At 36.1% G+C, this 72,089-nt stretch overlaps 1 protein-coding gene and 2 pseudogenes across 2 annotated transcripts; all 3 read left to right on the forward strand.

The window, feature by feature from the left end:
• The first annotated feature begins 5,498 nt into the window (after positions 1-5,498).
• Positions 5,499-6,264, forward strand: LOC143614689 (SKP1-like protein 1; annotated as a pseudogene). The gene is made up of 2 exons (XR_013150333.1): positions 5,499-5,690; positions 5,918-6,264. The product of XR_013150333.1 is annotated as an SKP1-like protein 1 (transcript).
• A 1,600-nt stretch (positions 6,265-7,864) lies between these two features.
• On the forward strand, positions 7,865-8,771 carry LOC143614686 (SKP1-like protein 20 pseudogene; annotated as a pseudogene).
• Positions 8,772-24,073: 15,302 nt separating this feature from the next.
• LOC143614691 (aquaporin PIP2-7-like) lies at positions 24,074-27,479 on the forward strand. The gene is made up of 4 exons (XM_077088050.1): positions 24,074-24,624; positions 25,386-25,669; positions 25,741-25,880; positions 27,011-27,479. Exons 1-4 carry the CDS (start codon positions 24,420-24,422, stop codon positions 27,075-27,077), a joined length of 696 nt encoding a protein of 231 aa, XP_076944165.1. The 5' UTR covers positions 24,074-24,419; the 3' UTR covers positions 27,078-27,479.
• Positions 27,480-72,089: the final 44,610 nt, after the last annotated feature.

Below are 72,089 nucleotides of genomic sequence, written 5' to 3' on the forward strand. Positions count from 1 at the left end.
TGATTAGAATAAATGCTTTTATCTAACTATCTTCTATAATCTATTCATTTGAAGCCTAATTTTGATTAATTTAAGATTGAGACACCTTAATATTGTCCAAATAGGAGGTGCCACGACCGCTGTTTGTCTTGGTTACGTGAAGGGCAATGTGCTGCTAAACAAATCCCAGGTTCATGTGTCACACAATCCAATTGAATTTTTTGCTAGACTTCATATGCGTAAATGTATACGTCTATCATGCATAGGATTATATGAAACTGATCTGCTAAATTATATGAACATTGAATTCAATATGCTAATCAACTTTTTTAATATTTTCTAAGTAATTAAGTGCTAAACAATTTTGTTACGGAAAAAAAAATCAGTATTGTCAACTTTAAATAAAATTGTATGATACATAAAAGTCAAACAAGCTTTATTTGAGGCTCAAGCTTGGCTCGGGCTTCATATGGCTCGGCTCGTTTCGAGCTTCTTACCGGTCCCATCTTGTTCTTCCGTGTGGTAGTTGCTCCTTTTGGGCTCAATCTGAATCCAAAATTTTTTGCCAGCATAATGATAGCCGATCGGTGATGGTTAATCAGTTTTACATGTTGATGTGGTTCGGTTATAGGTCGGTTAACCGTGAAATAGAATTGGCTGTGAAATGTCTGGGCTGCGGACATAGCCCAAAACAAAGTAATCGAGCCTGAAGTTTTCTGTTTAAAATTTTTCAACCACTTAATAAGTTGTTATTAAACATTTGGGATTGAATAATTCAAGTAACCATTTGAAAGTTGTTTATATTACATATTTGTTGCATATTTTTTTTTATAATAATAATAATAATAGTGATAGTGATGGTGATGGTGATAGTGATAGTAATATTTTGTACAGAAATGTGTTCTGCATTTACTGTTTCTCAACTACCTGAAGCTATGCAAGCACTTAAAGAAACGGGTTTCCGGGTATATGTAAATTAAGTTCCTCTTATTACTTAATTGCATAATTTTATACTGTAGTATAAATAAGCTAAATTACCATGTTGCAGGTGTGCCTTCAAGTTGCGAAGCCAGTTAGATGGTAATTTGTTAAACGAATTACATCTTGAGCTTGCAGGGGATCATACATATGTTAATGCAGGGCTTGCTGTCATGATAAGCTATATGTGGCTTCAGAGGACCGGTCAACTTGAAGCGATACCCGTAGAGATGACTGTAAGCACCGCAAAAACAGGAACGGGTCAAACATAAACTTTTTGACCCAAACCGACCCGTTTACAAACTTTCTCGAGTTGCCACCTTTAATATTTAGGCTTGTAAAACGAACCGAGTGAACACGAATGGAGCATATTCGTGTTCATTCATTAAACTTTAACCAAAAAAACAATCGAATGAGGATTTCTTGTCCATGTTCGTTCGTTAATAAAATAAAAGTGTTCGTGTTACTTTGTGTTCTTTTGTTAACAATATAAAAGAACGAACATAACTGATATAAAACCATTTAAAAAGTAAATGTGAACAACAATGTGTTGGTCCTAAAAACTTATTCAAACTAGACTAAATTGTAATGAACCTAAAACTTAAATGACTATAGTAACAAACGTATATATACGAACTTAAACAAGCATAAAGTAATGAACACAAATGAATGCAAACAAATTTAAATGAAAGAACGTTCACGACATAAATGAATGTACGAGACATGTGCTCAAGTTCATTGGTCAAACTGAATAAACAAATTCTGTTCATGTTTGTTCGTTTTTTAAAGAAACAAACATACACGAGCTTCCCACCTGTCGATATTTAATTCATTTTGAGAATTTCCACTGTTTATGGTTGGATACATAGTTGTTTGCCTGAGCCGTTTATTAAAGGGCTAACAACCGTAAGTTTACAAGGACGGGCCCAGATTATTGTTGATCGGGCTTGTGAAAGTCAAAGTCGTGTTTCATTTGGATGGAGCACATAGTCCTGAAAGTATGGAAGCTTGTGCAAATTGTTTTTCTTATGCAATTAAAGATCACAGGCTAGAAAGATGCTCCAAAAAGGAATCCACGCAGGTTAGAACATGTTGTTGTCTCTTTCTTAAAAAGAAAATGGTTCATTCTTTTATACTATTAACTTGACTGAAAATGCAGATATTATTGTTCAATTGTATGTCAGTTAGGGACCACAATTGTTGTTTCCGCAACTATTGGACACATGCGCCTGTCAAGGTATCTCAGTTACATACCATGTTTGTATATTCTTTTTGTTTGTTTTCTAAGACGTAAAGTAGTTAATGCTTGCTTTATATGACCCGTGTGTGATAACATAGCCTGAATTGATCCCTTAATATTTAAGGTTTACAATGATATTCATTTTTCACTTTTTTAGGTGTAAGATTCGAAAAGGCATTGTTTGTTCCAAACATGTCACTATGTCCACTTCAATTTTCTTCTCTATTATCGTCTGAGGTAACAATTGCTTGTTTTGTTCTTCCCCAGAGTTGTTTATTGTTATTATCCTTAACTGGTACGTATATGTATTTTATGTTTGTTTTCTTTTTGTTTCTTTGCAGATTGGTATTAGCGAGATCTGGTGCATTGTGTCATGTTCATTAAATTGGTGGACCGGGTTCATAAAATATTTCCAGAAACAAGCTGCAAAGCCTCGATGCTCATCTAGGATCGAATCGCTTTGCTTATCAATTAGTGGCATGGATAAAGCCAAGTTATTGATTCATGACTGTTGTGAGTCAAATTCGTCACATGGTAATGAATCACTAACTGAGGCCGGGAGAAATAGGCTAGTGCAGGTTAAGAGACACTTGTATCCCTGGTGAGTTGTTTTAAAAATATTATCTTTACATGTATGCAATGAGGAATATGAATTTTATGACCATATCGTATCTTACAGGTTAGTTGCAGAGTTCAGTATCCTCGATTCCTTGGGATTACTCATAACTTTAAAAAAGAGGACCGGAAGGATTTCAAATAGATAAGATATGGTACCCATTTTTGGATTAGCATTCTTAAAAGTATTTTAACTGTATTTACTAGCACAGTATAGTATATATTTTAATTTTTCATTCACTGGCATAGTATATATAGTATACATTTAGGTGATTTTTTTTTTTTGAATCTGTTGAATCATATGAAATGAGTTTTCATTTGATATCATTATATTTAAGCATAAAAACGAACCGAAAGAACACAAATGAGATCGGTCATCAGGTCATGCTTGTTCGTTTAAGTTGACAAAAAAACAGGCAGGAACAATTAGACGAACGTGCTTTTCTTGCTCGTGTTTGTTCGCTAATAAAATGAGTGTGTTCATGTTTGATTATGATCGTTTGTTAGCAATATAAACGAACGATTCATGAACGTAGATGAACATTTTTGAATATAGAGTAATGAACGTAACTGAACGAACACCGAATAAAGTAACTGTGAACATAACTGCACAACTTAGCTGAAACTTCATTTTGAGAGACCCGAAAATGCCCTTTCGATCTGTAAGCAAAATCTTTAACATAGTCAATGAGCCAGCTAACAAGCGAGCCACAATCCTAGTTGATCTTGGCTCGGTTTATTTACAAACGAGTTGTTTGAGCGAGTCGCCAACGTTTTGAATAGCCATATTTCATATTCTTAGTATTTCTTAGAAACATATCATCTTGTAAGTCAAAATATATTCATTCTTTTGTTACTCTAAAATAGTTTTTTGTCCGGTTGATCTTAACTTATTGTAGGTGGAAAATGAGTACGGATTCTATGAAAAAGATAAAGGTTGATTTGGCCAAACTGTGTCAAATCTGAATTTTTTTTGCCGCTTTGACTTTAGTAAGATGGTTGACTTTTTAGTCACAATTGACCAACCAAATTTGAATTAGGTGCAATTTCATGGCATTTCAAAAACAAATGAATGCAACACGTAGCTGTATTCATGGGTTATTTTGTTTCTATTGTGGCAATGACAACTGATATTAGAAAACTGACGATTTTAGAAGATTTACAAGACCATATATGGGTTTCAAAGAGCCGCAAGTTTAATGTGTTTGTACTACATAAAAGTAACTGCTTGTTTTTGATTGCTTGAAGGCCATAATTAGGTTGTTAATGGCAGCTTAACCAAACTGTTCGTGTTTTGGTGTAGTAAATATATGCTTTTAAGCATTAGGTGGTATAAAATATGTATATGTTGTTTTCATCTGCTTAAAGTATGTTTTAGTAACTTATATTTATTTACTTTTAAGTTGATTACATGGATGGTTTATAAAGACTCTTAAGTTTGTTTTAGCTTTATTTCTAAACAATGTGCTACAAAAAGACTTAAGAATTCAAAATACTTTCAAAATTGTAAAATGATACAAGGTGGCTAACAAAAATTTACGAGATCAACATTTACAACTAATTTGAAATGGTCGCTGAACATCGTTAAATAATATGTATACTAAGTTGAGAATATGATTTATAAAATATTACCACACAAAAAAATATTTTTTTGTGTTTTTTTTATTACCTTGGATTCAAAATATGAATCATGTAAATAACAAATAATACATATTTTGACCAAACACAACTTACAAGTGAATCACTTCAAGTTAAGTTATTAAAATACTTGAAACGATATTAAGTTATATAACATTGATAATTGCCTTTAAACTTCTACACTCATTTAAATTAATTATTTGTTATTTCTAAAATAAGATATAAATGTAAATAATACCTAAAAATATATACTTATTTTAGCGTATAGAGAGGTGCCCACACAATTCATCGGGAACACTATAATTAAAGGTTATCATTGAATTGAGTTAAGTCAAGCCAAAGTTAGATTGAGATTGACTAGAACTATCAAATTTATCACGAAAGGATTGACAAACTAACGGAAACCAAATACATCATAGTATATTGCCACAAACCGAGCTCATGAACACATCCCCATTGCATCTCCGCCGCAACGCGCGGGCACACCTACTAGTATTATATTACATTTGTAAGGATGAGTATCACTAAAGAACTGTAAAATTATTTAAGAACTTGAAGGAACCCTTAAAAACTAATGTTTTATATAATTTTTTTTGTATATTAATGTTATTTTAAGTGTAGCGTTATCATTTTTTTATATCTATATTTACGATTACAATTTTGAAAAATAGTTTTTATACAAATCTATGTTTTGTTTTACACCTATGTAAATTTGTTAGTACATAAATTTTACACATATGTAAACATGTGATTAATATATGCAATAAAATTTTTTTATATAAAAAATGATAAAACTACTCTTAAATAATGTTGATATGTAAAATTAAAAAATAATTGATTGTTTAGAATTCCTAAGAGTTCTTAATTTTTGTAGAGTTCTTAAATGATATTAACCCAGATTTGCAAAAAGTCAAGGCACGTAGATGCATCACCTCTTGTAAGCACCACCGTATGTATAAATAAATCACCTCTCTACCGCATTATTATTATTATTATCCCAATCCACACATTCTTATTCTTGTTATTCAGTAGGGTTTGTTTGATCAATATGTCATCTTCGCAAAAGACGATCGTATTGAGGAGCTCAGACGTTCGAGGTGGAAGAGGCGGAGGCGGTGGCGGTGGAGTCCCAGACCATCAAGCACATGATCGAGGACGACTGTGCTGACACCACCATCCCAAGGCCTTTGATGCAGACTTCGTCAAGGTCGACCAGGCCACTCTCTTTGATCTCATCCTGGTTAGTCGATTGTCTGTGTTTGCTTTAGGGGTTTTCTCATTATTGATCAATTGTCAATTTGGCGAAAGTAAATTAGGGTTTGATTAGGAACACATTTGAAGATTGCTTAGGGTTGTAAGATTGGGGATGGCTAAAGTTATTATAAATATTATACAGTCACTTTCCAAACACATATCCAAACATTGCTTTGATGATTATGTACTTGAATTTATTATTGTGTTTTGCAGGCTGCTAACTACCTCAATATCAAAAGCTTACTTGACTTGACTTGCCAAACTGTGGCTGACATGATCAAGGGCAAGACACCAGAAGAGATTAGGAAGACATTCAACATCAAGAATGACTTCACCCCTGAGGAAGAAGAGGAGTTCGCCGTGAGAATGCCTGGGCATTTGAGTAAAGATTCCTCACCTGAAACTTGTCAATACTTTTAAGCATCAAGTTATATTATGGTAGGGTGTTTTCTTCTTTCTTTTAGATAATCGAACCTTGAACATTGTGTTTCGTTTAACACGTGTCGAATCTGGTTCTCATCTTGTTTGGTGGTTAAATCTTTGTTTTGGTTTTTTAAATAGCTGTGTTTTTATGTTTGTTTTGATGCGGTGATTGCATAGGATTTAAGACCTTATCTTAAAACAAATTTATAATTTGGTTTAACTATGTTTGTAGCCTGATTATAACTTAGGTACAGTCTGTATTCTGTCAGCATGTTCACTATCTGTTCATAACTTTGTAGCTTGTTTTGATAAATGAGTTTTACAAGTTACCTGATTATAACTTAGGTACGGTCTGTATTCTGTTAGCGTGTTCACAATCCATTCATTACTTGGTAAGTCCTTTGACTCGTTTTGATAAATGAGTTTTACGAACAAGGTTTTACATGATTAGTGTCTTTGATGTCAGTATATATATTGGTCTGGTTTGAACACATCACTCCAGTTAATCTTCTTATAGCTAGCTATCACTCGTTGCTTTACTTCTTGCAATTTTCACTATCGAAGTCGAAGAGATTTTATGGTACCGAGTTTTGAGTTAACATCACCACTATATGCCATCTCAAAGTTCAACCTCCTGCATACATTCGTTGTAGACCTTGATGTAGATGATTTTCCGTTTCAAACCTCCCCACTTGGAGTTAAAACTTATTGCGGTGTGAGAACAAATTGCACGGCAGCTCAGCTTATCTGCACCCAAGCATTGGGCAATGTTTCATTCTAGTTTTGAGATATATATTTGATGATTTTGTGTACATTGTATGCTATTTGGTATAAATTCACCTTTTGTGATTTAAATTATCGGTAGATTTATATATTTTATATATTTCAAGTATTTGATGGTGATGATGATATTTGATTTTCTTGTAGTTGTTAAAAACGTAAAAGAAATGTAATTAGAAATCTTAACATATATATTTTTTGGCAAACTAATAGAGATTGATTACCAACGGAGCAATAGTTTTACAATCATCTGACTAAAACTACCAATACCCATTCCACCGGTTTTAATGAAAATTTTGAAAGGAATCACAAACTATGGTTAAAATAAAGACAAATCAAATTGACATGGTTTATTCGTGAGTTCGTTAACTGTTCGCTTTTGACGTCATGAAAAATGATTTTTTTTTTCTTTCAAAATCATCAGTTCGTAATAAATAATTCTTGATTAATAAAGATGGTTCATGTTATAAAACATATACATATCTGCATATTTCAGAAGTATGTGAATAATAAAATTCTAAATGTCCTCCAAAGCTCGATTCTAAATTTTAAACCGGATTAAACCGTTTGATAATGAAAATCGAATTCTTTAAACGACCAAAGATGATGGATGAAATGTGAATGTTCTAAGTAATATTATTCAGAAGCCAATCATGCATCTATTGCTTAAACAATTAATCACTTTCTTTGACTTTGAACAGTTCCATTAGTCCACAGGTCAAAGTTTCGATTTACAAAAGTCAACAACAGTAAGCTAATAATTGTACACCCTCATTCATCCATTTCATCTTCACATTCCTCATCTTTTTCCAACTCAAATATGCCTCTTAATTCCATTCATATTCATTCTCATCTCACGATTTCAATCTCAGTTTTAGTTTTGATACTAACCGTTTCTTCCTGCCCTATCACCACCAATACCGTAATATTAACGACAGAAGTTCGAGGTGCGGTCACATGCATGTAGCGCTGCAATCGGAGACGATCAAGCAAATGATTGTAGACGGAGATGAGACCATACTCTCGTTTCCTAATATAACCGGTGAAACCATGGCCAAGGTGTTGGAGTATTGTAACAAACACGTGTGTGACCACAATGCGGGAAGTAACATCACCGCTGTCGATGAGATGAGTACGTTTGATGCGCAGTCCCTTGATGTCCATTACGAGACGCTCTTCGATCTTTTTCGGGTTCGTGTTAACATATATACTGTTTTTATTTTCCCCTAATTCACTCTAAACTTACAAAATTGCATATTTCACGACAATACAAGTTTATACTTTTTAATGTATGTTGTAAAATGCTAGATTTTGTAAGTTAGAGAAGTTGGATATACAAGTACCTCGTGTATTTCTTTAATATTTTTAATCATGAGATTTTAAAATAAACTTACATGGTTCAATCTTTTTTAGTTTATGGTTAATGAAATGCGTATATTCAAATATGATTTCTAGTTAATACTGATTAATATTTAATTGTGTGTTACTTGAGATTTTTTTAAATGAGATTCATAAATGTTACATAAAGTAAGGTATTTATATACCTATGAGTCAAATCAAGTCTGCGGGCCGGTTCAACCGCCTTTACATCTAGTTTTGACGCCTTAATGGTTCAATCAAGGGTTTGAAGCATGGAATCAGTCGTGTAAATTAAACCGACCATTTAACTATATATATCTTGTGTATGTTACAGGCTGCAAATGAATTAAAGATAAAGAAGCTATCGGATGTTGTAGGCAGAAGAATAGGCTACATGATGTTAGGGAAGAGCGTTGAAGAGATACGTATTATGTTCAACATCAATGATTCTTGTGTTGATCATCATCCTCCACAAGAAGAGTTGAATGCTTGGGCATTTTACTAGACTTGAAATGTTGTATCTTTCAACTCTTATATATGGTGCTTGCTATATTCAATTCTCAAAACATATATTTTTAATGTTGTTTTATACATAATATATATAATGATAAACATACCTTTAATGCACTGTTATAACAGATATTGACGCCGTGTTTGTAACAATGTGACGTACTAATTAAACGTCGTATTAAGTTTTGAAACGAACAAGGTGGAGACGTTCGGTATGACTGTCATCGAGTAGCGGCTTCCGGAGGTGGGTTACTTACCAAAGATTGGGAAAGAAACCGGTTTTAAACCCAAACCTAACCAGTTTGGTCAACGGCTAGTCAAAACCGGTTTGACTCAAACCGGTTCGGTTTATAAACCGGTTTAGAAGCAAGATAGGCCGGCTTGGTCACGTCGGTTTGGTTTATAAACCGGTTTTCCTCAAACCGGTTTGGTATATCTTAATGGGACCGGTCCGGAAACTGACGGTTTGGGTGAAACCGATTTTTTTACACCTCTAGGCTGGAGTGGAGAGGGGCAGTCGATTTGATTTCTAAATGTTTCCAAATGCAATACAGAGTTCGGTGTAGAGTCACAAACTCTATTACAAAATATTAAGGTTTCTACATATATGTAGGTTGTCTAAGAACATATCTTGAATTATACCATTGCTAAAAAGCTTAGGTTTGTACATATATGATTACAAAACTTGGGAGGATTGTATATTAGCTAAATAAAAACATAAAGAGAGTACAACTATAACTCCACAAAATACAAAACCACAATGCTAAGTTTAGTTGAAATTGTATATATATAAATGGGGCAATTTCATATATGCCCGTATAACATACCCTTATAACTGTTAAAAATATCATATATACCAACGCAAAACTAAAAATATCATATATGCCCTTACAAAGTTATTAATATATCATATATACCCAATTCATTAATTTTTTTTCAAAAATGACCATATTACCTTGGTTCGATTAGATGCGATAGAAAGTTTACAATATAGACCATTCAACGTGATAAACCTTCGAAGGGTTTGCAATTTTGAATAAGTGTCGAGAGACGGGTTGATTGTCGTCAAAGATGAGAAACATCAATCCAAATTATAATAATAACATAGGGTATAAACACATTATGAAATGGAAAGGGTAGAATGGTCTAATCGTCAAAAAGTGGGCATATACGAAAGTTTTTTTTTTCTTTTGAAAAATAACGGCAAAATGATCATTTATTAAATTGTTATTAATGAATGGGGGTATATATGATACTTTAATTGTTTTGTAAGGGCATATATGATATTATAATTATTTTGTAATGACATATATGATATTTTAAATTTTGTTTGGTTATATATGATATTTATAATGTTTGTAAGGGTATATATGAAATTAATCATATATAAATTGATATCCAAAAAATATATAAATATTCTAAACGAATATTATAAACAACCTCGTAATACGGGGGGATAAAAACTATTATATATATATTTAAAACAATAATCTTTAAATAATTATCAGTTAAGCGGACTATTCTTTTTAAAACCCAACAAATATATAGCCTCCTAGCAAGTTGTTTAATTTGAAACCAAAAACATATAAAGCCCGATACACATTTAGCCATTACACAAAAAATATAGTAAACATAAACAAACATAGTCCATTAGTATTTACTCCTCACTTTCTTATTGCATCAACCAAAGTTCAATAATTTTGTTTTGTTTATTTAATCATAGTTATCGTTAACCTAATTGTTTTTGTGAGTGACTCTTCGGTACCAACAAAGCCATGAGAATTTATAAAATAGCTCCATTCCTGATAAAAATATGTTGTTAAGCTAATTGATTATATTTTCAGTGTTAACCTAACTGATTTTGTTTCTTTCCCCTTTGTGTAATCTTGAATCATGCTATAAACATTTTGTTATATTTTTTTAAACATTCTCTAATTTTGATTCTCGAATTTTTATGTATACATTGTGTTTTTAGACAATCTGTTAATCGAAACAGTGTAAATGTCATACAAGAGGTCCATATTGCACATTTATATTACAAGTGTTCTATTGTTTTAGCTGTATAACAAATTTCTTACTATTTAACCCGTCATTTATGACGACATATGTACATATTTTACATCTGAGGTAAAAATTAGTCCTTGGTTGAAAATGGAAACAAGTTTTTACCATCTAGTTTTAAGAATGGGCTGTTTCAATTAAAATAAAGGAGCTTAAAGTTTAGATAATTGAATGCTTTGCCATTTGAAAGTTTTTTAGGTGTTCTCACTGTTTAAGAGGCATGAGTGGTACCTTTGAAGTTTTTACATATTGTAGTGAATGGAGTATGATATCGGCTAATTGATGATCAAGTTGCCGTTTAAAAAAAATGATGATCAAGTTATACAATATGTTGCTTGATTCAATTAAATTTCAAACACCTTTATTTGATATTTTTAATCTAGTTTTCATTTCACCCGTTTGATATGTGTAGTACAAATAATCAAAGTTGATACATCCATAAATGTATGGGTCAAAACTGACATCTGATATAGTTGTAGCAATTCACATAACCTAGAATATTTTTTTATTGTTGAAAACCACCTTCTCTAGCTAAAACACACATAAACTTCTCATGTGTAGATATCATCATATTTCGGCATGTTTGAATTTAAGGGGAAATTAGTAACATTATTTTCTTTTTTGACGATAAAGGCTCAAAGTTAGAACTTCATCTTAAACCTATAAAAAAGAAAGAATCGCCCATTACTATAAAGTGTCGGAATGAATTGATACCGAATGACAAAATGAACAAGCATAAAATAACAAAGATGTTCAATATCGTAACAAAGAAACCTTCTTTTATTTCTTATTACATTTTAACATAAGATGCATGGAAAATGTAATACTCAAAGAATAAAGAAAGGAAAGACATAAAGGAGCGTTTGCGTGATTAGAAACTGACAAAAGATGTGCAAATATTCTTATCAGATAAACATTTGTTAAGTGTCAACATAATCGCCTTTGTGTGTAGTTTCGGTTCTTGATAGTTGATACACGTATTTTGTTAATCGAGTTGATTTTATTTTCAGTGTCAACCAAATCAAATTATGTGTTAACCTAACCGATTTTGATTGTTTCTCTTTTGTGTAATCCCTAATATTGATACAAACATTTTGTTAAGAGCTTCCATTGTATTCTTTTCAACGTTTTGTAATCTTGATTCTCGACTTTGTGATCTACCATTGTGTTCTTTAAACATTTTTTAAAATGAATGAATGCATAAACAATCAATATATAGGTGTTCTTATAACACTCAAGTTACAAATATTCTATCGTTTTAGCTTAATAACAATTTTGTAATCAATATTTTAGCATGTCATTCATGACGGTATATGGACATATTTTACATCGGTTGTAGAATTAGTTTATGATTGAAAATGAAGACCCGTTTTTACCGTCACATCGGACACATTCATAACCGTATAGATCGAAATTGTCATATTTTTATTTTAGCATTATTACGCGACATACAATACAACCACCTTAACGAACATATAATTCTCATGAGTAAAGTTCATCATATTTTGGCGTGTTAGAATTTACGTAAAATGGCATTACTATTTTTTCACATAAAGGTTAAAACCTATATAAAGATCGTACCACCAGTATATATACAATGAGGGTTACAACGAATTCAAATCCATAACAAAAGGAACAGGCAAACACTAACAAGACGTTATTTTTTAACAAAATTAAGAAACAATTTTTTTCTTTTTTACTTTTTTTAATCATTAGATTCATAGAAAATGTAATACTCAAAGAATAAAGAAATGAAAAGAGATAAAGGAGAGTTCGTGTGATTGGATAATTTAAAAATAATGTGCAAATATCAAATCGGACAAACATTTTGTTAAGTGTTTTTGCATTGAATTTTTATTTTTAAACATTCTCTATTCTTGATTCTTGATGTTGTGGTTTCCATTGTATTTGTCTACAATTTTGTTAATCGAAACATGGAGAATGTCATAAAATAAGTTATGATGGCACTTGTGTTACAAATATTCAATTGTATAACGTAGTTATTATTAATATTTCAACCCATCATCCATGACGGTATTGGGCATAGTTTGCATTGGTAGTAAAAGTTAGTTTATGATTTGAAATGAGTACAAGTTTTTGCCGCATAAACTGAAGCTTAAACAATTGCTAATACAAATAAAGGAGCTTATACGTCAAGTAACACATTCATAATTGTATGACTTAAAAATGACATCTAATAGCAATATCAAATAACCTTAAATATATCTTTTAGGTTGTGTTTGTTTTTGCTTATAAAGTCTGCAAGGAGCCTATGTCTGCGGGTGCGCAGAAATAAGCTCTTGAAGACTGTTTGTTTAAAAAACAAAATTTGAAAATTGCTTTTATGGTCTTAAAAATACGTTTTTTTCAACATCTTCACACTTCTTAACATCATACCAAGTACCAACACCCAATGTTCAACACCACACCACCATCCACTGTCTGCCGTCACCACCACCGTCCACCACCGCCACCACCCACCACCACCACCACCCACCGTCTGCCACTACCACCACCGTCCACCACCACTACCCACCATCCGCCACCACCACTGCCAACCACTCATCACCACCACCGTTAACCACCACCAGGGGCGGACCCACATAGTGTGGATCGGGGTCCCGGGACACCAATGTTTTTTAAAATTTATTAGAAGCGGTATATTAAATTTTTTGAGGACCCCATAAGATTTAATACTTGGAACCCATACTATTAATGTTGATATGGTCTGGTGGAAAGTCTCTTGTTTTATCTTTGAAAGGTCATGGGTTCAAGTCTTACAAGGCTCAGTTTTTGGTTTTTTGTGTTAATTTTTAGTGTTAATCAATCATTTGATTGCTAATGTTGCAATGATAACTTTGGAAACATTCAAACACCTCTAAAATACATATCATTGTTTTCAACTTTATGCATGGTTTTCTTTAGAAACATTCAAACATTTAAAATATCAGTTTTATTTTTCACTAGTTTAAGTTAATGGTTTTCAACACATGCTTATGAAAGGGTGGATCTAGGTTCTATCTCAAAAATGTTTAAGAAAGGGAAAACAAAGTGTTTATGTGTCAACCCGACCCATTTTGACCCGTTCAGGTAGTGATGATTGAAAAGAAAGTTTTATTATGATATTGTTTTTTATTATGTTCTTCGCCTCGACCCGACCTGAACAACGACCGACCCGAAAAATTTGAACACCGAAAATATGGGACCCCATTGGCAAAAAATCCTGGGTCCGCCACTGACCACCACCACCCCCGTCGGCCACAACCACCGTCCACTACCACCACCATCCACCACCACCACCAACCGTCCGTTGTCACCACCACTCGCCACCACCATCCACCACCACCCACCATCCGCCACCACCACCACCGTCAACCACTCACCACCACCACCCACCACCACCATCCAGCACCACCACCTCCATCGGCCACAACCACCGTCCACCACCACCACCCACCTTCCGCCGCCACCACCATCTACCACCCCGCCACCACCACCACCCGCCACAATCATCCATCAGCACCATAGTCCACCACCCACCACCACTGTTCATCATCACCACCACCCGTTGTCGTCCACCATCACCGTCCACCACCCACCACCACAATCGTCCATCACCACCACTCACCGTTCACCGCCTACCACAATCGTCTACGATCACCCACTTCTATAGTTCGTACACCACTACCAATTATTTTAGCAGTCTACAAACGTTAAATGACTTTTATCTGCTGTAATATATATGATAGGTAACTAATTTTCTGCTTATGCAGACGATATCCAGTTTATAAAACAAACAGTATTATATTTTCAGATTGCAGACATTCAGACCACATCTTCAGTTACAGACATTAAATCAAATGAAATCAGACTGCAGACAATTTTTGTCTTCAAAAACAAACAGCACATTAGTGTTGACAACTACGTACTTACCTTTATTAGCTAAAATGTCATAATTTTTTCATGAGTACAACAACAATCATACACTAAAATCTCATTCAAAACAAACAAATTTTTCATGAGTAAATTTTATTATAGTTTTTATCTTCAGTATTATGGGTTGTTTTATATTATTTGGTTTTAATATTTATTTATTTTTTGAATTTCTTTTTATTGTATGAAATTAATAATATACTTATGGTTTGATGATAAATTGTTTCACAAATAAATGAGATGTTATAACCCGGTTTAAAAGTTATACGGGTTTGATGAGACCCAAGACCTGTTTATTTTTTTTTACTATAAAATTGGTTTTTAATTATAAATAATATATATCTTTTTTAAATAAATTAGTTATTAATTTTTAGTATATCCTTACTTTATAGGATTTTATATCAAATATTTGGTGAGATTAATTTTTAATTTAATGAGATGTTATAATCCGTTAAAGAAATATCCGGGTTTGATGAGACCCAAACCTGTGAATTCGGGTCAAAAGCAAATCTGGTGACTCTAGAAAAAGGGGAGTGACCACATCGCGACACCTAAGATTTTTATGATTTCGTTTATATTATATATAGTTTTTATCCCCCGTATTACGGGGGCTGTTTTACATTATTTGTTTTTAATGTCTATATACTATTTTGGAGCTTAATTTTATTTATTGTAATGAAAGTTATGATGTACTTAGAGTTTGATGATAAAAGGTTTTCACAAGTAACTAGGATGTTATAACCCCGTTTAAAAGTTATCTGGGTTTGGTGAGACATAAGACCCGCTTATTTTTTTTACTATAAAATTGTTTCTTAATTATAAATAATATCTTCTTTTAATAAAAATCATATAATAATTTTTATTATATCATATTTTATAGGATTTTCACATCAATAATTTGTGAGAATAATTTTTAATTTAATTAGATGTTATAACCCGTATAAGGAATATCTGGGTTTGGTAAGACCCATATCCGTGAATTCGGTTCAAATGCATAAGAAACCTCCATTTAAAAATAAAGCAAATCTATGACTCTTAAATAAGGGGGAGCGACCACATCGCGACACGTAAGATTTTTATATCTTCGTTTATATATATTATAGATATATTGATATATATATATATATATATATATATATATATATTAAAAAGAGGATTTAATCCTCCTCACTATTTTGCTATTTAATTTACTATTCATTATTTTAATATTTTATACTAATTCACTAGCCATAATCTATAAATATAAATAAGGGTTGTTATTTCCTTTATTTTATTTTTTGTTAAACTAACTAAAATATTTACAATATTTTTAACATTAAATTTGAACAAGTATCGGTTTTATATGTTTTTTTGTCGGTTACACGATTTTCTTAAACTTTTCTTTATATATTATAGGTCGTCTTTAAAATGACCAAAACGTTTTCCATGATTTAAAAATATCTCATCGTCACATGGTTTTATATTCGCGTTTCAACGTTTGATACCTCGCCTTTAATTTTTTTTGGCTTACTTATTTATGTTTACGAATTTGTGTTGGTATCGCTGATATTAACCGAATTCGTGTTGGTTCACAGCTGTAACGTTGCCGGTTTTTTTGGTTCTACATATAATAATTTGTTGTATTTTGACATTGACGGATTTATTTCTTTTGTTTTTGATGTCGTAACTTGATACAGACTGACTTCGCATCAATTTACATCGAGATTATGGTTAACGTTTTTACTTATGTTTTTTTTGTTCGATTTAACGGTCCCGTCGCTAAGCATGAGGACCTAAATCCTAGTATATATTTAAAAAGGCATCAAAGTCAGATTTTTTTAATCTAAATGAACAAGCAAAAAACAATAAGAAGATATTCAATATTTTAACTAATTAGAAAAAGGGAACGAAAGAACCTTTGTTTTTTCTTTTTTTCTTTTTTTTATTTTAGCATAGATGTATGGAAAATGTAATACTCAAAGAATAAAGAAAAGAAATAAAAGAGAGTTTGTGACTGTATACGTGATAAAAGAGGTGTAAATAGGGGGGCTCATATTTTTTCTTAAAGTTTAACATAAGATGCATGAAAATGTAATACTCTAAACAGGGTCATATTTACCCCCCATGTCACAACATTGAGAGACATATTTTGCACCTTCACATGGTGTTTACTGTACCGTTGGCTCCCACACCTTCCACTAACTTCTAAATCGACCCCTCAACTCATCACGTTTTGACTCTCAAGTCCGTTTCATTCAGATAAAAAAGAGTACGTACATGAGCTAAGATTCAAACCTAAAAAAAGTCTTATGAAAAACCTCCTAAACACCCCACTAAAATAATTATAGCTAGTTACAAGGAGTGTCCAAAGCAAAATGTGCATATCCTTAAATGGGGTGTAAATTTTATCATATCAGGATACCAGAATAAATGAGCTAGGTTATTTTTAGGTCGAAAGTTAGTAAACATAGTTGATTAATCTAGCAGGTCAGGGGTTAAACTATTTACTTCATGTTATAAAATTTTTAAATGTGTTTTATGTTATAACTTATAAGTTATAACTTAAAGGTTAAAATATAATATCATAGCTTATAAGTCAAAAAAGACTTAGAGCATGTTTGAGATTGAGTTTGAAAATAACTTCTTGACTTATTTATTTCTTGAGTCAATAACTTATAAAAAAATGTTTGACAATCACAAAAGTTTTTTATTTTTTATTTTTTTATGGTAAAGTTAAAAATTTGTTTTCTAATAACCACAAATCCTGGATTTTAAATTGGTTTTTTGAAAAAGTCAATAAGTCGTTTTCAATCTCGATCCCAAACATGCCATTAGCTATGAAGTTTCATTGTTAACACGTATATAAACTTTCATAACCCCGGGGGGGGGGGGGGGGGTGCTCGGGCCATCGTTATCCTTCACCACTGATCACTGTCGCTTGGAAATGAAGTTGTCATCATCGAGAAACACCACCACTCCTTACTTCCTGAAATAGTGATTGTTAAGATCAAGTCAAATTTTAAATAGAAACCTGGAATGAATAGCTTGTAGAATGGATTTACATATAAAGAAGCAAGACGATGAGGCCGGTTGTTTAACAAGGTTGAGACTGAGAAGAGTAAAATGGGCTGGCAGATTAGGATCGAGATCATCAATTAAATAAAACAATGTGTCGATATGTGTTTATCAAACACAACCAAGATCGAGACCAAAAGTCGCTTTGGTGCCATTTCATTTCCGAAGTGCAACCACAAATGACTTTGAAGATACAGAAGTATTCAACGATTCTTGGATATTTTGTTTTTTATGTTTTTTTTTGTTTTTAATATATAGATATTAACTGATCATTTAAAAATAAAATAATACAAAAGACCATCCACTTTAAAGAGCAAACATGTTACAAATATGTGAACAATAATGTATGTAATATAGATATAAAAAAAATGACATAAACTACAATTAATCCTTACTACATGACCATCCTTGTAAATACTTCTAAAATTCTTAATCTAATTCGGCTATGATACTTTTGATTCAATGATATTTAAATGATATTTAGTGATGGTTAAAACTTGAAATGTTATGGTCTTAATTTTAAAACTTAACTCAAAAGGGTTGATGTCCTTAATAACGTTTCTAGATGAGTCATGTCTAGACATTAAAATCAATATAAACGATTGATATCACGTCTCAAACTTATTAAAAACAAACCATACCCAATCACTTCAATTTTTAAGCCATGAAAAGTCTCCACCCGAATTATTTTTTAAGAGTTAATATCATAATAATATTTTAATCAACTTCATATTAAATATATAGATGAAACTAGCGTGCGAGAAAGGTATATTATATATATAAAAAACAATTTCAGAACTTCAATGGGTTGTTAAGTTTTGATGTGACAACATTCAAAATTCTAAATTGTATAAATGCATATTGGATGTGGTTTTCAGTTTAAAATACATTCATAAAATTAGATAGAAGTAAATATACTAAGTGGACCCAATGTAATAATTTTCATTTAAGTTTGAAACCAACTCCAATCCTTCATTTTAATTATCTTTTTTTTTTATTAAAAAATACTTTCTTTTTGTTTTCTTTTTGTTTGTTTTTAATTTCAGCCATAAACTTTTTAAATAAAAAGTATTATTCTTTATGTAATTTTAAAAACTTGTAAATTTTTTTGGCGTGTTTGTGTGTGGTTGTTTTATTTATTGTTTATGTAATTTTAAACTTTTATTTATATAACTGTTATTATTTTTATTTTAAATCTATTTACTTGAACTTATTTTATTTTTTAAATAATATGAAATAAAAAATACGATACCTATATAAGTATTTTAATTTATAGAAAGAAAATATAGAAGTAAGTGATTATGTTAAATACATGGGTGTTTAAAAATGTAAGTAGTGTTGGGGAATATATGAGAATTTTTGGTGTTTAAAAATGATTTAGTAAAAATTTGATATAACTGCTGATATGATACATTTAGTTTCTTTTTAATCATCCATCATTATAAATTTTCTTACAAGTAGCCATTACTTATAGCTTATTAAAGTATCTATATATTAAACTTGTTCAAAGTAGCATCATGTCAACTATCGTCTTTAGTTAGCTAAGTTTATTAATTTTTTTATAGCAAATTTATTTCATCCAAAATTCTTTTAACCTTATATATGTGTACTATCCATCACTTTCAATTTAAAACATTAGACCATTAGGTTGTGGGTGTGGCAGTTAGCTTAAGTTAGAGCATCTACAATATCATCACATGAAATTTCAAATTTTTTTTAAAAAAATCTCATTTTCTTTTACAACAACAAACTTCTACAAACATATTTAAGAATATTAAAACTATATATATATATATATGTGTGTGTGTAGTGCTGGGCTTGGTACCGTACTGGTACCAAAAATACCGATCCCAAAATTTGCAAATTCTTGGTACCGGAGCCGAAGTATTCGGTTCGGTACCGGTACCAGAGGTAAAAATTCGGGAAATACCGGTACCGGTACCGATCCTAAAACTCAAAACTTTGATACCAAATCGACACCGATTTCGGTACCGATCCCGATGTGTGAGAGAGAGAGAGAGATGGGGCATTAAGGTCAAGTGTAGTGGGCGAGAAATAGGGGCGCAGACACCGCCCCCTAGGCTACAAATGCGACGAACTGTGGGTGGACTACAACTATTCGTCGCTTGTGTTGTGTGTGTGTATTATTATTATTATCATATATGTTGTGTGTGTGATATATATATGTATTTATATATATATATATATTATGTATTTATATATATATATATGGGCTACAACATCATTACATCCCAAAAACAAAAACTCATTCTTTGCTGACTAAGTGCCACATAACGCAAAACGCCCTATTTTGTAGCCCCTCCACTACAAAGGGCCTAAGACCCACTTTACTTGTTTGTTAGGCTATGTGTAGTGGATGAGCTACAAAATGAGACGATTTGTGATATGTAGCGCCCAGTCAGTAAAGTGAGGATTTTTGTTTTAGGGTGTAGTAGTGTTGTAGCCCAATATATGTACATATTTATATATATATCATACACATACTAAATATAATAATAATATTCAAACAAATAACACCGGCGACAAAAACCCGTCCCCCTTGTCGCCCCTTTTATCACCTGGGGGGGGGGGGGTTATGTAAGGCCCCGGTCACGGTGCCCTACTTTGGCGTTGGATTTACTCATAAACACAGTTATAAATATCATAGTTAATTAAAAATTTTGGCGGAATATAAAACTTCAAACATATATTACATAATCATTCAAATCTTTCCACAGTAACAACTTTTGTCTTTAAACATAATTTAATAAGTCATATCGATACATCACAACATTCTTCTAAAGATGCCAGCATCTTCAGTCCATTGACATGTGTCTTCGCTCAAACCAGCTGCGTTAGCCTATTCACCTGCGTGCATACTAAAAGTCAGCTACGTTGAGTGAGTTCTAGTTAATCAGGAAACATACAATACGTTCATATATTACATACTTATCCTGCTTTCCTTTCTTTGGTACATACATAAGCATATACCTTCATTCTTACTTTCATTCTTTCTTTCATACTTTCATATTTTATCTTACTATACATATATACTAATACGCTTTACACATCATTTCGCCCTACTTTCCTCGAGTATTATTAGGGCCCAGTTCCCTCTTGTTTCGGATATTATTAGGGTCCGGTTCGCTCTTGCCTCGAATATTATTAGGGTCAGGTTCCCTCTTGCCTCGAATATTATTAGGGCCCAGTTCCCTTGTTCGTCGACTATCCATACAACCATACTATAACCATACATTAATCCATATATCTTTACTTGTTTACTCTTGATTCTTTTACCTTCAACATTATTCAAATTTCATTCATAAAATATTCATATAATATACATACAACATCTTAACTTTCACATATCATACACTTACCACATAGGGTAAGTGTATTAACTAAACACATCGAGTACGCACACAACCCCGAAAACATAACAAGGAACTGGAGCTATAAACTCACATGGGTCCTGTTTCTTTCTGAGTTTATAGTAATACCCTTCTTTAGCTGTGCACGACTAACTGTATAATAATTACAAATATCAATTAACTGTCTCTAACTATATCAAACTTCTAAGTTATTGTAACCCCTCAACGAACAGGGGTCCGGGGGCAGCGCCCCTGACAGCGGGGTTCTGGGGGCGTAAGCCCCTAGTGGGGTCCAAGGGGCAGAGCCCCTGGCTGGGGTTAAGGTGCCAGGTCAGCTTGAAAAAAATTTATTTTAATTAACAGTCCTTTATTAAAATTTCATCAGGAAATTCTAAGTCTGGAATATTCTAATCGAATTCTCAGTTCTATTCGAATGACAGATTCTATTCGAATGGACCTTCCATTTGAATAGCATATTCTTTTCGAATGGGCCTTCCATTCGAATGGGTGATTCTATTCGAATGGGCTTCTATTCGAATGAACTTCTATTCGAATGGTCAGATTCTATTCGAATGGACTTTCTATTCGAATGGTCAGATTCTATTCGAATGGACAGATTCTGTTCGAATGAACTTCTATTCGAATGATTCCTTTCTAATCGAATGGTCATTCGATTCGAACACTTTTCCATATCCAATTCGATTGCTTGCTAAACCAGAGGTTTCCTTCATACTTTGGTTCATATACTTTTCATCTTTTCCCGTTTCTATTCGAATACTTCTTATTCGAACACTTTTTACTCCAAAACCTTCCATTCGAATATATTTCTATTTGAACGCTTCAACTGTAGCCTTTTTAATATCTTTATTACCACATATATTTCATCCATCCTCATATTTCAACATTATATCACCTTTTAAACGTTTTCCTATCTATCTTAGACCAAGATCTAGCTCGTTTAACTATAAAGAACCTTTATTGATTTTAAAACCGCTTAAGCTAGATCTAGGTACACGAGTCGTACATACTCACGAGTTCATCAAGTCCACCTTTAACATCAAGTTTACATTTTTATGGTATAAAAATACCCGATTTACCTTAGTACCAAGTCTTAGGGCAAACCGTTCTTAAAAACACAACCTTTGTACATCAAGCACGTACATTTGACGTCTTTTAGGCTACGTGCTGTCTCCTTGTATAGCTACAGGCTTGTTCTAGCTTGCTCAGCTAAAGATCTATTAATATCTATGCTTGGTTCTTGGACCTTGAATCACGACCGTAAGGTTGGGAGTGTTTGTGTGTGTGTAAGGAAACTTATGGATAAGAATGAGAGATTTTAGGGTTTTAGAGAGGCTTAAGGAGTATTTATACTCTCTTAAGCCTATAGACCTAAGGCCCATCTTCATCCCTTATTCCATCTTTCATTAATCAAGCTTACACTTTATTATTTTATTTAACTTAATTACATATTAACACACTTTTAAACAAACACCTTTCCTTTTATTTATTTTTAAAAGTAGGATGTTACATGTTACCATCATCGCCCACTACACATACCCTTACAAGTTTGTAGCCAAAAACTACAACTTGGCAAACTTCTTCATAATGGTGAAGTTTGTAATGGGGTTTGTCCAAGAATGCTATATAGATTCAAACTTATTAAGGACTTGTGCCCATTGTGGGTGCTCATAAAATTAGAGTTTAGACCGCCGATTCTTTGGCTTCTATAAATGCTATAGAAATGCTTAAATGACCCAAGTCTTTGTCAAGGCTACTTCTTCAAAGCTCTATGTTTGTGGTCTTTTCCTAATTCTCGATTCGAGTATTGGTTGCTCTATGGAGTGTTTCTTTTGGGGTAAAGTATAAATATGATAGAAATACAAGAGAGAAAAAATGGTTATAAATAATATGTAGCAAAGTGGTAGAGAGTATGAGTGTGATTATAATGATAAAAAAAAACAATAATAAAAATAAGTTGCAATTAATTGAGATATAGCCATTGAATGACTACTTTTTTTGTGTTTCTACGGGTTGTATTACCCGTAACTGAGATCCGAAAAAAGGTTTGAGGGAGGTGAAGATGGTGTTGCCATTAAACGCAGACTACCGTAAGAATTACTCGCTGCCACCACCACCCCGAGGAGATTTTAAAAGAGATGAGAAGAAAAACAAATGACATCAACATATTTAAATTACTCTTAATTTGTTAAATCTCATTTAAATTCTAAATAATTAATAAAATTTTATTGTTAATTTAAATAATTAGTAATCCTTTATTGTTATATATATATATATATATATATATATATATATATATATAAAATCGTAAATAGTAGTTACCTCACACAACTACTATTCATGACGTGAACCAATTATTTTTATTACAAGGGGTATAAAACGGTAAATTGATTTTTATATTATTTTATTAATTCAGTTTTTTATTTCTAAATTTATTTTAATATTGTTTTATTTTTATAAATATCTTTTGCAAATACTGTTTTTCACTTACAAATTTTAAAATATAATGTTTTCTAAATGCCGAATATACAGTTGTGAATATTTTTTTTTACCAATGTTCTAGTATAAGATTTGTTCAAAACTAATCCACGTCAAATATATATTTAAATTCTTTTTATCACAATGTAATGTTGTTCTAATTTTGTATACACCATTGTCACGTTAATATTTTTATGTACGTCTTGATATAACAACCTCCTACAATATGTGACCATAACATATGGGCACATATCTTTTTTTTTCTTTGTTTATCATGGAAACTTAAATTTTTATAAAGACAATTTTTCTTAACTTTATTTTTTTATTAATGTTCCGTAACGATTCTCGAGTTTACATGTATTAACGTTTCAACATAAACGCACGAGTACGTTTACTAGTTTTTATATTTAATATTTATAGATATCCTAAATTTCTTTTACATAGAACATTTTATTTCCTTCTTCATTCTAATCAAGTATTGTAACTCAAGTTGAGTGAAATTCAAGTTGTTCGAAAGAAGCCCTTCACTTATCCATAAATTCCATCATTTACCCCCACCTTTTCTATAAATTCGACTCACCATCTTTGCATTGCACTCATAACCTTACAAAAGCAACAACTCGAATAGCAGGCTCTAGAGAGTGAAACCATGTCAAAAAAAAAGGAGCCGGGTTGGAGAAACGCCGACGAAAGACTACGTCGCGCCACCTCCAGCACCCATTTTTGACATGGAGGAGCTTAAACTAGGGTCATTTTACCAAGCTCTCATAGCTGAGTTCATTGCCACCCTCCTCTTCCTCTACATCACCATCGCCACTGTCATTGGCCACAAAAAACAAGCCGACCCATGCAACGGAGTTGGCATTCTCGGCATTGCGTGGTCCTTTGGTGGCATGATCTTCATCCTTGCTTATTGCATCGGTGGCATTTCTGGTAAGAAAGTCATAAAAACACATTTTAGAACACAACAAAAAATTTCACTAAATAACCCAATTTATACATGTGTAAACGTGGGCTAAATTTAGCCGACGGATAAAAGGTGGACACAAATCTAACGAATATGCATGTAAACGTTCATTACAATTACCCAACTACACTATTCACACATAAATGCAAACGTCCATTACACTTGTGTTAATAGTCGATCCTCAAATATTGTTTCTTAGATATAACCTACATATGGTATTAAAAAAATATGTTTTTAAATGAACTTCTCTCAAGTTAGTTCTCAAATGATTTCATTCCATATTATATAATTACTATTATTTAATAGTTGATTCTGTTATAAATATTAATACCAGCTAAAACTAATTTGTATTTTCTAAATGATTTGAAAGGTTACATACATATTGAATTATTATTTTTCTTTTTGTTTTTTAAATCTGTATATTTTTATTAGATGTCCTAACTACGTTTGTTTCGTATTTTGCTCTAAATGCGTGGTAAGTTATTCTTTGGCTCTTTGGCCAAAACTCTTTCAACTAGTGCATTTTGATTACTTTTTAATTACCAACTTTACTCGGCAAGAAAATACCTATTAGTTTATAAATTGATTACAACTGTAGGGTATTGGTGATTTCAAAACCTTTTGATATCAGTTCTCATAATTAAAAAGGTGACCAATTAATAAACATACAATCATGTTGCAAATAAAAACTATAAGAATTATTTTCTTGAAAAAATTGTTTGAACAGGCGGTCACATAAACCCTGCGGTAACATTTGGGTGTTTTGTGGCAAGAAAGATATTGTTAATAAAGGCAGTGGCATATATGGTGGCTCAGTGTTTGGGTGCGATTTGCGGTGTGGGTCTGGTCAAAGCATTCATGAAGGCACCATACAAGTCACTAGGCGGTGGAGCCAACTCGGTCGCACCAGGCTACCACAAGGGTTCGGCACTAGGTGCTGAAATCATGGGTACCTTTGCACTTGTGTACACTGTTCTGTCTACTACTGACCCTAGGAGGGGTGCACATGATGTATGTATTACTTGTACATTTGGCTTGGTACGTCGTTGTACTTATTGTGCGTCTAACAGGTTCGCTTGTAGGTTTTGGGTCCATTGGCCGTTGGGTTCACTGTATTCATGGCTCACTTAGCCACTATACCCATTACTGGAACCGGGATCAACCCAGCTAGGAGCTTTGGTGCGGCTGTTATTTACAACAATGAAAAGTTTGGGATGATCATGTAAGATTTTTCGTTCTTTGAAACTTGTTACTTGTGCGTTAAACCTTGTACATATGTTTGTATTTGATCTTATAATCTTACTAAGGGCTTCTTAATTTTTTCTAAAACTAACTGCCAGCCTATTTAATCGTTTTGTTTAATTAATATAGTGAGATTATAAATGAAAAAAAAAAAGTTTTAAAGTGGCTAGGTAAAAGTGTAATGTACAACTTTAATTGCATTACTCATTAAGTACGAGTATAAGACCTTTATTGATGATTTGAAATATATTGGTACATACCGTATGCATAATATGTTCTAGGGAATAGGGATGTTAAATGAGTCATATTCACGTGTTAGCGGATCTAACTCGACATGAACCTCAAAATTTGGCCTGAACCTGAAAATCGTTAAAGACACGTCAACCCGAACATGACCCAAATATTCGCGAGTGGCCCGAACACGACCCATTTGACCAGAAAGTCTTTTTTTTTTCTTTCACATATAACAACATGCGAACTCGCCAAGTTGTCCCGAACCAGTCTCGTTCGGCTAAAAACGGCTCTGTGTCTTCGACATAAAACTGACTCGAGCTTGTTTATAACCAATTCAAACCCGTAAATTTCGTGTTAGGTTCGTGTCATGTTTTTGGGTCGTGTTAAATATTCACACCCCTAATATGCACCAGTGCTGTAGTGCAATCTATGGGCTTGTTTTTCTGAAACATCCAAACTAACGAACTTTTGTTTTGAGCGCAATGTACTAGTATTAACGCATTTAGTTTTACCTTTATAAGTTATAAGTTACAAGCGGTGATAATATTTCTATTTTCCACGTGCTAATCATGCTTTCTTATGACTTGTAACTTATGATTTATGCAATCAATGTTGTACATTGCTTTGAAAATAAAAATTCTCTAGCCAACGAATAACTTTTGAGTTGAGTAACAATCCAGTATACAAATTCTATTGCATTAAGTACAACTGAATTCAAAGTCTATAAATAAAAAGGATTCTCTAGTCTTTTTATTTTCTGTAAAACCCAACAATTCATTTAGGCTTAAAATAACAATGTAGTGTACAACTTTTACAAACAATTGATGCATAATTTGGTCTCATAATGATATTTATTGATATTGTGTTTGGATGCAGTGGATATTTTGGGTGGGACCATTTGTTGGAGCAATGGCTGCAGCAGTATATCATAAGTATGTCTTGAAGGTCCCAAACTAGGGTTCATTGAGGAGCAACCCTAACAACTAATTCAGTTTATTTGTATTTTTATGTAACCTAATAAGGTGTTTGATAACTCGGTATGTTTGTTTGTTTTTGTTTAAAGATAAGAGGTAAACTTTATCTCTATCGCGTCATCCTATTTGTAATTTACTACGTACTATGAGTGGGATTATACTTGTATGTTTATTTGTTTGTTTTATCTTATAGATTGACATGATAATATAAAAATATATTTCAAATAAATATGCTAACATGATATCCCTATCTAGGTCAAATAACATTATAAAATAATAATGTAAGAGGTGGATCAATTTTGGTCTGTCACTTCATCACCGTTACACATGAGTAGATGACAATGAAGTTATTGTCACCATCCTCAAACACCGCTTCTCCTTATTTCCTAAAATGGTAATTATCAAATCTATGCTATATAGATATCATAAAATACCATTCTCCGTTCTTTATTATTTTTTCCCCACTTTATACTTAAACCTTTTTGTCATCCATTCTCACCGGGTTTTTTTTCAACAACCTTCAATTAACACATAAAATCCAACTCCTGCTAAGAATGAGCTAGCAGCAGCAGGTTATAAACAAGAAACAAACAAATTACAATATATGACATTTTCACTCCAAACCTTTAACTCTACTTTTAACCAACAGAAAACTTAAAATTATTATATCATCGAGGATGTTCCCAATATATATGGATTTAGACCACCCGTAGTGGTGACATTTTGTTTGTGTTTTAGATGAAAACGCCGGGGCACACCCCCACCCCCCACCCGGCGTTATGGGTATGTTTTATGGAATAGGCGTTTTGTTTACAACGCTTGACTGGCATGAGTTTTAAAAAATATAACCGTTAAAAAATGGACCGTTGGCTAAAAAGTTTCTTTTACCTTTTTTTAAATTTTAACATAATTTCCTATAAAAACAAACTCAAACTTCAATTTTTACACACACTTCATCTACTAATTCTCTATAAAACACACTCAAATATATATTCTAGATCACCAACCAATATGTTTCCGTTCAATAACCAAATGCTCGGTTTTGGTCAGTACGCCCGACAAGGCAACACGAACAATCCCGACCCAAATAATCGACAACCGAACCCATCTACAATCGCGACGCAAACAATCCCGATTTCTCAAACCCGTATCCGTTCGACGCGCAAATGGCCGCATACATACAATATCTAGGTTCCGGAGCCCCTAACCCAAATATGGTACCCGGTTTCCAAAACCCAACTACGAATATGATGGCCGGTTCTGGTTCCGGTTCCCAACCCGACGACGCGACTGTGCCGGAGACACCAATCAACCCGAAGCCACAACTCGTCCCGGAGACTCGCGGCCGTTCGAGAAAATACGTAAAGAAACCCGCCGGCGAACCTCGGACTAAAAAGACCACTATACCGTGGAAACCCGACGAGTGTGAACTACTTGCTCGGGTGTGGTGCGTGATATCGGAAGATCCCGAGTGTGGTAAGTTTTTAAAAAATATATATATTTTTTAAATTTCTTAGAACAAACATTGAACTTGTAATATTTTTATTTTTTTGCGAACTTTCAAGCATTAAGCCTATTTTGGAAAAAAATAAAGATTTGTTCCACGAACTTGGCGGGGACTCGCGTCAGGAAAAAGATTCGGTAATGTCGAAATGGACCGATATAAACACCAAATGCATGGCTTACCATGCGGTTCACTCTCGGATGACTCGAACGTGAGGTAGAGGTGTCCTTGACGCGGAAATCATGGAAATGGTGTTGGCAGAGTATTAACAGAAGTCGGGGAACTTCAGTTACTTTAACTGTTGGAAAACCCACCTGAGGTTTCACCATAGGTGGGGGGCCCCGTTAAGGCCGCCAGCACCAAAAGTTTTAGGCCTACCAAAAGGTCTAAAATATCGTCTTCGGTTGATCTAGAAACGCCAAGTTCCGATGCTCAAAACTTCAACTAAAGTGATAATGTAGATGAGAATCCCTATGCGGATGTTGCCGAGATCCCTCGACTGGGGGGGGGGGGGGTAGAAGAAGCAAGGAAAGGGGTCGCGTCGTCGTCAACGAGTTTGAATGCCGAAATGGAAAATCATTTCAAAGAAATGAACATTCGACTCAAAGATATACAAGAACTTGGAGCTCAACGTCATCAAGTAAATTTGGACGCCATTGAAGTACTTAAAAAGGAATGAATTGGACCACGACATCGAGGTTTTAACAAACGAATTATCCGAAGACGACCCAAGAGTCCAATCTCTAAAAGCAATTCGGCAAAATATTTTTTTTGAAAAATACAACATTTAGTATTATTATTATTGTATTTTTTTTTAATTTAATGTATTTTTAATGTAGTTTTTATGTTTAAATATAATGCATTTTTCTAATTTTAATGTATTTTTTTAATTTTATATTTAATTATTTAATGAATTATTATTTAAAAAAACAAAAAAAAATAGTGACTGGGCGCCACGTGACGCATAATGCTCAGGGGTTGGAAAGTTATGACTACACCCTCTTTTTACAAAAAATTAAAACTCTCACATGACGCATAATGCCCAGGGGTGTGGCATTATGACTACACATGGTCTTATTGGAAAAAAATGAAGTCATTTCGCGCCTTCCAAATGCACCAACACACAATCATAATGATGGAGTGAACTAACTTTCTCTTGTACTCGTTATCCGGAACATGATTTTTGATATAAAAAATGTCCTCTATAGAGAAGGGAAAAATGGGAGGGGGGGGGGGGGTATCACACCAAGCGCTTATGCTTTGCCAAATGATCGAAGTGATATAGCATGACTTAAACATGTGACCCACAGATTTAACCGACACCATGCAACAGTTGCAGATATTTGGCCTGAAAAAGATTTTTCTTTTTTATTAAATTATAGGTTGTAGGCAACCGATCTTGAATGGCCCACCAAGCTAAAGCGTTCACTTTTGATGGAACCCATGCGTTCCACTCCAAGATTTTCTTGGAAGGAAGTGGAGTTACTTGATACAAAAGTTTTTTCATCGAAGTAACAGGAAAACACCTGGACTCGTCACCGCTCTATACCCATTTGTCTTCTCCACCTTGAATCTAAAATCATACAATTTGCCCAACAAACCCATCAGTTCATTTATCACATACCCTTCCAGCGGTGGGTTCTTCCAGTTCCAGTTCATTCTAATTCCACCATCTCTATCTTCACATCTTTCTGCCACTAAACAACACTTTGAGGTTTCCAAAGAGAATAGAATTGGAAATACTATTTTTAGGGGATATTCATTAAGTCAAACATCCTGCCAAAAATGGATCTTTACCCCATTACTGACAACACCTTTAATTTCTTTAGAAATTGAAACATGAAGCGACACAAGGGTGTTATCGATTTTTGCCATAGTTCCCCAAGTTCTGCTTAGTTTTTTATTATAAGTGATGTGCTCAAAACAGTCAATTAAATATTAACTAAATAAACAAGTAATAAAAACTAGACCTAAGACTCAACTAAAGAAAACACCGACAAGTGAACCGGTCAATTGTACTAAATTTAAGTAAGTCCGGAATATCGAACCCACAGGACTCTTTAAATTACGTAATTTAATTAATTAGACTCGAGTTACGACACGACTATTTATTATTAATGTTTTAAGGGGGTTTTTAAACTAATATTAAACTAAGAAAGTAAATAAACAAGCAAACGAGAAACAAGCAATTAAACACAAGATCGAAACCAATAAGAGAAGGAATCTACCTAGGTAAGAATCCCATGCATCAACAATCATCAAGCAATTGACAAATAACATGATTATGGAAACTGATTTCTAAACATATTCATCTAACAAACCCTAAGGACCCTTGATCGAATCAAACGAAATCCCAAAGAACAATTATTAGATTATTAAGCAATCAGTATTATTGATTTCCTTATAGTTATCAAATAGGGTTAATTAATAGTATCTAAAGCAAACAATCTTACGAAACACTAAACCCTAGATAACTTGATAAGCTAAACATGACATCATGAACAAGGATTAACACAATAAGCAAGAATATTGTCACTATCTATCCTAGCATGCAATTGACCAAGACACATGAATAACCTCTTGTGACATTCGTCAATTTCGGGTCTCGATTCGTATTCGTTTTCTAAACTTTATTGATGTAAACTGACCCGTTTTGTAAACCAAAACCTTGGATATAATAAAAATGATGGATTTTATGTTACAATATTGTTTTACACTTGTTGGGTCTTGAAAACATTCATTTCGGTCTTTAAAACGCTTAAAAATCACTTAAAACGAACTCCGGGGGCCAAAACTGCCATTTTTGAAAATTGTAAATATCAGACCTGCACCCCATCACGGGGCGCAATGGGGGAGGTGTCCCTTGGTCGCGTAGCGTGACCAGACTGCAGATCAGCTACACGTTTTTGGCTTATTTTTATGTAAACATGTGACCAAAACTCCCTATTTTCATGCCAAACCCTTTATGCTTGACCATTTCAACTTAACCTATATATACACCACCCTTTCCATCCATTAATCTCTGCTACAACTCCAAATTCTCTCTCAAATTCAAAGATCTTAAGGTTATTTTCATTGTGTTCTTGAAGGTTTGATTTCTAAAAGTCAAACTGAGTTATTTCTTTCTTTCTAATTAGCTTATGTAACCTTATTAATAATTGTTTATGGTGGTACAACATATATATAATATCACGCCCCTTGTTCCCTTTGGTGGTTACTTCTCCGGTTCCGACCGGTGAGGTTTCGGGCCTTGTAAGGCAAGGCTTCATGGAGGACTTTGTGTTCTTGATATATGAAAACTTATATAACTTGTTTATACATATTATTTATGCTTAACTTCTGCTCATTTTAGTTTGTTAGTCACATTACAAGTCTTGGGTATGTGGAGACCATCTATGAACTCCTTGTGAGATGGAAACCGAACCAAACCGAACTTTTGTTAAAAAGACTTGTTGTTGACTTTTTTAGTTGTAGAACTTAAATATTTTCATTTTTACATTTTTTATACTAGATCTATGATATATGGGTATGTAGAATCCATCTATGAACTTGTTGTGAGATGGAAACCGAACCAATCCGACTTTTACTCACTTAAGACACACAAGTGTGTTTTTAGCTATCAAGACTTGTATATTTCTTCAAAAATAGTTTACCAACTGATTTTAATTATTTTCTTAAGTACTTGGAATTGTTGGATCCAACTTGATCTCATAACATAGTTTGAACCGACAAAACCGAACACTCGCTTAACGTGCGTTGTTAGTTCTAAAACAATAGATCTACATACTTGGTTAAGTGTTATTATATTTTAATGAGTTATCTCATGACAATTAATATTTTGGAAAGTTGACTTTGGGTTTGACAATTTGTCAAGACCCAAACCGACAACCCGAACACTCGTTAAAAACCCATTTTAGTATCTTTGTCCCAAAGGAACTTGCATTTAGCATTTTTCTCACCTTATTACTTAACTTGGGTTAAGTAAATATTGAGGTTAGATACTTTAACCCGGTTTCGAGCAAACTTACATTTTAAAGGGTTATTATTATAAATTCTTAAATAGTTACATTTTAAACCTTGAACTTTAAATTGTTTACTTTTTGCAACAATTATTTTGTTTAAAGATCTTCAAGGAAACCATTCTAAATCTAAGACTTCTTTTATTTTAGGCTTCATACGTTAACTCGTCGTTCCAGCAAATCTCCAAATAATCAAACTTTCAAGTTTATTACTTGAACGTGAGTAACTTCATACCCCGTTTTCTATCTTTTGTTTTGGGGTGACTTTCATACTTATTCAAATCAAATGCTTTATACTTGAGTCTTAAACCACAAACGTTATTGTATACTTTACTTAAATAAATACTCGATTTGGTGTTCTATGCTTACATGATTATATGCTTATGTGTTTACCGCTTTTGGAAGGTTGATTCATAAATCCGTGAACTATTTGGTATTCTCTCATAGCACGGTGCCGTTAATGTATTCTTATTAATGACTTCATGAAATCCGAATCTATTTGGTATTCTCTTATAGACGGTGCCGCTAATGTATTCTTATTAGCGACTTCATACTATCCAAATTATTGTTATTTATTTGTGGTTTTGTATACAAGATTGTGGCGTTTCTTACTATATACATATTGTTCAAACTTATGAATTGCTCACCAACCTTTGTGTTGATAAACTTTATTTTATGAAATGTTACAGGTTTGCATCTAGGTTGATTATGGAGTTCGGTGAAGAAAACGTCACAAATACCGTTAGGATATTAGCAAAAACGAACAATATTTGATTTGCTATATTTTTCTATATTTTTTGTACTTGACTTATGAATATTTGGTTATGTGACATTTTCGATGTTGTGAAATGAAATGAGTTTGTTAAATATTTTCGCTTTAAATAGTGTCATGAGCTTATGGGCAATCGTTACACCTCGGCATGTTCCGCCGCCTTTGGTCGGGGTATGACAGATTGGTATCAGAGCCATGACAATTAAGATAGGTGGTTAGACGTACCGACCTAGAATTGTTATGCTTAGGGTCCTATACATGTGTTCATACGTGTTTACTCTATTTTATTGTTCATATCGCATGTTTATTTATAAACTTGTTTAAAATTCACCAATATCCTAAATGTTCACATACACACACTTTCATAGTATTTCCAAGGTATCCTTACCTTAAAACGCAAAAGTTGATTTTTATTGTGTTTTATGGATTACAAGATTAACTTGGATCCCGTTGTTTCAAATCCCTTAAAGGTTGCGTTTATATCAGGTTTGTAGCCATCATAGAAAACGAGACATTATAAAATGACCATTTGACAAAAAGATTCCAAGGATCGAAGGTGATTTACTTACCTAGGATGGTTGAGTTATAATGCTCATTTTCTAGGTCATAAACCGTGCTATGAATGTCAATTCTTTAAGTAGTTGAATGCGAGCGTTCCGGTCGCCATCCTAATTTTCGGTGTTAAAACAATAGGGCCACGGTGATTTCGTGGACTAGTGTTTTGACATGACGTTGTATCTCAATTTATTGTGTTATCATTGTTATTTGAGTCTAAAACATGAAAAAGTCGCGGTGGTTACGTGCACATGTTTAGGCTCCAACGTGGTGTTTATAAAACCTTTTATTTAGTGTTGGAATATCAAGTCATGGTGATTTCATGCGCGATTTTTCCGACTCTATAGATCTCAAAATCTCAAATTTTCAAGCTTTAACTATCTCAAAATCATTTAAGTTTTGTTTATGGTTTTGTTATTTATAAACAAAGTTTTTATATTTTATCTAACACTAACATCTTCTCCATACTAACTCCAGGATTCACAAATCAAAAATCGAAATCTTATTTTATTTTATACACCTTTATATTCATTCCCTTTTACCCAAAACTTATCCCATTTCTTTTATAAATTTTAGCATGCCTCCGCTAAGACGCCAACCGCGCAAGAACTCCACTCGGTGTATGGTCGCCATCATCGCCAAGAAAATGGCCGTTGTGATTCCCGAACTTATTACCCAAATACAAGCAAACCAACCCGCACCCGTTGTTGCACCTATTGAACCCAAACCCACATCCTACCTGCTTAAACAATTTACTAGTGCCAACTCGTCCGAATTCTTTGGAACCAACTGTGCCTTGTTGCAATGGTTCGATCTTTGGAGAATGTGTTTTTACATAGCGAATGCCCCGAAGCGAAAAAGACAAACTTCGCTTCAAGCATGTTTAGGGGAACCGCCCTAACATGGTGGGGTAGTGTTATGCACCTCCAAGGTACGGATGTGGCCATGGATCTTCCGTGAGCCGAGCTCAAGGCACTTATAAAGAAGAAATTCTGTCCCAAACACGAGCTCTAAAAGCTTGAGGAAGAATTTTTGAACCTAAAGCAATAAAGTGGTGATAACGCCGCTTAGTCGCTCCGTTTCCACGAGCTAAGCGTTCTTGTACCTCACTTGGTTACCTCAGCCGAACGTCAACTTGACAAATACATTGGGGGTCTACCAATGAAAATCCGGGACTCAGTCATGAGTAGCAAACCCGCGAACCTTGAGGAGGCCATCACTTTTGCCGGTGCGCTATCGGTAAATCATGTGAAGGAGGGTACCCTAACCCTCAAGAAAACAACCGAGAAGGCCAAAGACGAGCCCGCTCCCCAAGCCAAGGTTGAACCCACACCACAAGCTATAAACTACTCCAACTCCTCCCGACACAACAATAACAACAACAACAAGAAGAAACCCAAAAACAATTACCGAAACTTTGCCGTTACCCAACCTCAACAACAAACCCAAACTTCTCAACAAAATCGAAGGCCCTATACCGGTACTTTCCCATTATGTAACAAATGTCAACACCACCACCCCTCACACTTACCATGTCGCCAATGCATTATTTGTAACCGTTATGGTCATCTCAACACTTCATGACGATCCGCACAACAAACCCAACCTAACCCACCAAACCAACCAAGAACCACTCCTCAAAACCCCCAAAACCGATATGCACCCTACCCACCAAACCAACCCCAACCACGTACAATTGTGGAGATCCAAACCATTTCCGCAACAATTGCCCTCGCCTTACCTTTGCTAACCAAACCATGACCGTACCTTACTACCAAACCCAAGCTTACCAAGTTCAAACCTACCAGCCCCAAATTCCCCAACTCAATGCACCACTCATCCAACCCATTCAAACCATCCAAGCACCACCTCCACCTCCACCGCAAGCACCACAAGTCAACCATGGCAGTCAAGGGCGAGCGTTTATGATGAATGCAAATCAAGCTCAAGTGGCAAAAGATGTTGTGAATGGCATGTTTTTGGTGAACTATCATTTGGCTTCTATTTTATTTGATACGGGTGCCGATAGAAGTTTTATTTCTTTGAAATTTGAGTCGAAACTTGCGATGCCTCGAACTAAGCTTCCCCAACCGTTCTCTGTTGAAGTCGCCAATGGCAATTCTATTACCATCAATTTCGTCGTCCGCGATTGTTCTCTCATCCTTTCTAAGCATAAATTCTTCATCGATCTCATCCCGATGCAAATGGGTAGTTTCGATGTCATAGTAGGCATTGATTGGTTATCTTTGCACTGTGCCGAAGTCGTTTGTTTTGATAAATTCATTCGCATCCCGCTCGTCAACGGTAAAATTCTTAAGGTCTTTGGAAACACAGCGTCTCGAAGGCTAAATCTCATGTCGTGTGCTCAATCGCAAAAGTACTTACGCCAAAAGTACGTTCCGTTTCTAGCTCTCTCGGTGACAAAAGACAAAAAGGAAAGGAAAATCCAAGATATTCCTATTGTTCGTGATTTCCTTGATGTCTTTCCCGATGATGTTACCGGTCTTCCTCCCGTTCGTTCGATTGAATTCCAAATCGATCTTGTGCCCGGCGCGATGCCCGTGGACAAGGCTCCTTATCGTCTAGCTCCGTCGGAAATGCAAGAACTATCAAACCAACTCGAAGAACTTTCCGATAAAGGCTTCATTCGTCCAAGCTCTTTTCCTTGGGGCGCTCCCGTTCTCTTCGTGAAAAAGAAGGATGGTTTATTTCGTAGGTGCATTGATTATCGTGAACTTAACAAGCTTACTATTAAAAATTGTTATCCATTACCACGTATCGATGACTTATTCGACCAACTTCAAGGCGCAACTTGTTTCTCCAAAATTGATGTTCGATCGGGTTATCATCAATTGCGTGTTCGTGAAGAACACATTCCGAAAACCGCTTTCCGTACTCGATATGGACATTTCGAATTTTTGGTTATACCCTTCGGGTTAACAAATGCACCCGCGGTATTTATGGACCACATGAACCGCGTTTGCAAACAATTCCTTGATAAATTCGTTATTGTCTTTATTGATGACATCCTTATCTTTTCTAAATCCAAAGCCGAACATGAACATCATTTGCGTTCCATTATCGAACTCCTTAGAAACGAACAACTCTATGCCAAATTCTCCAAATGTGAATTTTGGCTCAAGAAAGTTCAATTTTTGGGACATATCGTAAACGGCAAAGGTATTCATGTTTATCCTGCTAAAATTGAGGCCGTTAAGGATGGGAAAACTCCAACGACCCCCACGAAAATTCGATCCTTCCTCGGTTTGGCCGGATATGATCGGCGTTTCATCCGAAACTTTTCTAAAACTCTTTGCCTCTTACCTCTCTCACCCATAAGGGTCAACCCTTCGATTGGTGTTCGAAGCAAGAGGAAGCCTTTTGTACTCACAAAAACATGCTTTGAAATGCTCCCGTTCTAACCCTTCCCGATGGAAACGACGATTTTATTGTATTTTGCGATGTCTCCCATCAAGGCCTTGGTTGTGTTCTCATGCAACGAGGTCAAGTCATCGCATACGCATCAAGGAAATTTAAGGTCAACGAGAAGAACTATACGACTCATGATCTAGAACTTGGTGCCGTCGTTTTCGCTCTCAAAATCTGGAGACATTACCTTTATGGTACAAAATGTGTGGTTTTTACCGATCATAAAAGCCTTCAACAAATTTTTGACCAAAAATATCTCAACATGAGACAACGACGAAGGGCCGAATTACTTAGTGATTACGATTGCGAGATTCGCTACCACCCCGGTAAAGCGAATGTTGTCGCCGACGCCCTAGGTCGAAAGGTTAATGTTAAATCCATTTTACTTCTAAGCGTTGTTGTTCAAACCGATCTTCAAATTCGTATCTTTCAAGCTCAACGTACCTCCGTTGAAGAAGGTAACATGTACGATGAAATGTCATGTGGAGCCGAACTTCAACTCGAAACCAAACCCGATGGTCTTTTGTACTTTCTCAATCGTTTGTGGGTTCCTGATCGCGATGACCTTCGTACTTGCATTCTCGACGAAGCTCATAATTCTCATTATTCCGTTCATCTCGGTGCGGATAATATGTATTTCGATCTTCGTGCTACCTTTTGGTGGCCGGGTATGAAAAAGGACGTAGCATTGTTTGTATCTAAATGTCTTACTTGCTCGAAAGTCAAAGCCGAACATCAAAGACCTTTTGGTCTACTCGAGCAACCACCGATTCCCGTTTGGAAATGGGAAGACATTGCTATGGATTTTATCACCAAATTACCCAACACCCAAAAAGGCAACGATAGCATTTGGGTGATCATCGATCGATTAACCAAATTTGCTCATTTCATTCCGATCTGCGAGAAGTATTCTGTCGATCAGCTTGCTCAAATCTATGTTCGGAAAATCGTGTGTCGACACGGTTTGCCATTGTCTATCATCTCCGATCGCGATGCCCGTTTTACCTCTCATTTTTTGGCGTTCACTTCAAGAAGCTTTGGGAACACGTCTCGATCTTAGCACCGCTTATCATCCTCAAACGGACGATCAATCCGAACGTACAATCCAAACACTCGAGGATATGCTATGAGTGTGTGTTCTTGATTTCGGTGGGAATTGGATTCTCATCTTCCGTTCATCGAGTTCTCCTACAACAATAGCTACCACTCTAGCATTGATGTGGCTCCTTTTCAAGCTCTTTATGGTCGTAAATGTCGTTCCCCGATTTGTTGGAACGAAATCGGTGAAACTCAAATCACGGGACCTGAAATAGTCCAAGAATCCACCGATGTCATTAATCATATCCGTCAAAAGAGTTACGCCGACAAACGGTGAAAACCGATCGAATTTAATGTTGACGATCTTGTCCTTCTAAAAGTATCCCCTTGGAAGGGGGTAGTTCGTTTTGGAAAGAAGGGTAAACTAGCTCCTCGTTTCGTTGGTCCTTTTAAAATTCTTGAGCGTGTTGGGAAAGTAGCGTATCGACTCAAACTACCGAAATAACTTGCCGGTGTTCATCCGACATTTCATTTTTCGAATCTCAAAAAGTTCCTAGCCAAGGGTAATCTCCATATACTTCTCGAACAAGTTCATGTTGATGAGTCTATGATTATGGTTGAACAACCCGTTGAGATTATGGATCGCAACGAGAAGAAAACCAAGCGTAGTCGAATTCGGTTAGTAAAAGTTCGTTGGGAATCACGGCGTGGCGCGGAGTTTACATATGAACGATTAGACGCAATGAAAGAGAAGTATCACATTTGTTTGCATCGTCGTCTTCGTCTTATTTTCGGGACGAAATTTCCTAAAGTAGGGGATACTGTGACATTCGTCAATTTTGGGTCTCGATTCGTATTCGTTTTGTAAACTTTATTGATGTAAACCGACCCGTTTTGTAAACCGATACCTTGTATATAATAAAAATTATGGATTTTATGTTACAATATTGTTTTACACTAGTTGGGTCTTGAAAACATTCATTTCGGTCTTTAAAACGCTTAAAAATCACTTAAAACGAACTCCGGGGGCCAAAACTGCCATTTTTGAAAATTGTAAATATCAGACCTGCACCCCATTGCGGGGCGCGATGGGAGAGATGTCCCTTGGTCGCGTAGCGTGACCAGAATGCAGATCAGCTGCACGTTTTTGGCTTATTTTTATGTAAACATGTGACCAAAACTCCCCAATTTCATGCAAGACCCTTTATGCTTGACCATTTCAACTTACCCTATATATACACCACCCTTTCCATCCATTAATCTCTGCTAAAACTCCAAATTCTCTCTCAAATTCAATGATCTTAAGGTTATTTTCATTGTGTTCTTGAAGGTTTGACTTCTAAAAGTCAAACTGAGTTATTTCTTTCTTTCTAATTAGCTTATGTAACCTTATTAGCTTGAAGGTTTGACTTCTAAAAGTCAAACTGATTTTATGTTACAATATTGTTTTACACTAGTTGGGTCTTGAAAACATTCATTTCGGTCTTTAAAACGCTTAAAAATCACTTAAAACGAACTCCGGGGGCCAAAACTGCCATTTTTGAAAATTGTAAATATCAGACCTGCACCCCATCGCGGGGCGCAATGGGGGAGGTGTCCCTTGGTCGCGTAGCGCGACCAGAATGCAGATCAGCTGCACGTTTTTGGCTTATTTTTATGTAAACATGTGACCAAAACTCCCCAATTTCATGCAAGACCCTTTATGCTTGACCATTTCAACTTACCCTATATATACACCACCCTTTCCATCCATTAATCTCTGCTAAAACTCCAAATTCTCTCTCAAATTCAATGATCTTAAGGTTATTTTCATTGTGTTCTTGAAGGTTTGACTTCTAAAAGTCAAACTGAGTTATTTCTTTCTTTCTAATTAGCTTATGTAACCTTATTAATACTTGTTTACGGTGGTACAACATATATATAATATCACGCCCCTTGTTCCCTTTGGTGGTTACTTCTCCGGTTCCGACCGGTGAGGTTTCGGGCCTTGTAAGGCAAGGCTTCATGGAGGACTTTGTGTTCTTGATATATGAAAACTTATATAACTTGTTTATACATATTATTTATGCTTAACTTCTGCTCATTTTAGTTTGTTAGTCACATTACAAGTCTTAGGTATGTGGAGACCATCTATGTACTCGTTGTGAGATGGAAACCGAACCAAACCGAACTTTTGTTAAAAAGACTTGTTGTTGACCTTTTTAGTTGTAGAACTTAAATATTTTCATTTGTACGTTTTTTATTCAAATCAAATGCTTTATACTTGAGTCTTAACCACAAACATTATTGTATACTTTACTTAAATAAATGCTCGATTTGGTGTACTATGCTTACATGATTATATGCTTAAGTGTTTACCGCTTTTGGAAGGATGATTCATAAATCCGTGAACTATTTGGTATTATCTCATAGCACGGTGCCGTTAATGTATTCTTATTAATGACTTCATGAAATCCGAATCTATTTACTATTCTCTTATAGATGGTGCCGCTAATGTATTCGTATTAGCGACTTCATACTATCCAAATTATTGTTATTTATTTGTGGTTTTGTATACAAGATTGTGGCATTTTTTACTATATACATATTGTTCAAACTTATGAATTGCTCACCAACCTTTGTGTTGATAAACTTTATTTTATGAAATGTTACAGGTTTGCATCTAGGTTGATTATGGAGTTTGGTGAAGAAAACGTCACAAATACCGTTACGATATTAACAAAAATGAACAATATTTGATTTGCTATATTTTGTTGTACTTGACTTATGAATATTTGGTTATGTGACATTTTCGATGTTGTGAAATGAAATGAGTTTGTTAAATATTGTCGCTTTAAATAGTGTCATGCGCTTATGGGTAATTGTTACACCTCGGCATGTTCCGCTGCCTTTGGTCGGGGTGTGACACCCCTCACCTTACAGCTATTGGAATTTAGCAAAACATTCAAAATCCTAATCAACAATCAACAAGCTTCTATGATCTAATGGGCCCATTCAATTATAATAATCAAAACACCAAGTAATGATTTAAACACAAACCCTAAATCTGAAGAACACAATCAAAAGATAAAAGATCTATGTGAAGCAATAGTTAATAATCAACCAAGATAATAAATACTTATACGCATCATGAAAGCAAAACCAAGTCTTTTACTATTAGATCAACAAAACCATAATCAAAACATTATCCAAAGCAAGAATCAAATCAACACATGTTCATCAAACCTAGGTAGACATGAAGTCTAGCCTAGCAAAGTTATAATCAAAGACAAATAACTAAACCAAAGAACAAAGAGAAACATCATAAAGATTAATGAACAAAGGCAATGAAAAAGAACGAAAGAACCCGTCTTGATGATCTTCTCTCTTCCTAGCCTCCAAAACACCTTCAATCTTAGCTTAAACCCTTGGAAAATCGGTTGCCCACTTGATTAGAATCAGCTAGGTTATAAAGAGATGTTTATATAACGCGAACTGGGCTTGGATTTGCAAAGATGGGCTGGTCATTAGGCCTAGGCGCCGCGCGGCCCCCCTAGGGCCTTGCCTCTAGGTAGGGGCTACGTAATTTTCTTGTTAATTGTTGCTAAATCTTTGTTAAATCTTGTGTAATTCACTCCTTGAACTCCAAGTAACAATAAGAATCTTCTAGACCTTCTTTTCCTTGACTTTCAAACCACCATCTACATGCAAACAAATCAAAACAATAAGTGGAATAATCATGTAATCATTAACGAGCAAAACGAACTTAAACTTCTTATGAGATGATAGAAAGAATTAGATTTAACATTCAAGACACCAAACGATATAAAACATGATAACTATAAATAACTTGACTCAAAACCTTAAATAATAAAATACTAACAAAACACGAACTAAACCAAACTCAAAACATTAAATAAACATAACTTTATAAGGGATTCGAGATGTATAAATAGACGTATATCAATAGGGGAGAGCCGACCAAGTTCTTAAAGTTAGATGAACAACCTCAATGACTATTCTCCAAAGACTACCATCTTCCACCTTGAACCTCCACCACCACCTTGCCTAGAAGGCTAAGTTAGAGTATCTAAGCGAACTCAACCCCAAACCCTCATATGCTTTCGAAGTTGTCACAAGATTCCAAGCTACCCAACTTTTATTTTTGTTAGAACCATTTTCTCCCCACAAAAACCTTCTTCTTTTAGCCTCCAATATTTGAATAATCTTAACCGGGGCTTGATAAAGCAAAAATAATAACTAGGATGGTTCTCCAGAGCAGATTTTAACAATGTTATACGACCACCCATCGAAAGAGAACTGGCTTTCCAGAACGATAATCTTTTATCAAAAGTATCTAAGACCGACTACCAGTTATTTATTTTCTTTATTTTTGCTCCCACCTTGATCCCTAAATAAAGAAATGAAAGTTCCCCTGAAATACAGTGCAAAAATTCAGCCATTGATTTAACCTCATGTGGCGGAACTTTAACACTGTATAGGACAGATTTACTCAGATTTATGTTCAACCCAAACAATAGTTTAAACACCCTTAAAATTCTAGCCAACGTTCTAGAATTATTCACTGACCATTCTCCTAAAATGAGTGTGTCATCAGCGAAAAGAAGATGAGAAAGTAAAGCCCGTCATTCGGAGATTGAAACCCTTTAAAGAATCCAAGCTCACAACTTCTTCTAATCAAGACCGATAGGGATTCCATGAATTTAATACCTTGTTGAATAGCTCGTGAGTAATTAAACTCAAAAGTTGGAGACCCATTAACTAAGAATGAGCTGACGACACAATCTCAATAACCCAACTTCTCCACCCCTAAGGGAACCCCATGTTTTCCATAGCCATATCCAATAAACTCCAATTCAAGTGATCGTACACTTTCTCAAAGTCTATTTTGAATAGCATAGCTGTTTGTTTCTTCTTTAGTAGCCACAAAATAACTTCATTGATTATTAAAGGGCCGTCCAAAATAGACCTATCTCTAAGGAAGGCCGATTGAGAACTTGAAATCACCGTCTTCAAAACCGGCTTCAACCTATTTTCTAACAGTTTGGACACAACTTTGGAAATCACGCCAGTGAGGTTTATTGGTCTAAAATATTGGATGTTTGACGGGTCCCGAATTTTGGGAACCAACGCGATGAAAGACAAGCAACACTTTTGGTTAAGACATGCAGAATTATAAAAGAAATTCAAAAGGTTCAAAGAATCTAACTCGAATAGAAACCAAAACCTCTTAATGAACTTGAAATATAACCCATCTGGCCGCGACGCTTTATTGTCATGGGAGAAAGGCGTGATAAGCGCCTCCGCTTCATCATCTCTCAATTGCTTAAATCATGTTCTGGCAATGGAGGGTCTGCTCAAAATAAGTTCTTTGAACTTATTTCTAAAGTGTGACATCACCTCCTTTTTAGCCATGGTATAGAGCACCATCTACCATTTAACTCCATCCCATGTATCTTGTTTGACAGATTTTTATGTTTAACCACCCGATGGAAAAAGGCTGAATTATCATCTACAAAGGAAGCACACCTTGACATCACTTTCTGTTGTAAATCTTTTGTCTTAAATGACTCGAGCTTTGGAAGCTCTTTCAAACATTCCAGTCTTATCCACTCTTTTTCCTCTTGTAAGGATCTATAAACCATAATACCATCCATCCCAGCAGTGTGTTTAAGGCTGCCTCAAAACATTCATTCTCCTTCTCATGGTGTTTCTTCACCCACTGTTTGAGAATCAATTTAATATGCTTAAACTTTTCAGCTAGAAACACATCTGGGGCTGTTGGTGCATTGTGTCAGTAGTTCATTAGTCTTTAGTTTATCGTGTTTGTAATCAGAATATTTTTCGTTATGTCTTGGTTTTGGTTTATGCATAGGCGATGTTAGCCATTGGGCAAAGTTTGGGACAACTTTTCCTAGGGATGTTAGGCGAAGTTGTCGTGGTTATATAAAAAACTTGGTCGTAGGTTTAGTGTGGTTTTGGAATAGAACTTCTGAACGCTTGGTTTTTACGTGTTACAAGCACTGAGTTGCTAATAACATTTAAGCATTTTGTTACGTGTTTGTTCATTGTTCGTTTCCGATTCATACATCCATATACACTCGTAATCGTATACAAAGGGGATTCCGCACCCTTTGTGTTTGAGATATTCCTGTGAAGATCTAGCTAGGAACCTACAATTGGTATAAGAGCATTAGCTCTTTATTGTGTGGTTCAGGATTATCACACGAGTGTTAAAATCCTTCCGCAAGTATTTTAGCGATTTATACACGTAAAAAGTACCCGTTTTTATTCTTTGTAGCCCTCACCGACCATCCTTCAACCCCATATCATACCATAACGAGAAAATTATGTTCAAAATTAAAATCCAAAAATCCAGACGGCTAAGCGAAGTTGTTGTATAGAGTTTAGGGTTTAGGTGAAGATATAGGGTTTGAGCGAAGTTGTCCTTAAGCGAAGTTGAGGTGATCTTGTCTTAAGCGAAGTTGACAGAGAAGCGAAGTTATCTTAACTTCGACCCTCACCGTTCACAGAACAAAGTTGAGAGAATTTCATTTTTCATTTTGATTGAACATGTGTTTGATAAATATCTCTGATCTGGTAAAGATGGAGGTCGAGGCTGGTTCAGCGACTAAAGCTCCAACGCTTCTTAAAGGTACAAACTTTGTTTCTTGGAAAGATAGATTTGAGCAATACGTGAAGTACCATGATGAAAAGATGTTGGTATGTATTCATGATGGTTATATTCCTCCAACAACAGAATTTGAAGGTCGGGAACAACTAAAGAAATATAATATGATGGAGGATGATGAAAAGAAGATGTATGAGGCAATATATAAAGCCTTAGCTGCCATAACTATGGCACTCCCTTAAGAAATTCTCCATACGTTCAGAATGTATAAGTCTGCTAGAGAATTGTGGGAAGCATTGGAGAATCGTTTTGAAGGAAATGTGGGCATACGAAACTCAAAGACAAAACTGCTGAAAACTCAATTCTCAGTGTTCAAGTTCTTTCAAAATGAATCACTTTATGACATCATCACACGATACTACCACTTGATGACTGAGTTGACTAACTATTCCATAAAGTATACTGAGATTGAATTAATAGAGAAGCTTCTGGATGCTCTTCCACCCAATTGGGAGATGTACACTGTGTTGATGAAAGAAGACAAAGATTATGAAAATTTTGACCTAGAGAAAGTAGTCAACAAGTTACGTACTTATGAGCTTAATATGATAAGAAATGAGACATTTACTGATCAGGTTCAGGATCGGGGAATGTATGGCACAAAGGTTCTCCAAATTCAAGCTCTAAGGGAGCTTCAGCTGCTTATTACTCTGGTAGAGAAATAAACTCAACTCAAGATGGTCATGTGATGATGAAAGTAGATGGAGACATATGCTTTATTGCTGGTGGAGGTACTTCTTCAAAATCTCAGTCTTCAGTTGGTAACTCTTCTGCAAATTCTCCAAGTGTGAATTATTCAAGAATGCCTATAAGTGTGAAATCTGCTGAACAACAATTTGCATTTTATGCTTCTTTCATTGCTGTTTATGAGAACTATATCAAAGGCAAGATAGTTGACCCTGCGACATTAGATGAGGACTATGATCAAATTGATGCTGATGATATGGAGGAAATGGATCTGCCATGGAAGATGACTATGATTGTGAGAATGGTGAAAAGGTTTATGAAGAAGACAGGAAGAAAGTTCATGGGAGAGAGGCCAGGCTTTGACAAGTCCAAAGTTCGATGTTACAATTGTCAACAAAATGGACACTTTGCAAGAGAAGGTACAAATGAGAGGGTTGAAAGAAATCAGAACAAATCTACTCATCAGAATGGAAATGGAAATGGAATTGAGATGAGAGCCATGGTGTCTCAACAAGATGGTGGGTATAATTGGAACATTCAGGTAGAAGAGGTGAGTGAAAAAGCTAATCTGGTAAACATTGTGTCTGGAAGATATGAAAAGAAAACCGTAGAGGACCTAGCCTACATGGCCGAAATGAATGATCGGCTCTCAGAGGTATGTTCTGAACTCCAATGTGAACAATGTGAGAAATTGTCTGAACAATTAACTGTTTTAACTAACCTGAATATGAGTTTGGAAAAAGAATTAAAATGTTTAAAAGAAAAACACAACTATTCTAAACAAAAAGAAAACAATTACACTGTAAAATTAAAAGCAGGTGAAAAGGATATTAGAAGCCTTAAGGCCACCTTAGCTGAGAAAATATAAGTGATTGGTTTAAGTTATGAGGTAGTGGAAGAAAAGACCAAACTTATAGCTGAAAGAGACAAACATATAGCTTATTACCAAGTGAAAGTGGTGGAACTTAATAAAAAACTTGAACAGTTTAGGAACTCCTCAATGATTATAAATCATGTCCTGAGCGTTCAACGTTCTCCGACAATAAATATGGACTTGGGTTTTCTGAGGTGCCCCCACCTTATAATAACTATACTAATAATCCTAGTAATCAACCACCTGTTTGTGTTCAGACTGATCAAACCACAACGGGTACCATAAATTTGGACAAATCTACTGCACCCGTTAAGGTTGAGTTAAACAAAGCCTTCATTAACCTTGCCAACCTTGAAAAGGTAGACAAGACGTTAACAAATCTGTTCAGACAAATTCCTCAGTTTTTGATCAAGAGCCCCGGTCTAGTTGGTCTGTCAAAACTGGTAAAATGAATGATGAAGTTGTGTTACTGAAAAGGGAATCGAATGTTACTTTTAGTCATAGGAAAACTTCTTTAAACCCATTCGTTCCCCCCTACGTGAAACTCAATGTTAGTAAACCAGCCTCATCTTTTGAAGTAACTCTTGAGAAGTATATTCAGACGACCACATGTAATTTGAATAGGAGTTGCTTTAGGTGTCATAACAAGGGACACGTTGCTAGTATTTGTGCCTTGAAGAAAGAGAAATCAAAGAGTATGGAACCAAACAAAGCTGAGACCAAAACGAAATCTAAAACTGGTGTAAAATCAAATGTCAAATCAACTGACACCAAGCTTAGGATAAACCCTAGATTTCAAAGAAATCAACCTCGTTTTTTCCCAGTTAACCATAAAACCCGTAACTTTGAGTCATCAGAAACTTTTAATACAACTAGAAATTTAGGGCTTTTTGGCTGGTCTCATGATCGATTCTCAATTTCAGGTCCGATTTGTATTCGTTTTGTAATCGTTTATTATGTAAACCGACCCATTTTGTAAATCGAAACATATGATCTAATAAAAAATGATGGATTTTATGTTGCAATATTGTTTTACACTTGTTGGGTCTCGAAAACATCATTTTCGGTCCTTAATACGCCTTAATAACGCTTAAAACTAACTTCAGGGGCCATTTTTGACATTTCTTAAAAGTTTGAAAATATCAGGCGCCCACCCCATCACGCTACGCGATGGGGGTGACCCATCCCGTCTCTCGACGCGAACCCTTCAGACCAACAGATCATTTTTGTTGTTTTTATTATCCAAAATCTGGTTTTTACACACTAAATATCTTGTTTAACCCTTTTAATCTTATCCTATAAATACAAGACCCTCTCCTAGATCCATCCCTGCTCACATTTCATTTCCTCACTCAAATTCAAGGTTCTTTCAAGGTTATTTTCATTGTTCTTGATAAGTTTGACTTTCAAAAGTCAAACTGATCAAGTCTTTCATTTTAATTAGTATACTTAGTCTTAATTAATACTTGAAGCTTATGGAACAACATATATATAATATACACCCCTTGTTACCTTTGGTGGTCACTTCCCCGGTCTCGGTCGGTGGAGTGTCGGGCCTCGTAAGGCAAGGCTTCATGAAGGACTTTCGAGTCCTTGATATATGTATAATTATATTACTTGTTTATACTTGTTAACCATGTTTAACTTCTGCTCATTTTAGTTTGTATATCCTTTTATAAGTTCCATAGTTATGGGTTTGAAGAGACTAGCCTCGGTTTAACCGTAAATAGCTCTAAACCGTAAACCAAACTTTGTTTAATAGTTTTGTTAACTAATTGTTTAAACATGCTTATTGTTATATTTATGTTTCTAAAACCATTTTATAAGTTCTATGGTTATGGGTTTGTAGAATCTTACCTCGGTCTTAACCTGAAACAAGATCCGAACGAAAACCGAACTTTCGTTTAAAGACTTTATTGTTAACTTTTTGGTTGTAAAACTTAAGTATCATCATTTATAAATTATTATACAAGTTCTTTGATATTTGGGCATATGGAAACCATCCATGAACTTATTGTGAGATGGAAACCAAACCAAACCCAACTAAACCGATTTTCACTTGCTTAAGACACACAAGTGTGTTTTTAGCTATCAAGACTTGTATAAATCTCTAAAAATACTTTATAAACTGATTTTAATTATTTTCTTAAGTAATTGGAATGTTGGATCCAACTTGATCTCATAATAAAGTTTGAGACGACAAAACCGAACACTCGCTTAACGGACGTGGTTAGTTCTAAAACAATAGAACTACATACTTGGTTAAGTCTTATTAAATTTTATTGAGTTATCTCATAACATTCATTATTTTCAAAAGTTGACTTTGAGTTTGACCAATTATCAAGACCCCAACCAACAACCCGGAACACTCGTTAAAACTCATTTTGGTATCTATATTATAAAGGGACTTGCATTCTTGCATTTTACCCACCTTATTACTTAACATAGGTTGAGTAAATATTAAGGCTAGATACTTTAACCCGGTTTCGAGCAAACTTATATTTTTAAAGGACTATTGTTATAATTTCTTAAACATTTACATTTTAAACCATAAACTTTAATTATTTGCATTTCTCATCATTTATTTTTATTTATAGACTTTCAAGACAACTTTTCTAATACAAGACTTCTTTTCTTTTAGGCTTTGTTCGTTAAACCCGTCGTTCCGGTTAATCTCCTAATCATCAATCTTTCAAGTTTATTACCTGAACGTGAGTACTTTCATCCTCCGTTTACCATCTTTCGTTTTGGGGGTAATATTGCATACTTATTCAAACTAAATGTTTTATACTTGAGTCTTAAACAACAAACTTTATTGTATACTTTACTTAAATAAATGCTCGATTTGGTGTTATATGCCTACATGCTTAATTGCTAATGTGTTTACCGCTTTTGGTTGGTTGATTAATAAATCCGAGTATATTTGGCATCCCCTTATAGAAAGGTATCGTTAATGTATTCTTATTAACGATTTCATATAAATCCGAGCTATTTGGTATTCTCTCATTGCAAGGTGTCCTTAATGTATTCTTATTAACAATTTCATTATCTAAATTGTTGCTATTATTTATTGTTTTGTATACAAGTTGTGGAATTTCCTATTATATACATATTGTTCAAAACTATGAAATTGCTCACCAATATTTGTGTTGAAAAATTTTATTTATGCAATGTTACAGGTTTAAATTTTGGTTGGCTCGAGACTTGAAGAAAACGTTATCAAGATTTTTATGATATTAGCAAAATGAACAATATATTATTTGCTATGATTTGAATTTGGTATTTTGTATGAACAAGTTATGTGACTCTTATGATTTTGTGGAATTAAATGAGTTTATTAAATATTGTCACTTTAATAACGTCTTGTGTTTTTGGTAATCCATTGCACCCCGACATGTTCTGCCGCATTTGGTCGGGGTGTGATAGATTGGTATCAGATCCACAAGACTATAAGATAGGTGGTTAGACATAACGACCTAGTATAGTGTTTTTTTGCTCTAGGGTCTTTATGCGTGTGCTTACACGTGTTTACTCTACTTGATTGTTCATTACATTTATTTATAAAATTATTTATTTCAATAAAATAATAAATGTACACATACACACACTTTCTTAGTACATCAAGGTATCCTTACATTAAAACGCAAAAACATAGGTTTTTATTGTGTTTTATAGATTACAAGCCTAACTTGGATCCCGTTATTTAAAATCCCTTAAAGGTTGCATTTATATCGGGTTTGTAGCCATCATAGAGAGCGAAACACTATGAAACGACCATTTGATAAAAAGATTCAAAGAATCAAAGGTGATTTACTTACCTAGGATGATTGAATTGTAGTGTTCGTTTTCTAGGCCAACGAACCGTGTTATACATGCCAATACTTTAAGTAGTCGAATGCGAGCGTTCCGGCCGCCATCCTAATTTTCGGTGTTAAAGCAATAGAGACACGGTGATACGTGGACTAGAGTTTTGACATGACGTTGTATCCCAATTTATTATTTTGACATTATCGTTAGTTGAGTCGAAAACATGAAAAAGACGCGGTGGTACGTGCACATGTTTAGACTCCAATATGGTGTTTTGTAAAAATATTTTTAGTGTCGGAGTAACAAATCATGGTGGTTCATGTACGACTTTCCGACTCTACAAATCTCAAAATCTCAAAATTTTCAAGCTACAACCTCTCAAAATCATTTACGTTTTGTTTACGAATTGTTATATATATACAAAGTTTTATATATATATTTTTTAACACTAACATCTCCTCCTCACTAACTCTAGGAATTCACAATCAATCTTAAACATTTATTTTATTTTTATACACCCTCATATTCATTCTATATACCTCAAACTTATTTCATTTCTTTATAATTTATAGAATGCCTCTACTAAGACGCCAACCACGCAAGAACTCCAACCGACGCATGGTTGCTTTCGTCGTTAAAAAAATGGCCACAGTGATTCCTGAAATTTTAACCCAAATACAAGCTACTCAACCCGTTGTCGCACTCGTTGAACCCAAACCCGCATCCTATTGCTATAAACAATTTACAATTGCTAACCGTACAAACTGTGCGACTACCTTGTTGCAATGGTTTGAAACAATGGAGAGTGTGTATCGACATAGCGAGTGCCCCGATGCGAAATAGATAAATTTCGCTTCGAGCATGTTTAAGAAAACGGCGCTTACATGGTGGGGTAGTGTCATGCACCTCCAAGGGACAGATACAGCTATGGCGCTTCCATGGTCCGATCTTAAGGCATTCAAGATGAAAAATTTTTGTCCCAAACACGAGCTCCAAAATCTCGAGGAGGAATTTTGGAACTTGAAACAAGAAAGTGGTGATAATGCCGCTTACTCACTCCGTTTCCGTGAGTTGAGCATCCTTATCCCTCATTTGGTTACCCCGGCTGAACGTGAACTTGACAAATACATAGGGGGTTTACCTATGCAAATCCGGGACTCAGTAATTAGTAGCAAACCCGTGAACCTTGAGGACGCCATTACTCTAGCCGGTGCGCTATCGGAGAACCATGTGAAAGCGGGTACCCTAACCCTTAAGAAGCCAAGTGAGAAAAGCAAAACCGAACCCGCACCTCAAGCCAAAATTGACCCACCACCTCAAGCCATTAACTACTCAAACTCTTCCCACCACAACAACAAAAAGAAACCCAAAGCCTATCACCGAAACTTTGCCGTTACCCAACCACAACCTCAACAAAATCCACAAGCTCCTCCACAAAATTGAAAACCCTATACTGGTACTTTCCCACTATGCAACAATTGCCAACTTCACAACCAGTCACACCTACCTTGTCGTCATTGCAACCTTTGTAACCGATTTGGTCACCTAAACACCATATGTCGATCCGCACAACGAACCCAACCCAAATAACCAAGAACCACTCTCCAAAATACCCAAAACCGTTTTGCACCATACCCACAAAACCCTCCTCAACAACCCCGAGCTTGCTTTAACTGTGGTGATCCTAACCATTTCTGCAACAATTGCCCTCGCCTAGCTTATGCCAACCAAGCCCAAACCTTGACCATACCATACTACCAAACCCAAGCCTACCAAGTCCAAACCTACCAACCTCAACTTCCCCAACTCAATGCACCACTCGTCCAACCCATCCAAGCCATCCAAGCACCACCTCCTCCTCCCCCTCAAGTACCTCAAAGAAACCCCGGTAATCAAGGACGAGTCTTTATGATGAATTCTAATCATGCTCAAGCGGCAAACGGTGTTGTGAATGGTATGTTTTTAGTGAACCAACATTAGGCTTCTATTTTATTTGATACGGGTGCCGATAGAAGTTTTATTTCTTTGAAATTTGAGTCTAAAATTGCTGTGTCTCGATCCAAGCTTTCTCGACCATTTTCCATCGAAGTCGCCAATGGAAATTCCATCACCATCAACTCCGTCGTCCACAATTGTACTCTCATTCTCTCTAACCATAAATTCCCCATCAATCTCATCCCGATGCAAATGGGAAGTTTCGATATCATAGTAGGCATGGATTGGTTATCTTTGCACCGTGCCGAAGTTGTTTGTTTCGATAAATTCATTAGAATTCCGCTCGTCAACAGTAAAATTCTAAAAGTCTTCGGTAAAGCAACTTCTAGAAGGCTAAATCTCATGTCGTGCTCTCAATCGCAAAAATACTTACGCCAAAAGTATGTTCCGTTTCTAGCCCATGCGGTGATAAAAGACAAAAAGGAAAGAAAAATCCAAGATATCGCCATTGTTTGTGATTTCCCCGACGTCTTTCCCGATGATGTCACTGGTCTTACACCCGTTCGTCCGATTGAATTTCAAATCGATCTTGTGCCTGATTCAACGCCCGTGGCCAAGGCTCCTTATCGTTTAGCCCCCGTTGGAAATGCAAGAATTGTCGAACCAACTCGAAGAACATTCCGATAAAGGTTTCATTCGTCCAAGCTCTTCTCCTTGGGGCGCTCCCGTTCTCTTCGTGAAAAAGAAGGATGGTCCATTTCGTATGTGCGTCGATTATCGAGAGCTTAATAAACTCACTATTAAAAACGCTATCCTTTGCCACGAATAGGAGATATTTTTGACCAACTTCAAGGCGCAACTTGTTTCTCAAAAATTGATCTTCGATCGGGTTATCATCAATTGCGCGTTCGCTAAGAAGAAATTGCTTACTGTCCTCGATATGGACATTTCGAATTTTTGGTCATGCCCTTCGGGTTAACTAATGCACCCGCGGTGTTTATGGACCTCATGAACCACGTTTGCAAAGCATTTCTTGATAAATTCGTTATTGTCTTTATTGATGACATCCTCATCTTTTCCAAGACCACAACTGAACATCAACATCATTTGCGTTCCATTCTCGAGCTCCTTAGAAACGAACGACTTTATGCCAAGTTCTCAAAATGTAAATTTTTGCTAGAGGAAGTTTAATTTTTGGGACATATTGTAAAAGACAAAGGTATTCATGTTGATCCCGTAAAAATTGAGGCCGTTAAGGATTGTAAAACTTCAACGACTCCCACGGAAATTCGATCCTTCCTCAGGTTGGCTGGATATTATCGTCGTTTCATTTGAAACTTTTCCAAAATCTGTTTGCCTCTCACCTCCCTCACTCATAAAGGAAAACCATTATATTGGGGATCAAAACAAGAGGAAGCTTTCTTAAGGAAATGCTTTGCAATGCTCCCGTTCTAACCCTTCCCAATGGAAACGACGACTTTGTTGTATTTTGCGATGCATCTCATCAAGGTCTTGGTGGTGTACTCATGCAACGAAATCAAGTCATTGCTTACGCATCAAGGCAACTTAAGTTCAACTAGAAGAATTATATAACTCATGATTTCGAACTTGGTGTCGTCGTTTTCGCCCTCAAAATCTGGAGACATTACCTTTACGGTACAAAATGTGTTGTGTTTACCGATCATAAAAGCCTTCAACATATTTTTGACCGAAAAGATCTCAACATGAGACAACGGAGATGGGACGAATTACTTAGTAATTACGATTGAGAGATTCGCTATCATCCCGGTAAAGCGAATGTTGTCTTCGACGCCCTAAGTCGAAAGGTTAATGTTAAATCTGTTCTGCTTTTAAGCGTTGTTGTTCAAACCAATATTCAAATCCGTGTGTTTCAAGCTCAGTGTACCTCCGTTGAAGAAGGTAACATGTACGACGAAATGTCATGTGGAGCCGAACTTAAACTTGAAACTAAACCAGATGGTCTTTTGTACTTTCTCAATCGTTTGTGGATTCCCGATCGCGATGACCTTCGTACTTGTATACTCGACGAAGCTCACAAGTCGCGGTATTCCGTTCATCCCAGTGCGGATAAAATGTATTTCGATCTTTGTGCTACCATTTGGTGGCCGGGTATGAAAAAGGACGTAGCGTTGTATGTATCTAAATGTCTTACTTGATCAAAACTCAAAGCCGAACATCAAAGATGTTTTGGTCTACTCGAGTAACCACTGATTCCCGAAATGGGAAGACATTGCTATGGACTTTATCACTAAACTACCCAACACCCAAAAAGGAAACGATAGTATTTGGGTGATCATTGATCGTTTAACCAAGTCTTCTCATTTCATTCCGATCCGCGAGAAGTATTCTGTCGAGCAGCTTGCTCAAATCTATGTTCGGGAAATTGTGTGCCAACACGGTTTACCATTGACTATCATCTCCGATCGCGATTCCCGTTTTACTTCCCATTTTTGGCGATCACTTCAAGAAACCTTGGGAACACGTCTCGATCTTAGCACCACTTATCATCCTCAAACAGACGGACAATACGAACGTACAATTCAAACACTCGAGGATATGCTACGAGCGTGTGTTCTTGATTTCGGTCGGAATTGGGATTCTCACATCCCTTTCATCGAGTTTTCTTATAATAACAGTTATCATTCTAGCATCGAGATGGCTCCTTTTGAAGCTCTTTACGATCGTCAATGTCGTTCTCCGATTAGTTGCAACGAAATCGGTGAAACTCAAACACGGGACCCGAAATGGTCCAAGAAGCCACCGACGTTATCAATCAAATCCGTAAGAACCAAGCCTAGGATAAACCCTAGATTTCAAAGAAATCAACCTCAGTTTTTTCCCAGATAACCATAAAATCCGTAACTTTGAGTCATCAGAAACTTTCCGTAACTTTGAGTCATCAGAAACTTTTAATACAACTGTAAATTCAGGGCTTTTTGGCTCATCTCATGATAGATTCTCTAGAAAATTTCCTTTCAGACCCAATGCCAGGTCTCCTCAATGGAACACTAGATAGCAAGCTAGCAGGATGTCGTATAACAGGTTTGAACAACCCAAGACCATGAGGTCTTGTGTGACATTCGTAAATTTCGGGTCCGATTTGTATTCGTTTTGTAATCTTTTATTATGTAAACTGACCCGTTTTGTAAACCAAAACTTATGATATAATCAAAATGATGGATTTTATGTTACAAGATTGTTTTACACTTGTTGGGTCTCGAAAACATCCCTTTCCGTCCTTAAAACGCTTAAAACTAACTTCGAGGGCCATTTTTGACATTTCTTGAAAGTTTGAAAATACCAGGCGCCCACCCCGTCGCGCTACGCAATGGGGGAGACCTATCCCATTGCGCGGAGTGACCCTTTTAGATCAGGAGACCATTTTTGTTGTTTTTATTATCTAAAATCCGGTTTTTACACACTAAATCTCTTGTTTAACCCTTTTAATCTTATCCTATAAATACAAGACCCTCTCATACATCCATCCCTGCTCACATTTCATTTCCTCACTCAAATTCAAGATTCTTTCAAGGTAATTTTCATTGTTCTTGATAAGTTTGAATTTCAAAAGTCAAACTGATCAAGTCTTTCATTTTAATTAGTATACTTAGTCTTAATTAATACTTGAAGCTTATGGCACAACATATATATATATATATATATAATATACACCCCTTGTTACCTTTGGTGGTTACTTCCCCGGTGTCGATCGGTGGAGTGTCGAGCCTCGTAAGGCGAGGCTTCATGTAGGACTTTCGAGTCCTTGATATATGTATAATTATATAACTTGTTTATACTTGCTAACCATGTTTAACTTCTGCTCATTTTAGTTTGTATATCATTTTTATAAGTTCCATGGTTATGGGTTTGAAGAGACCAGCCTCGGTTAACCGTAAATAGCTCTAAACCGTAAACCGAACTTTGTTTACTAGTTTTGTTAAATAATTGTTTAAACATTCTTATTGTTAGATTTAAGTTTCTAAAACCATTTTTATAAGTTCTATGGTTATGGTTTTGTAGAATCTTACCTCGGTCTTATCCCGAAACAAGATCCGAACCGAAAAGCGAACTTTCGTTTAAAGACTTGCATTCTTGCATTTTACCCACCTTATTACTTAACATAGGTTGAGTAAATATTAAGGCTAGATAATTTAACGCGGTTTCAAGCAAACTTATATTTTTAAAGGACTATTGTTATAATTTCTTAAACATTTACATTTTAAACCTTAAACTTTAATTGTTTGCATTTCTCATCATTTATTTTTATTTATAGACTTTCATGACAACTTTTCTAATACAATACTTCTTTTCTTTTAGGCTTCGTTCGTTAAACCCTTCGTTCTGGTTGATCTCCAAATCATCAATCTTTCAAGTTTATTACTTGAACGTGAGTATTTTCATCCCCCGTTATCCATCTTTCGTTTTGGGGGTGATATTACATACTTATTCAAACTAAATGTTTTGTCGGTCCCTTATGATCACTTAATCACTCACTATTAGTGTCGCAACCCACACAATGATGTTTCGACAAGAGGGTTAACGACTTGCTATTTAGAGTAAGAATAAATGTATGTTAACGGCGGAATCACTACCACACAAGATTGTTGCTTAAAGATTGTAAAATGTAACACGTACATTAACTCAAAAGATTTCCATTTATGGAATGATTCATACTAATGCAAATCAATTAGGGTTTATGTAAGGAATGAATATCCGTACAATTCTTAGGACAACCGTCACACTCAATTCAGGAATATTCAGTGGGTCTGAAAAGTGTAAAGTGTTATCCATGGTATGCGTGCCCTAAAATATTCTATTTATAGGCATGCCCCCATCTGGCAGCTGTCCTGACTTCTGGAAACCCTAATGATTGATACATATTCATAAAAACATATTACAAAATATTCTAAGTGTAAAAACAGGTATTCGAGCAGACTTTGTGCCTTTTGTCTTCTTCGAGCAGACCTGGTAACTTTGAAGTGTGCTGGCAAACAGTTCTCCGGGTAGACTTTACTTAGAGTATTTTCCTTAGAAAATACTCACCTAGCAGACTTCAATCTTCTTGACCATAGCAAACTTTGCTCGATATGATCCTACGAGCAAACTGTTCTTCTTGAGTCCCTTCAACTCTTTGTTAAAGAATAACTTATTAAGCAAACCAAAGTGTGCTAGGAACACTGTTTGACTTGTGCTATGATCACTGTAGCTTGCTTGGAGTTGAACCTTGCTAGAGAAAGTCCTTAGAATATTTCTTGATCAACTTTCCTCAAGCATGCTCGGACTACTGCTTATTTTTCAAACCTTGCTAGATCTTCCAAAATACTTGCCTTCATCAGCTTGGTTTAGTCAAGAGTTTGCTAGTAAGCAAACCATGCTTGACTTGAAGAACACCTTTGCTAGACAAAGTGAATCCTGCTCGGATTATCACTTAAGAAGACTTCAAGAAGATAACCTTGCCCGAAAGGCAAAATACCTTTCTAGGAAAAGTAAAACCTTGCTAGGAGGTCCAAGTGTGCTCGGTATCCATACTTAGCCATATTTGAGGAGTGCTGAGAAGATTCCAATCTCCTTTAAGTCATATCATGTCAAATCTTTGACCCAACATGTTTTATTATTGAGTCTTAAACCACAAACTTTATTGTATACTTTACTTAAATAAATGCTCGATTTGGTGTTATACGCATGCATGCTTAATTGCTAATGTGTTTACCGCTTTTGGTTGGTTGATTCATAAATCCGAGTATATTTGGCATCCCCTTATCGAAAGGTGTCGTTAATGTATTCTTATTAACGATTTCATATAAATACGAGCTATTTGGTATTCTCTCATAGCAAGGTGTTTGTCACACCCCGACCAAAGGCGGCGGAACATGCCGAGGTGTAACGATTGCCCATAAGTGCATGACACTAATTAAACCGACAATATTTAACAAACTCATTTCATTTCGCAACATCGAAAATGTCACATAACAATATTCAAGAGATAGTCAATACAAAATATAACAAATATAGCAAATCAAATATTGTTCATTTTTGCTAATAACTTAAAGGTCTTGACATTCGTTTTCACCACAAGCATCGAATCAACCGAGACGTAAACCTGTAGCATTTCATAAAATAAAGTTTGTCAATACAAAGGTTGGTGAGCAATTCATAAGTTTGAGCAACAAGAGTATATAGTAAGAAAAGCCACAAAACTAGTATACAAAACAATAAATAAGAGCTATAAACTTGGATAAAATAGTTATCGCTAACAAGTTAACGACACCCAACTATAAGGTGATGCCAAATAGTTTAGGATTTTATAGTTATCGTTAATTGCATTACGTTAATGACATCTTTCCATGAGGGGTTGCCAAATGGTCTAGGATTTATAGTTCCACCATCCAAAAGCGATAAACACATAGGCAAATAAGCATAGAACACCAAATCGAGCAATTATTCAAGTAAAGTATACAGCAACCTTTGTGGTTTAAGACCCAAGTATAAAACATTTAGTTTAGATAAGATGAAATGTCACCCCTAAAACAAAAGATAGAAAACGGGGTATGAAGTTACTCACGTTCAAGTAATAAACTTGAAAGATTGATTATTTGGAGATTTGCCGGAACGACGAGTTTAACGTATGAATCCTAAATAAAAGAAAGTCTTGGATTTAGAAATGTTGTCTTGAAGATCTTTAAATAAAATATTATTGCAAAAACTAAACAATTAAAGTTCAAGGTTTATAATGTAACTATTTATGAATTTATAATAATAACCCTTTAAAAATGTAAGTTTGCTCGAAACCAGGTTAAAGTATCTAACCTTAATATTTACTTAACCTATGTTAAGTAATAAGGTGAGAAAATGCTAAATGCAAGTTCCTTTGTGACAAAGATACTAAAACGGGTCTTTAACGAGTGTTCGGGTTGTTGGTTCGGGTATTGGTGATTGGTCAAACCCAAAGTCAACTTTCCAAAATAATTAATGTTATGAGATAACTCAATAAAACTTTATAAGACTTAACCAAGTATGTAGATCTATTTTTTTAGAACTAACAACGCACGTTAAGTGAGTGTTCGGTTTTGTCGGTCCAAACTATGTTATGAGATCAAGTTGGATCCAACAATTCCAAGTATTTAAGACAATAATTAAAATCAGTTTGTAAACTATTTTTAAAGAAATATACAAGTCTTGATAGTTAAAAACACACTTGTGTGTCTTAAGCGAGTAAAAATCGAATTTGTTCGGTTTCCATCTCACAATATGTTCCTTAATGGTTTCCATATGCCCAAATATCATAGATCTTGTATAATAATTTATAAATGAAAAATATTTAAGTTTTACAACTAAAAAGTTAACAACAAGGCTTTTAAGCAAGAGTTTCGGTTTGGTTCGGTTTCCATCTCACAATATGTTCCTTGATGGATTCTATATGCTTAATATCAAAGAACTTGTAAAAATGATTTTAGAAACTCAAATCTAACATTAAACATGTTTAAATAACCATTTTAACAAAACTAGTAGGCAAAAGTTAGGTTTCCGGTTTGGACTATTTACGGTTAAACTGAGGTTAGTCTATGGCAGCATTGAATTGCTGCTCCCAGGTTTTGTGGATACAACAACAGATGAGAGATTATGGTCTGAATTTCACTCACACTACTTTTTTCATTGATAATACTGCTGCTATCTCAGTAACTAACAATCTCATAAAGCATAGTAAAACTAAGCATATTGACATTCGTCATAATTTCATATGGGATTGTGCTGAGAAGAAATTAATCCTGTTCGAAAAGGTTGATTCTCTAGATAAGCCGATCTTTTTACAAAAGCTTTTGACCGATCTCGTTTTCAAAATCTTATTGAGTCAAATGGGATGATCAATCCCGCGTAACCGTGCTCTTTCTTAAAAAAAATATCACTTTCGGTTGCTCAAGTTTGAAGGACATATACTTGTATATGTTTGGTCCTTTAATCTACTTGTAGATTCACAGGATAACCATTCACCTAAAGACTGAAAGCATCTGGGTCGATTGTGATGTGTTTTGTTTTAATTCCTTCTCTTAAAATTATGCCGGTTACTCTAAGTTTGAGGGACACATATTTATATATGTGTTTGGTCCTGTTAAGCAATTGTGGACATACAGGATTGCCATTCACCTGAGAACTAAGAGTGACTGGGGCTATTGAATTTTAAAATTGTCTTCTGTAATTACCTGGGAAGTGATATGATTTTTCAGTTAATAGCTTTTTTGAAGCTTCAAAACATATTCAAATGAAAATCGATTCAACCTTTGGAAAATGATAGGTAAATTGATTCTGTGTGCCTAACGGGTGAAATTATTAAGCTTAAAAGGCTCTAGAACAGTCATTGATTTGCATGGTAGCTTTCCATGATACGTAAAAGTTGAAGTGATACAAACTAAATATGCTAGACTTACTGTGGAAAGTCATTTTGAAGAAATTTGTATGTCTCCACATACATCTCTCCAAATGATAGGCAGAAAAGTAATTACCCCCGTCATGCAAGAGCCCGTTAGTGTCTTGATCTCCAAAAATATTTTTTCCTTGTTCCCTTAAAAAAATAAAAAAATTGTATATAAAATATTGAGTTGTTAAATTTCGTTTTTCAAAAGCTTAGAGGGTAAAACTAGAACTATAAGGGTGGGGCATTCAGATAATTCCTAAATACTCGAATGAAAGTCATGTAAGTCTGGTTGGCTTGTAAGTCCAATGTTCAACCTTAAAGCTTTAAAAGTTTTCTTATTAGCTATAAAAATTTTAATCAATCACTAAGGGGCTGGAGTCAAATTGGGGTGATGTGGGGAAAGCCAAATACACCTTGAGAAGAGATAGGAGGCATCACATGTCCATAAGTGATATACATCTAAGTTTTATGCCAAATTGAAACTAACTCGTATCACGGACGCAATGATAATCATGCTAAGTCTTATACTGCTATCAACCTGAATCTCTATGTCATAACAATGCTGTACATGAATCTTTGTGACAACACCTTAATCAATGTGATTCCATGTTCGGATCTTTTCATGAATGCGACGGTTTTATAAAGACTGAAATTTGATCCCACAATTTGCCTAATTACAATAGAATTAAGTGGTTCACTTTGTGTTGATTATTATTTTTGGTTTATTCTATACTTCTTTTAAGATTAGTTTTTTTTTCTTTTAAAACACGGGTTACTCGCTTACTTTTATGGTCTTAATTTAAAAATTTCCACTTATTCCATAACTTTTTTTTGGTTGTGATATTATTAACTTCGCCCTAGGCGAAGTTATTTGAGGGGCGAAGTTATTAACTTCGCCTCTGAGATTTCCAAAGGGTTTATAAACAAGTTTAGGTCAAAATTGGTCAATCTGTTTTCCAATACACCCGACGAACTTAACCTAAGAATCACCTTCAACCAAATTGGTTTTTGATCACATATTCAGGTTAAACATCTCGTGATGATTCATAATTTTTAACTTGTTTGTGTTAATTCTTCCTGGTTAGGTTGATTTTCATGATTTTTCGGTTCAAACTTTAATGACTTCAATACTCTTATGGTGTTAATGTTATGCTATACCGAGTATCTTTTTTACCTTAATCGGCCCACATAGGACCTTTGATGATCCTTTGTTTGTTGATTTTATATACGAAGCCCATAATTAAGTTTCTGGGAAGTCCTTGTATGCGAAGTTATAGGTTTGAAGGTGAAGTTATGCTCAACTTCGCCTATCTCTTAACTTCGCCTATTAGGCGATCCTATGGGAAACTTCGCTTGCTCCTCAACTTCGCCTACTAATGTACTGGGCGAAATTAACCAGCTGCTTAAATTTATATCTGACTTAGTTTGTTTTCAATGCAGTTATGGCAGATGTTGTGGGTGCTGGTGGCACAGGCGGTGATGGTGATGGCGGTGATAAGAGGCGGTTTTTCTCCTCTCACAACATGTACGTCACGTTAGTCCCAGATACTCGTGGAGCTGAAGATTACTCGGAGATTATTCAGTTTCTCTTACGCTCACGGATCTTTCATTCTATCTTCACCACACTACCAATTTCCTTGCCGAATATAGAGGAGTTGGAATACGGTGGAGTATGACTGTTGTGTGGAGCCTCCTATTATGCGTGCGATGGTCAATAACCAGGTGGTTCAATTCTCAGCTGACCAGGTGCGGGCATCTTTGCAATTTGGTTCTGTTGCAGATGACCAGGGTCCTACTGAGTATATGGCTACTTTTCGTAACGGTGCTTTTCTTCGCATGAGTTATTCAGGACCTCTAGAAGATACCCAACGTCGCAAAGGGTACTTACTAGATCAATGGAGATTCCTTATGCATGTGTTGATTGTGTGCATGTATGGTCGCAAGGCTGGTACTGACGGAATGGGTGCATCTCTGCATTCGGTAATGGTTGCGTTGACGTACAATAAACCTTTCATTTTTAGTCAAATGGTGTTTCTTGATGTTTCCTAGATTTCATCAGATGATTCTTAACCATGTGGCACCTAATCTCCCACAACGTCGTCCTATTTCGTTTGTGGATAGTGTCAACAAAAGAATTTTTGCTCAATGTCGTTCTTCGAGCTCTCGAAGCAATGTGGAGCGTTGGCCGAGACACACGCTTTTATTTGGCTCTCTTTTGAATCTTGCTTATGTTGCTCCACCCAATGATGGGTTTCTTGATGTTGTAACACCCCGTAACCGCAGCGGAAACGTACACGGGATGCAACAGACACATCTGATATCAACAGCATTGCTTATAAAGAAAATACCACTACATTAATTTATATCATATTACATTGTTGCTAATTCGTTACTGTCTAGGTGTTACACACGAGTTTTACCGATAAGACATTAATATATTCATTACAAAATATAGATCAGCAAGCTTCCAACAAGTAGCACAGATCATTAAGCACATATCAATCATTCCAACTTGGGCATACCTAGAAAACATGTAAAGAAAACGGGTCAACTACGAATAGTTGGTGAGTTTCACTAATTTAAATAAACACTGACAGATCATTTTAATAATCATTTATTAAACAATGTAATTATGCGGGGAACTATGTTTCCCCAGAACATTTATAACCTCTGGGAACTAAATTACCCCAGAACAATAATAACCGCTTGGAACTATGTTACCCCAGAACAATAGTAACATCTGGGAACTATGTTACCCCAGAACAATAATCACCTCTGGGAACTATGTTACCCCAGAACAATAATCACCTCTGGGAACTATGTTACCCCAGAACAATAATAACCTCTGGGAACTATGTTAACCCAGAACAATAATAATAACCTCTGGGAACTATGTTACCCCAGAACAATCCCACACGATAAACAATTTATATATTCTATGCATCAAACCATATATATATATTTAATTATACAAGTGTTTCCATACGATCAGTATGTACTTAAATACTTTAATAAATACATGTTTTCCGCCCCGGGAAAATATTTAAAACAGTTCAGTAAAAGGGGCTCGTGAAAACTCACCTTTCTGTGAGTCGGGACGTGATACAATGAACTGCTATAAGCCTGGATCTGTAATATAATATCTAGTCGTTACTATATAATTCCCATAAATTAAATACGTATCAATCGGTACATCTGGGGACATTGTTAGCCCAGTACTGTACTCGATTCGGGGACAATGTTAACCCCGTGACACTTCTAAGGACTCAGATTGTGACATTGCTTAGAGTCTGACGGTCAAAATTATCATTTTTATGATTTCCTTGATTTGCGTGCCTAGCACGGTTATCCGTTTTTAGTTTCAAAAATGAGTTTGGTCACACCCGACCCAAAAATGGTGTTTGACTGTTAATTTAGTTAAAGTGATAAAATTAGAGCTCGGTTTGGACACCCCGTTTGGCCGCGGGGCCCGTTTCCGTCATTTATGTGCCGGAAACAGTAAAATCGGGTAAAATTACCCAAATCATCCGAATTATTTTCGGATGATTTATTTTTACTTAATTTACTTAGTTTATGGAAATGGTCCATTTTTAGGGTTTTCATATACCAGTCAGCTCGCTTATGCGAGTTTTGCCGGTTTACACGTTTTAAGCTTTAAAAATTTGTTTTTATGTTCTTTTTAGCACAAATAATTACCCGTTTAGTCTCGGGTCTTGAAATTTTGCACAAAACTTATTTTGACAGTAAGAAATTTTATAAAAATTTTCCAGATTTATTTTCTTATATTTACATTTATTTATCTATTTTTAAACCTTATTAAAACACTAAATATGTCAAAAATACCAAAAGACTTTAGAAAAATCCCAAATTTTTCTGGGATGATCCCTGCCATCCTCATAACTCCCTGGAATTTTTCCAGAACCCAAAACTCATTTTTCAAGCCATTTTCACAAAAACCGAGCTAGAAAGCTCTAGAACTCGTTTTACCGAAAAGCCCCCTTAGACTACTCCAACTGAGATCAAATTTTGTGTGTGACTTTTATATGTTATAAAAAGCTTATCCTAAATTTTTCAGAATTTTTCATCAAGTTTAGCTATTTTTCACCATTTTTGGCCAAAACCGAGCATTAAATTCACCAAATATTCATCTTTTATCCAAAAATTACCAAAAATTCACAGATCTCATATTTTCATGTGTAGATCATCTCTGTGAAATTTCATGACCCGACTCTAAGCACACTACAATCTGTCCAAAATCACTAAATCACACGAAAACCGAACTATCTTGTATTTTCTAGCGTTAGATCGCAAAGATCTTGGTTTCTAGCCTTTGCTAGCCACTAGATACAACACTTACAAGCACAATAACACTATACCAAGCAAGTTACACCAACAATCAAACCATTTCTTTCATAGTGTCGGTTTTGATATAAAAACAAAGGTTTTAACCGTAAAAATCCGTTCTCGACTCTTTTTACTCATTTCTTGGACCAAGATCCCTTGTATAACTTGTATACATCTCTTGATCATGCAAGAGTCGGTTTCATCTCGGGTTTTCACCCGTCTTTCACTTTGAAATTCATTTTTAAAAGATTTTAACCGTAAAAATTCGTTATAAACTCTTTTAACTCATCACTTGGATCAAGATCCTTTGTATAACTTGTATACATCACTTGATCATGCGAGAATCGATTTCAACTCGGGTTTTCACCCATTTTTACATTTGAAACCTCCTTTTCTCAAGATCATGAAGTTGGAAACAAGATTTAAGCATTAAAACATGTGTTATACCTTGTGTTCTTCGTTTGGATCAAGGGTTTTTGGGTTGAATGTTTGAAGGTTTGAAAGATTTGAGAGAGTTTGGTGATGAAAAAAAGAAAAATGAATGATATCTTGGAAGCATTGGACCGATCGGTCCAAGTAATGGGTGGGGGTGGGCCCCACAACTTCAATATTAGCCACATATTCGGATTTCCGTAATCCGGATAATGTTTTGGATAATCTGGCTCAGTTCGTTTCTCGTTTAAACTCGTAATTCGGCTTAAAACGAGCCTAAAATGGTTGTTTTTCGGGTTAAAATAAAATTTACATAAAACCGACTTAAAAACTTTAAAAACTTAAACCATGACATTAAAACATCATATTATTAATAATTACGCATCTTTTTCGGCCTGATCGATCGTCTCTTGCTTGGTTTGATGTTAAAGGTTTCGTTTATCGTACCGACGTACTAATAAATCGAAATCCTTTTTCTGTGTTATAATTCACTTATCCCGAAGCATTAATACTTCGTAAACATCACTAAACATTATATACTTCGTCTATAATGTAATTCCCGATTCGTTCGGGTTTCAATAATCGTTCATTGGTTAATTGTAATTCCAATACGATTCACTATATAATCGAGTATGATTCGTACTATGAATCATATACACTCGTATATACGTACTATAACTCATATAATCAATATTAAATGACACGTAAATAGTATATACCGGCTAGGGTATACCTGGATTTGCCGGAATCATTACATTCTCCCCCCGTTATAAAAATTTCGTCCTCGAAATTTTACACGTCAACTACTTCCTTTTGAGGAAATAGGTGGGGGTATTTCTTCCGAAATTCATCCTTTCGTTCCCAAGTAAATTCTGGGCCTCGTTGCGAATTCCATCTAACTTTGACCAACGAGATCTTATTGTGTCTAAGTTGCTTGGTCTTACCGTCCACTATTTCAATGGGCTCCTCTACGAAGTCGAGCTTACCATTTAATTGAACACCCTCTAAGGGTAACACCGATGTCTCATCCGACAGACACCTTTTCAAGTTCGACACGTGAAACACGTTATGAACTGCACTCAGTTCATCAGGCAGTTCTAATCGGTATGCTACAGGACCGATTTTTGCAATAATGTCGAATGGTCCAATGTATCTCGAGGCTAACTTCCCCGCCTTTCCAAATCTAACCACACCCTTCCACGGTGATACTTTCAAATATACCTTTTCCCCCTTCTCAAATGACAACGGTTTTCGACGGGTATCGGCATAACTCTTCTGCCGATCCCGCGCGGCTTTCAGGTTGTTCTTAATTTCAAGAATCTTGCTGGTCGTCTCCTGGACCAGATCCGATCTAATGACCTGCGAGTCACCCACTTCAGACCAGCAAAGTGGTGATCGGCATTTCCGTCCATACAATGCTTCATAAGGTGCTGCCTTTATACTGCTATGGTAACTGTTATTATAGGAAAATTCAACGAGTGGGAGATGTTGATCCCAATTTACCTTAAAGTCCAGTACGCAGGCACGAAGCAAATCCTCCAAAGTTTGAATGGTCCTCTCAGACTGACCATCGGTCTGAGGGTGGTAAGCTGTGCTTAGGTCAATACGTGTTCCCAATGCTTCTTGGACAGCTTGCCAAAGTTTGGAGGTGAAATGGCTATCCCTATCGGAGATGATCGAGATGGGGATGCCATGACGAGACACTATTTCACTTATATAAATCTGCGCAAGTCTCTCAGTGTTATAATTATTTCTAATCGGGATAAAATGTGCCGATTTGGTTAATCGATCCACGACTACCCAAATTGCATCATGTCCCCGGGATGTCTTAGGAAGGTGTGTCACGAAATCCATCGTGATTTGCTCCCATTTCCATTCGGGAATTTCCGGTTGTTGTAACATCCCGAGGGTTTCTGGTGCTCCGCCTTAACTCTCGCACACGTCGTACACTTGCCGACGTATGTGGCTATATCCTTTTTCATACCTGGCCACCAGTAAAATTCTTTCACATCCTCGTACATTTTATCTGATCCCGGATGTATGGAATATTTTGATTTATGTGCTTCGTCCATGATCAAATTACGAAGGTCGTGGAGGGTCGGAATCCAAATCCGATTTTTGAAATAGAGAATTTCGTCCACACGCTGTTCGAAATTCTTTTCGTTACCGTAAAGTCCCTCTTTTTCCAATTGTTCCTCTTTCAACGCCTCGCGTTGAGCGACTCGAATCAAATCCGAAAGGCTCGACTGAACTGTCATCCCCAGCGCTCGCACTCGCAATGGCTTAACCCGATCCTTCCTACTCAAGGCATCGGCTACGATGTTAGCCTTGCCGGGGTGATAACGGATGTCACAGTCATAGTCGCTTAATAATTCGACCCATCTTCGTTGTCTCATATTCAGTTCTTTCTGATCGAATATGTGTTGCAAACTTTTATGATCGGTGAAGATGGTGCACTTTGTACCGTAGAGATAGTGCCTCCAGATTTTAAGTGCGAAGATGACCGCTCCCAGTTCCAGGTCATGAGTAGTGTAATTTTTCTCGTGAACTTTTAATTGTCGAGAAGCATAGGCTATAACCTTACTATTTTGCATCAATACGCATCCTAACCCTCTCCGAGATGCGTCACAATACACGACAAAACCATCGTCTCCGTCGGGGAGACTTAAGATTGGCGCTTGGCACAATCTTTGTTTTAGCGTTTGAAACGCCGTTTCCTGCTCTTCACCCCATTCATACTTCCGATCCTTTTGAGTCAGGAGGGTTAAAGGTTGGGCGATGCTGGAAAAGTTCTCTATAAATCGACGATAGTATCCAGCTAAGCCTAAGAATTGGCGGATTTCCTTTGGAGATTTAGGCGCTTGCCAATTCTTAATTGCTTCAACCTTACTCGGATCAACGTGTATTCCTTGGTGGTTTATAACGTGACCGAGGAATTGCACCTCTTGTAACCAGAAGTTACACTTGGAGAATTTTGCAAATAACTTCTCCTGATCCAGGAGCTCTAAAACTAACCTTAAGTGTTGCTCGTGCTCTTCTTTACTCTTCGAGTATATCAAAATATCGTCAATAAATACAATGACGAATTTGTCAAGATAGGGTTTACAGACTCGATTCATGAGATCCATGAATACTGCCGGCGCATTTGTTAGCCCAAAAGGCATAACTAAAAATTCGTAATGGCCGTAGCGAGTCCGGAATGCGGTTTTTGGGATATCCTCCTCCTTAATTCTAACCTGATGGTATCCCGATCTAAGATCTATTTTTGAAAAGTAGCTCGCACCTTGTAGTTGGTCGAACAGATCATCGATTCGGGGGAGAGGATACCTATTTTTGATTGTCAACTTGTTCAATTCCCTGTAATCAATGCACATTCTAAGGCTCCCGTCCTTCTTTTTCACGAATAAAACAGGTGCACCCCACGGGGAATAACTGGGACATATAAATCCTTTATCCAACAATTCCTGCAACTGGTTGGATAATTCTTGCATCTCGGATGGTGCAAGTCGGTAGGGCGCCTTAGCAACAGGGCCAGCCTGAGGTAACAGATCGATCCTGAATTCGACCTGTCGGGTTGGCGGTAATCCAGGAAGTTCCTCTGGAAAAACTTGTGGAAATTCGCGTGCCACGGGAATATCGTCCACCCGTTTTTCCTCAGAATTAGCGGCCGTCAGGCTCGCTAGATACGCCACACATCCCTGACGTATATATTTCAACACCTTGAGGTGGGATATAAATGGTATCATGGTGCCGGATTTTTCTCCATGTACTAATACCTCCTCGTCATCCGACACCCGGATCTTGACGGTTTTCTTTTCACAGTTTATTTCTACCCTGTTACGTGCCAACCAATCCATTCCCACTATCACGTCAAAACTACCCAATTCTACCGGTAACAAGTCAATCAGAAAGGATTGTTCGTTCAGAATAAAAGGGCAATTCCGAACTATCCGATTAACTATCATGGTTTTACCGTTAGCGACTTCTACGGTGTAAGGTTCTATGGTTTCACCTATAGGAAGGTTTGCTATCGTAAGGAATCTAACGGAGACAAAACTTCTATCGGCGCCTGTATCAAATAATACAGAAGCGTAATGATCAGAGACGAGGAATGTACCTGTCACTACGCTGGGGTCCTGGCGTGCCTCGTTCGCCCCCATCACGAATGCTCGGCCTCTCGCCGGATTGGGTGACGATGCCTGACCCGTGAGTTGTCTCCCGTTTCCTCCCTGGTTCAGTTTCGGGCAGTTCCTTTTGAAGTGATCCGTGCTGCCGCATTCGTAGCAAGCACGGCTAGTGGTCACCATCTGGTTTCCTTGCGGGTTCTGCTGTCGGGCTGGTTGAGTCCTAAATGGTTGCGCACGAATAGGTTGCGGTTGTCGGTTCAGGTTGTTCAGATTTGTCTTACAATTTGGTACGTAGTGTCCAATCCTGCCACACCGGTGGCACACCACCTCTTTGCACACGCCACTATGGTGGTAACCACATTTCCCGCACTTAGGAAACGTTCCCTTCTGCGGTTCTTGCCTTCCGCCCGAACTAGTCATGGCATAGCTCTGGGCAGCGGGCCTAGCTCGTTTGCTTTGCTGCTTTTCCTGGATTCTATGATCATGCGTACCCCGTTTTCCCCCAGCGGATTCTCCTGTCACCTTTAGTGATCCGCTCCGTAAGAAATCATACGTGACAATGCCAGCCTGTGTCACTGCACTTTCATACGTCTGGTGTCCCCCCGCGTTAACTATACTCCTCACTACTGGAGTAAGTCCCCAAATATAACGTTCCACCCTTTTCGTCTCTGGGGTGACCAACCACGGTACCAATCGTGACAGTTCATTAAACCGGTTGGTATAACCCAAGTGGTCCGCCCCCTTCATCTCCAGATTCCACAACTCATTTTCCAGTTTCTGCAATTCATTCTTTGGGCAGAAATGTTCCAACACAAGAGCCTTAAGCTCCGTCCAGGTCATGTGGTTTGTCGCCGCCTGACCTCGAGTCTGTACTATGGTGTTCCACCATGTCAAGGCATGGTCGGTGAATGTACAGGTGGCGTACTTAACGACACAATCCTCGGGACGGTTGCTGATATTCACCACTGATTCTATTTTCTCTATCCATTTGACTAACCCATTCGGTCCTTCAGACCCGCTAAACTCTAATGGCTTGCACAACATAAAATCCTTGATCGAACATCCCCTGGATGCACGAATTGGTTCAGTACGGTTTGTCTCTACCGTAGGTATAGGGCCATTGCTGTCAGTAACGACCACCCTAGGCGGTGCGTCATTACTCGGAATAGTGTTATCATTCCTTGGAGGGTTAGCATTTTGTTCCCCGTCATTATTTATGGGCGTTTGATTGCTCGGAGGGGTTGGATTGGTCGAGTTGTTAATACTGGCGGCGATGCGCGATACTATATCCGGTATCGCCGCCTCCAACTGTTGAGCAATCAAACGGCTCACATCTACTTCCGATATTTTCGTTGATCGTTTCGGTGCCATTCTACACAACATCAAGAAATACATATAATCAATACCATCTCAAATTATAAAACACAATACATATTTCATTCATTAGTAAACATTGATACATATTACACAAACATCAGTTTACATACTTTCCAGTCAACATTACACAACTAAGTTTTAATACAAGGGCCCTATGTCGGTATCATCTCGACATAACCCGTAAAAGGGTCAGTGCTTGAATGATACCCAAAAGTATCTATAAAGATATGCCCCAAAAGAGACCCACCCTAGGGGCCAGTGGTTGTATCATAACTAAACAAGATTCACTCCGTGTTAGTATCACCACTAACTACTTACACAGAGTATCAAAAAAATGGTCCCTGTCTATCCCCAAACCCAAAACAACTAAACATGGTGGTAAACCAACCCCACCAACATCGCCACCAGCACCACTAACACCGCCATCAGAACCCGAACCCGACTCTCCAACCTATCCAGCATCCATTGGGAGTACGAGCACTCCCTCTTCAGTTGGGCTATTGCATACTGATGATCCAGTATGCAATCGCCCAGGTACATTCTCCTTTGGACTCCCACCGTCAAGGCGGCGGAGTGCTCGTTTACTTGCTCGGTGAGCGTCCGGAGCCAGGCCGCGGCATCCCGCTCCTGTCTCGGGAGACCCCACACCGGTAGGGTCGCAGGCTCGGGACGAGAGCTAGAGGACTTGCCCCTACGAGTAGCAGGTCGGGGTGGGGGCGAGATAGGTCGTACCGGTGGAATACTGATCCGCGCCGTGAGGCGGGGTCCGAATCCAGGGGGTGCGGGAGCGACCTGTGGTGCGGGTGGGGTCGGGGATCTGGCCATCCTAGCTGAGGAGGACTGGCCGGAATTCCTCAAGCTAGCCTCGGAAGGCTCGGTGCTGGATGCTACAAGAGGGCTCCTGGAGTCCCCGGAGCTAACCTCCTCCGGGTCCTCCTCGAACGACGCACTGGGGGTTC

Source organism: Bidens hawaiensis, unplaced genomic scaffold (genome assembly GCF_021521415.1).
Source record: "Bidens hawaiensis isolate Kalapana, Puna unplaced genomic scaffold, B.hawaiensis_p1.1 tig00040741_1, whole genome shotgun sequence".
Lineage (NCBI taxonomy): Eukaryota > Viridiplantae > Streptophyta > Magnoliopsida > Asterales > Asteraceae > Bidens > Bidens hawaiensis.

Excerpts from the sequence above, each read along its gene's own strand:
- LOC143614691 (XM_077088050.1), top strand. The coding sequence starts at position 24,420 with ATGGAGGAGCTTAAACTAGGGTCATTTTACCAAGCTCTCATAGCTGAG. Across the intron at positions 25,670-25,740 it reads CTAGGAGGGGTGCACATGAT|GTTTTGGGTCCATTGGCCGT; the intron begins GTATGTATTACT and ends GTTCGCTTGTAG. Across the intron at positions 25,881-27,010 it reads GAAAAGTTTGGGATGATCAT|TGGATATTTTGGGTGGGACC; the intron begins GTAAGATTTTTC and ends GTTTGGATGCAG.